This window comes from Rutidosis leptorrhynchoides, chromosome 4, assembly GCF_046630445.1.
Source record: "Rutidosis leptorrhynchoides isolate AG116_Rl617_1_P2 chromosome 4, CSIRO_AGI_Rlap_v1, whole genome shotgun sequence".
NCBI classification, from domain to species: Eukaryota; Viridiplantae; Streptophyta; class Magnoliopsida; order Asterales; family Asteraceae; genus Rutidosis; species Rutidosis leptorrhynchoides.
In genome coordinates, this window is record NC_092336.1 from 448,641,627 (window position 1) to 448,713,715 (window position 72,089).

Here is a 72,089-nt window from a genome sequence, read left to right on the forward strand (position 1 = left end):
CAGCTAACCGCCTGTGACCACTGAGCGTACCTCAGACACTGATTTTACGGCCTGCCTCTCGACAGTACAACCAACCCTAATAGGGACCGCGAGGAGTAAGAGCCAATGCTTCGTCACAGGTAACACTGTGAGAACCCCCTCTACGATTAACCCGCTAATAAACGGCATTAAACCAGCTCTGATACCAACTGAAAGGACCCGTCCTAATCCACCTGGACGAAGTCATCAACATTTGGTCCCATTGCGATGATCCGCTCCAAGTAATGTCCTTATATTGAGCAAATGCACAGCGGAAGACTTAATTCGTACCTGAGAATAAACATGCTTTAAAGTGTCAACCAAAAGGTTGGTGAGTTCATAGGTTTATCATAACAATCATTTCAATATGTTAATAGACCACAAGAATTCATAATCATAAACATAATATACTCGCAAGTGTATGTAAAGCATTCTAAGTGGTTGAGCACTTGGTAACCATACTTAACATTTAATCAACGTCGCATATTCCCTTTATTATGAAATCTCACTACACCGTACCAAGTGTAGTCACCAAAACGAAGTACTGTGCAACCGTTGAATACTGGTCGTCCAGTCCGGTTGGGTTGTCAGGCCCGATAGATCTATCAACAGGATTCGCGTTTACAATACCCATGTAAATAGTAGTTACCAAGCTACAGGGAAATATGCCAGTGGTACAACTCAACGTAGAATATATTTTTAAGTACTTGTGTCTATTTTGTAAACATTTATAAAAGCAGCGCATGTATTCTCTGCCCAAAAATATATATTGCAAAAGCAATTAAAAAGGGAGCAAATGAAACTCACTTTTGCCTTGAAGGTATTTAATTCGACTTGGTCTCCGATAGATATCACGAACCTAACCATATATATAATATATCAACATATTTTCTTTTTAAGTAATCGTTACATATATATATACTTTTAATACTTTTAATATTTTCTTAGTTCGTAGTTAGCAGTCCGATGTTAGTGGTCCACAATTAGTTGCTTAAATAAAATAAATAAAGACCCCATCGTATTCATATTGATCAGAATTAATCTCGACCCATGGTACCATGTTGTCAAATGACGTGTTGCGTACATAAAGTACCGTGTTGTCAAATGACGTGTTGCGTACAATCATGAGGTCTTATGATTAATCTTCCCGTGTTGTTTACGGGTGGTCCTGAAATATATAAAATCAAATCATAAGTAATTATATATAAAATATCATATTAATTAGAAAAGATATGATTAATTTACTTTTTCTCCAAATATTTTCGTAGCTAAACTAGCTTCTGATACCCAATCTTGTTTTAGTCGTAGTTTCTTCATTACAACTCCGTTTTTGTTGGTTCAACTTGCCACTTCCTTGGATCGAGTCAAATTTTAAGAATATGAACTGAAAATACCTTAATTTGTATTCGAAATCATAGGTTATACGTCAAACTTTGGTGAAACTTATGAAAGTGATCATTTTCCATCATAAAAACAACATTTAATGATCATTTTTCTAAAAATACTTACACTTTGAGTTAAACCATGAAATTTTTATGTGTTAACATATTCATAAGAAATATCATTTTTCCAGAACATGAACTTCCAATTCAAAGTTCAAGATGGTTTTTAATTATCCAACCCAAAACAGCCCACGGTTGCACTCCGACGACGTAGATTCAGTTTTTAAGATGTTCTTTGTAAAACCAAGTTATATCTTGTTAGGTTAGCATATCATTATGATATATTACAGGTCTTGAAGTGTTTTAAAAGTCAAGTTAGAAGGATCTATTTAGTTTGCGAACAAGTTTGAAATCATTCAAACTATGTTCTTGTTGTTAAAATTTTATACCACAAAATAAGATAGCTATGTGAATATGAATTGAATAAGATTATGAACAAGGTTACTACCTCAAGTTACTTGGACAAAGTTACTGCAAAAGATAAGAAATAATCTTGGAATCAAAGAGTGGTGGATTTAGATCAAAAGGTTGGAAGTAAACTTCTTCAAATGGGTGGTTATTTTGATATGTTCTTGAAAGAGTTTTCTTATGGTGTTTAAGGCTTGTAATTGAAGCTAAATGATGGGGAAAATGCTTGGAGATGATCAAGTATGAAGTTAGGAGTATTTTGAGAGAGAAATGAGGGTGTATTTATGAGAAAATGGAGTGAAGAAATGGTGTTCATTTATAAAAACGTTTTTAGTTTATAAAGAAAGAAAAGGATTCCTAATTTTGTTTTCTTACTAATAATTCATACTACTTGACAAATTCTAGTTACCTCATATCTAGGGCAGTAATAATGTTGATTAGGATGTTGATTTGATGTGTATATACCAATAGTAAATACGTATAGAAGCTAGGTATGATACGGGTACATATAGCCTAGATATACGTATAGAAATCTTGAGGAAACGGAACGAGAATTCAAATATAGCTATCTTTTGTGAATATACTTATATTATTTTATGTATTTAAGTCCTTAAAAGTGATTAAATACATTATATATACGATACATGTATAAGCATTATAGATTATAAGTATATATATCAAAGAATGTTACGTATAGTTATCGTTTTGAAAACTTAAGTTAGTAGTTTCAAAATATACTTATAACTCATTGTCATTAGTACACAATGAGATGTTAAACCATCCTTAGATCATGTTAAATATATATAAATACATATATATACACAAACGTATAATTATCGTATGTTATATAGTTCGTGATATCATCGGTCATATTGGACGGTCAAACGTTGTGTAAAACTCTTTTCAAAAATACAAGTCTCAACAATTTGGATTGCTTATCATGTTGGTATGGTTTAATTTATGTAAATATTAATCTCATAAGTATAATTTGGTCGGAAAATTCTGGGTCATTACACCATCGGTCATAAAATTAAAGTGCGAGTGTCCTCGTGAAATTATCCTTATTTCCGAAGTCAAATATTCCAACTAATTGGGGATTTAAACTGTAACAAGGTCTTAATACTTTGTTTAATAATTACACCAGGTTATCGACTGCGTGTAAACCAAGGTTTTACTACTTTGTTAACAATTACACCAATTACCCTTGAATGTAATACACCCCTGTTTCAACAAGTACATTAACTATTAATCCAATTCCGTGTCCGATAAAATGAACAATTATTGGTATTTATAGATATCCCGCCCACCGTACCCAGTCAAGCGTATATGGTTATATATAAATACGTCAAATTATAAGTCTATATATTAAATTAACGAGATATCATTTAGTTAATATAAAGCCCATTAATAGCCCATAGTCTAATTTTCACAAGTGTCGTTCTTTTGTCCAAACCCCAATCATGGTACAAAGCCCAATTACCCAATTTTAATATTTAGCCTAACATCATAATTACTTCGGCATTAAATAAGCATAATAATAACTTAGCTACGAGACATTAAATTAAAAAGGTTGAACATAACTTACAATGATTAAAAATAGCGTAGCGTTTACACGGACAGAATTTCGACTTACACCCTTACAACATTCGCTAACATACCCTTATTATTAGAAATTAAAATTAAAATTAAAATTATAATATAAATATAAATATATATACGAGTGAGAGATTGAAAGGATAAAGATATATAAATTTTGTCCAAAACTCTCGAACTTTATAGGACCAGGCCTGGATTTCAGGGCCATGCGATCGCATGGCTTTTGTGCCTCCAGGCCATGCGATCGCATGGTGGTAGGTAACAGCTCACAATTCTTTGTTTTCTTGTTTGTCGACGTTTTATATATAATATAATATATATATTAATTTTAAGAATTAATTATATATTATATTATATTCATGTGCATAGTTGACTCATAATTTTTAGTCCGTTGCGTCGAGCGTTGAGAGTTGACTTTGGTCCCGGTTCCGGATTTTCGAACGTCCTTGCGTACAATTTAATATCTTGTATTTTGCGTTTTGCACCTTGTACTCTTGTAATTTTGAGACGTTTCTTATCAATAATTGGAACCACTTTGATTGTATTTTGTACTGTTGAGCTTTTTGGTCGTTTGCGTCTTCAATTTGTCGAATCTGTCTTTTGTCTTCACCTTTTATTATTTAAACGAATATCACTTGTAAATAGAACAATTGCAACTAAAAGCTTGTCTTTCTTGAGGGATAATGCTCTGAAATATATGTTCGTTTTTAGCATTATCAGAATACATGCGCTGCTTTTATAAATATTTTACGAAATAGACATAAGTAATCGAAACTACATTCTATGGTTGGATTATCGAATCGAATATCACCCCTTTTAGCTTGGTAGCCTAAGAATTAGGGAACAGACACCCTAATTGACGCGAATCCTAAAGGTATATATACGGGCACTAACTCCCCCCATACTGGAAAATGGTATGCTTTAGTACTTCGAGTTTATATTATACAGATGGATTTCTGTTTTGGGGATATTCTATATGCATGATGTTAATGTCGGTTACCAGGTATTCAATCCATATGAATGATTTTTAAACACTTGCGAGTGTATGATTATTGAATAAAGGAAATCTTGTGGTCTATTATAATATTGAAAATGATTGATTATGATAAACTAATGAACACACCAACCTTTTAGTTGACACTTGAAAGCATGTTTATTCTCAGATATGAAAGAAATCTTCCGCTGTGCATTTGCTCATTTTAAAGATATTACTTGGAGTTATTCATGACATATTTCAAAAGATGTTACATTCGAGTCGTCGAGTTCATCAAAATTATTATTAAGTCAATTATAGTTGTATATATTATGAAATGATATGCATGCCATCAACTGTCGATGTAATGAATGTTGGTCTTTTAAAAACGAATGAAATGTTTGTAAAATGTATCATATAGAGGTCAAGTACCTCGCGATGTAACCAAATGTAATGTATTCGTTCAGATGGATTAGAACGGGTCATGAAAAACATTAAAGTGAAATGTACCATGTACAATATTTTACTGCATACTAAAAGTTCATAGAAAAATATATTCCTAAGGACTATACTTAAGAAATGATTTTTTATGTATATTTGATGGTAATAATATGGTGGATAACCATGGTAATGTATCTATTTAGCGGCTGTTTAGGCCTCATATCTCGGTGGACTAGGCTAAGCTCAAGTATTGTACGTAGTAAAAGTTTTATCAATTTAATAAATGGCTGTTGATATTTCTAAATTAAATTTTGATAAGTCAACTACAATTTGGTATTAACTTTTTAAATTGTCGTCAAATAAATTCTAGCATAAAAGTTTTGTAAACTATCATTGAAGGTATTTTAGTAAAATTATGTGGATTTATCAAAAATTAATTTAAAAATATCATTGCCCTTAATAATTTTTTGCTTTAAAAAAAAATGTTATAGGTGATTATAAGAGCACTCGGTATCCATACAAAATCGACCGTCCCCCTAAAATCGACGCCGGGATCGACGGTCGGTCGACACCAGCACGGCGTCGATCTCGCCGTCGATTTCCAGCCTCCCAAATTCGACGGTGGCTTCAACGGATGAAAACTTTGAAAATTTAAAAAACTAGCCGTTTTAACGGCTAGTTTTGGTATTTTTTTTTGTTTTCCTTTTTACTCTATAAATAACACTATATTTTCTCATTTTATACACACACACCCACTCATTATTCACCTTTCAACACAATTATCTTTATTCATCAATTTTTTTTATCTTTTTTTCCCAAAATATGTCGTCTTCTTCGAGTACTTCCGGCGACTCGTTCACAAACTATACACTAAACGTACTTGAAAATTTATCCGGTGAAGAAGAAGTTAACTCACGTCGTTATATACGTCGAAATCATTATGAAGCACACGATCGTTTGATGGACGGTTATTTTAACGAGGGTTGCAAATATACGGATGATAATTTCAAACGAAGATTTCGAATGCGGCGACGTGTTTTTCTTAGGATTATGAATGATATTCTAAGCTACTCAGCAAATCCATTGCCGTATTATTTTAGATGATTTCATCGAAGACAAGATACACGTGGTTAGTGGAGTATTAATGTACTAAACACTAGTGATTTGTTCAACTCAATGCTTAATGAGGAAATGCCCGACGTTAAATACAATATTTAAAATTAATCAATTATTTGATGGTTTCATCGTATTATTTTAATCAATTATTTTGTTTTCATCGTATTATTTTAATCAATTATTTTGTTTTTATATTAAATTAGTTAAATACAATATATAAAAATCAATTTAAAATAAAAAAAATAAAAAATGGACACTGAAATGGACACTGTGGATACCTCTACTTTACACACTGTCAGTCAATTTCAGTGTCAAAAATAGACATTGAAAAGTGGACACGGACATCTCGTGCTCTAATCATGATACAAATATACGGAGTATAAACCATGTTAATAAAGTTAGTCCTTATTGCTTGCTGTAGTTACTAAAAAATTAAATTAAAATCCTACAACTAAAGTTGAAATATAAAAAAGCTGAAAATACATTAATAATATCTTATAAGGGGGATGATTCTCACACACTGTTTTTTGATCCTCACACACCAATTTACTTGAACTACTCCCTAATAATAGGGTAAAAGTGTGTGTGAGGATCAAAAAACAGTGTGTGAGAATAGTCCCTTATAATAATTTCTACTTTTCCGCTTCTAATACTCCGTAACTTCCATTATTTTCTATTGGCTGCATATCATCATTTAGCTTCTGAAAACAGAACTTAAATTCAACATTTCAACTAAAAAACACACACATAATAAAATCCAGTTGCATCGCTAAAATTAACAACTTCTAGTTTTTATTCGCAACTTATTATACATACAACGACAAAATCGTTAAATTGTTGCTAAATTGCAAATTACAGTTGTATTTAAGTTATTTCTAACGAATGACGGAAATTGGCGCCAAAAAATGGAGGAAGTTGAGATATGTGATGATGATGAATATTGTGATAGCTTCGATGTTTGCATCTGCAGAAAAAAACGTAATGATTGAAGATGCTGTTGATGAATCAAAATTGGGAATATATAAGGAGTTAGTGAACTATCTGTTTGAAAGAGATGGATCTGGTTATCATCATACGTGGCCTGTAAGTATATGTATATATGCTTTGAATTTAATTAGAATGATATTTAGATCTTTTTTATGGATTGTTCATTATGCAGATTTTGGTATCTTCTACTTTACTTTTTAGATAATGATATAAAAATGCCCAATAAAGTGATCTTTTGAATTAAGTATATTTGTATATTTTGCATTTTTGATACCCAACATAAATGTCACGGACTTATCTCAGTAAGCTCACGTGCGACACTTAGTCTCTACTAAGTCAGCCTTACTCGGACCTTAAATGATTCAAGTAATCAAAAGAGAAAATATTATAGAACAAGTGGAATTGAAGAAAATACTTATATTGCTTGAGAATGCTTTACAAGAGAGAATGTTTGAGAAATGGATGGCTATGATTAAACTAAATCAATGGCTATGATCTAAGTACTAGAAACTTCATGACCTAGAAATATCTATGGAGTTTCCATACCATTCCATGGAAGAATCAAGGAGAGAATTCTAGATATCTTCCATATGCTTCTTGGGCCTTCCATGATTTGGGTTATAATCTTAGTGGGTTGAGCCACAAAGTTGTTGGGTTGTGACATAAAGCTACTATAAGAATCCTATAAGTATTATTAAGTATCTAAGTATCTATCTATATACTACCTCCGTCCCACCAGAAGTGTCCACTTTGACTTTTTTCAGTCTTTCTTAATCAATTTTGACTCTACATATTTTAATTTATGTTATATAATATTTGATGAAAATTATATGAATAGATTGAGTTTTAAATGTGTTTTCATTGGTATAATTTTGATGATGTATTATATAACACAAATAAAAATATTTAAAGTCAAAGTTGATTTTGAAAACCTACAGACATTTGTTCATACACACATGTCCTAAGAAAAATCATAAGAAAAACTACCAAACAATTTTTAATACTAATTTTGAGGGAATAGTAACGTATTACTCCTATTAGTAAAATTATGTCATTACATAATTAGATTCAACCGATTTCTTAAATCTGATAGAACTCGAGCAATTTTTTGTTGTTGCAACTACACGCAATATGAAACACATATGTATTTTATAGTCCCGTTTTGCCAACGAAACTGACTAACATACTAGAAATGCGTCATTTTTTTAATAACTATGACTTATTGAAAATAGAGTACGAGCTCAAATTAACCACACTTAAGCTATTGGGTCGACATGTCCCCCTTAAATGCAATCACAAATTGCTTGAAAATGTAGATCAAACGTCATAAAATTAAAATAAGTGACTTATTTAAAGCGGATTTTGAGTAGTCGTGCAACGCACGGGCTCAAAACCTAGTAAATGTATTAAGTCATCTGTTATATCATTGAATTGAATTATTAAATATATATGAATATGAATGAATCATTCAAATAGATTCAACTAGTTAAGTATACCTATTTGTATTGATATTAATTACTTCGTACATGAAGTTAATATTCCTTATTCCCCCCTCTAGATTCAACTAGTTATCTGTATGCAAGGTCTCAAGTTTCGTTCAGAATTGACTTTTCTTGATAAAAAAAAAGTTGATTGTAAATAAATTAGGGCTACATTGAAGCATACCAAATATACTTTTAATTCCATATTTATAATTCAACTCTGCCATGAATAATATTAATACCAAAATTATATAAGAAAAGTCGATTCTAAAAAGGGAATATTTATACTCTGTAATTAATTCAACAAAGTTTGTAATCTTAAAATTGGTAAGCTTAAGCATAGTCCTAAGGGCAGGGGCGGTACTTAGTGGAACCCAAAGGGAGTATCCGCCCCACCTGGATTTTACGGAACAAAAAATTTCACACTAAAAAAAAAAAATACAAAAAAAATAAGGTTTTTTTTAGTGTTTAACCCTGCTGACAATGAAAAATTTATTAAATTTTTACACCGCCATGTCTGTATCCGAGTTCAAGTTCCGCCACTACCTAAGGGCTATGTTTAGCAAAATCCAAAATATAATTAAAGCCTTTATTGGACATATTTCCTTTTAGTAATGGCAAATGGTATTTCTAATCATCTGACAATTTGACTAATACTTGTATTTCACAAAGTCAACTGTGGGGAATTGCTATTTGAGGGAGGAGTCACTAGTTTTATATTTTTTTTCCTGGAGTGTAGACGTGTAGTTGATTCAAGCATTTACATAAATAACATATAATGTTGAATGTAGTAAATATTTACTTGTACATAAGTTGCAGAGGCGGAGCTAGAAATTAGAATTAGGGGTGGCTTGATTTATTGTGAAATAGAAATAGAAATTATTATAAGTTTTTTCATAGCTAAAAAAAGTAAAGTGAGAAATTCTTTTGAATGTATATAAAACCTACATCTCAAACTCATATATGAGTTACTTATAATAATTAATTCTCGAAGCTTATTGTATACATAAAGTTACATTTTGTCTAGAAAAATATTAGTACAGTAGTAGTTTATTCAAATATTAAAGTTACATTTGTCTAGAAAAATATATTGTATAAAATCTTTACTTAACAATCATTTGATATATTTAAATTAGTATTTGAGGCTACAATACATCGGTGGTATTTGCAAGATTTATCTAATGAAATAATATTTGTTTAAAATTTATATTCATGAGATAATAGATTAATATAGTTCTATTGATCTAATCATAAGAAATGATATTTATAATTTATAGACTCATTGCAACATCGGGTTTTGTTACGATGTTTTGAACATGTTTGCTAATAATATTCAGAAATGCTATTTATCAAACTTTAGGGGTTAAAATGGTACGAAAGATACTAGTCTAGGGTCCTAAATGAAATTTAATGTAAAAGAATTCATCTTCTTCAACGTTTTCACCCACCTAACCTGCAAACTTGGATTTAACAATTTGCAACTTCATTTTTTCATCTTTTAAGTACTAATCAGTATTATATTTATCACCATAGTTGGGGGTGGCTAGACACCCCCAAACCCCCTACTAGCTCCGCCATTGATAAGTTGCATTGGTGACTTTTGCTCGAGGCGGACGAAGGTATTGCAATTGTACAAATTCCGAGTGCGAAGTTTTTGCAAAGCTTGGTTTCTTTTGAATAGGAAAAATAAAGACTTTTACGTTGGTGTCGAACGTAAGGTTTCGCTTAGACGGGAGAAGAAGAAGCCCCCTTGAGTTGATGAAGAAGATTCGGACATTGGTGTAGCGGTCCAAAATTTATTCAAAGAGGTTTCTGTTGACGGTAATGTTGGTTGCTAATAGCCGATATACATATAGTTAGAGAATATATTTGTAATATATTTGTATTTAGATAAATATGGTCCAGATACATTTGTAAAATCAATCCCATAAATATTGGGATTGTGCTTGGAACATAAGTCGGACACTCTGTATTTAACCCAATTGAGAGGAATGCAAAGACTCATGGTTTATACCTCTAATATATACATATAGTTAGAGAATATATTTGTAATATATTTGTATTTAGATAAATATGGTCCAGATACATTTGTAAAATCAATCCCATAAATATTGGGATTGTGTTTGGAGCATAAGTCAGACACTCTATATTTAGCCCAATTGAGAGGAATGCAAAGACTCACAGTTTATACCTCTAATATGGTATCAGATATTCTCTCGATCCATCTCTATTAAATATTTTTTTTTCCCTTCATCCTTCTGCTACGATTTTTCTTCTTCTGTTTCTTAACAATGGTCGAAAATCATAAGCTGCACCCTGCTGTTACTGTGAACAATATTCGCAACGCCATCCCTATTGTTCTCGAACTGACGAACGGCAAGTATGAATCTTGGGCTGAACTCTTTAAGATTCATTGTCGTGCTTTTATGGTCATCGATCATATAATCTGTAACGACCCAACCCGTATTAAAACCGGCCCATAAAATTTTTTCCTTTTAATACGCTTTAAATAACACTTTAGGTCCCAATTGTGTTTCCATAAACATCTTTAATACAATAGAAGGTTTAATAAACCTTAAAACATTTAATACATTGCTTAATTGTCGAAACGGACATACACGACCCGACTAGTTTAGTTTCCAACCAAGACCGAGCATGGTGATTTGGGACTACGCTACCCAAATCCTAATCGAATACAAAAGCAAGATCTTCTAAGCAACCTAGCCAAGATCTCTAATCCCCAAGCTTACCCGAGCCGCCAAGCATGCGATCCTATAAAAATAGCAATAATGAGAGGGTAAGCTAACGCTTAGTGAATGATAATATACTACATACATATATATGTATAAAATGGACACGCCACACAAATATCAAATACCGCATACCGAAGCATCCAAGTGTAAAGGCAAGCTAAGCTAGGCATACCATACGATCACTAAGCACAAGCTAACAACACCAACAATATAGTAAGTTCGCAAACAACGTTGTGAACAACGCCAATGAGCTACACCCGGAGGGTTAGCTACATCACAACAATACAACAATATACGTATACAATATTTAACATGCTAAACAATATCCAACAACATAATATGGTTAACCATAACGCTATGGTGCTACCGGCACGTGGTGCACACCATACGCATTTGAGTCTCACTATTTTATAGTGCTACCGGCACGTGGTTCACACTTCGACGCTACCGGCCCATGGTTCACGCCTCGTTTTATAGTGCTACCGGCTCGTGGTTCACACTCGATGCTACCGGCTCGTGGTTCACATCTATTTTTATAGTGCTACCGGCTCGTGGTTCACACTCGATGCTACCGGCTCGTGGTTCACATCTATTTTTATAGTGCTACCTCCTCGTGGTTCACACTCGATGCTACCGGCTCGTGGTTCACATCTATTTTTATAGTGCTACCGGCTCGTGGTTCACATTCGATGCTACCGGCTCGTGGTTCACATCTATTTTTATAGTGCTACCGGCTCGTGGTTCACACTCGATGCTACCGGCTCGTGGTTCACATCTATTTTTATAGTGCTACCGGCTCGTGGTTCACACTCGATGCTACCATAACATCCACAAACAAATACGCCATAAACATGGACGCATAATTATTCCACTCACAATATTAACCCTTCGCCATTGGGGTTATATAATCCACATCACCCGCCCATGTGATAATGTACACACAAAATGTGCACCTCACCAAAGTGGTTAACCAAAACGCACAACCGTGCCAATTGGACCTATACACAAGTCCAACAATTCCACCTATACGAGAAGCGAGCTCTACAAGCGAGAACCCCTTCACCCGACCCGCACCCATCCTACACATACATATGCATATAGGATATTAGCACTCACCTTGTCGCCTTGAAGAATGCTACTGAATAATCCGCAATCGCCGATGGAATGTACCTAATCCATTTATCACATAACAAGTAACACAATTAGGGTGGATATACAAATCAACCCAAATTGAAAACTAGTGCAATTTCGACCCAAATGCACTTCCAAGCACAAACCGTGCCCAAACTAACCAATAATCACTAACACAAGTGATAATGTCCTAATATGCCAATTAAACCCGAACACAAGTGTTAAACACTTATCGTTCTCAAAATCGCCCATAAACCCTAATTTTGACCCATAAGGTCAAAATCTCACCATTTACAAGTTTTGACACCAAAACATGTTTAACTCGGTTTTATACTTCAACTTAATCCATTTTAAGTTTACAAACCTCAACGAATCGACATTCGGGTCATAATCCTCAACAAACCCTAACTTCGACTCTAGTCAAAGTTAGTCAACCACAAGAACCCTAAAGGTCTCCAAATCATCAATAATCACTAACACTAGTGATTATACACCATTCTCAAGTCTTAAACATAACTTGCACACCAAACCCTAAACCCACCAATAACAACAATAAACCCGAATATTGGTGTTAATCTCCAATTAACAACTAAATGGGTTTCACCTATGAATCATACAATCAAAAGCCCCAAATTTGAATGATGAACACGAAAATGAAATTCGGAGTTAGAGCTTACCACTAGTATCACCGTGTAGCCAAGAACGAGAAGAACAAACTTGTCAACTACGCCAAAGATCAAATCCCGCTTCTTCCTTTCCAAAAATCCATTTGAAATCAAATGGGTGTTTGAGTTTGAGAGGAAAAATGAAAAGAAAAGGGAAATTAAAATGAGAAATGAAATGAGTGGATGAGGTTAAATCCTCAAATCTGGCTCAAACGCGAAAAGACCAAATTGCCCTTGCTCCTCATTTAAAATTACACAAAATCGGTGCCAGTCTGCCCGTATTGCCGCGCCGCGGCCTAATTCGTCGCGCCGCGACGATTGCCTCGAACTGGTGACTTTGTTTACAAGCTTTCTGATCCTGATTCTAGTGTTATGCCGCGCCGCGGCCTTCTGTGTGGCGTCGCGACCCAAGGCGTGACCTGTCATAACTTCTCGCACCCAAAGCTTTAATACTAGAAAACGCCCCGAACCTTTCTTACACCATTCGTACATACCCAATTTACCTATAAATCATATACGGGAAAAACGGGGTGTTACATAATCCCTCCAACTGCTAACGCCACTTCTTCTGATTCACCTACTACGTCTGATACAACTACGAACACTCAAACAAATAAAGAGTAGTGGGATCGCCTCGATGCTATCGTTCTTTCATGGATATATGGCACGATCTCAGCTGAGCTTCTCGGCACCGTTCTTGTGCCAAACTCCACCGCTGAAGAAGTTTGGACCCGCCTCAAGAATATTTTTCATGATAACAGACACACACGTGCGGTTCACCTTACCCACGAATTCACCAATACTCGTCTTGACAACTTCCCCAATATGTCGGCTTATTGTCAAGAACTAAAAAATATTGCTGATCAATTATCAAACGTCGGTCCAAAGGTTGATGATGATCGTTTAGTTTTACAATTGGTAACTGGTATGAACGACTCCTATGATTCAATCCCCTCGCAAATCAATCATATGGATAAGCTTCCTTCTTTTTACGAAGCTCGTTCAAAACTCATTCTCGAAGAAAGCCGTAAAGCCAAGCAAGCCACACAATCAGGCTCTACTTCTGGTACTGCTTTAGTCTCAGTTACACCTCCAGCACTTGTTAAATCTTCTCAGCATCGAACAATCAACAACGTAATAACAGGCGGTACAATCGCGGTTGACAAACTAATCGGGGTAACTATCGTGGTCGCGGTGATTTTGGTCGTGGCCGTGGCTGAGGGTTTCTCCAGTCCTAATTCAACTAACTTTGGGCCTTATCCACCTTCTCCTGGGCCGCATCACTCTTGGCAGCCCAACACTTGGCAACAATCAACATGGACTAATGCCCCATGTTCATACCCTACTACTCCTTAGCCAAGGCCCAATTCTTCTTCAGGCCAGCCTGGTTTACTCAGCCCACGTCCACATTATCCTGGATATGCACCATCAGTTACTTCTAATACTCCTACATACATTGAATCAGCCATGTACACAATGAGCTTGAATCCACCTGAAGATAATAATTGGTACATGGATACCGGAGCAACTTCTCACATGTCAGGATCACAAGGTAAACTTTTGTCTTATTTCCACTCGGGTCACCCTAAATATATTTTAGTTGGTAATGGTAATCGACTTCCTATTAATGGATTCGGTCATTCCTATATCTCGTCCACCAAAAAACCCTTACTCTTGTCTAATATTCTTCATGAACCCCAACTTATTAAAAATTTAATTTCTGTTCGTCGCCTTACAACTGATAATCATGTTTCTATTACATTTGACCCTTTTGGTTTTACTGTGAAGGATTTACAGAAGGGGACCACCATCCTACGATGTAATAGCACCGGCGATCTCTACCCTCTCCACTCTTCCATGCTTCATCAACTTTCATCTCCATCAACTTTTATTGCTTTAAGTCATGATTTATGGCATTATCACTTAGGTCATCCGGGTGGTGATGTTTTAAAATCTCTTAGGAATAATGATTCAATACAATGTAATTTGAATTCTAGTAATAAAATTTGTCAATCTTGTGTTTTTGGCAAACATATCAAATTACCCTTTTATGCTTCTTCTTCTTACACTTATTCTCCGTTTGATATAATTCATAGCGATTTATGGACTTCACTAATAGTGAGTAGTAGTGGTCACAAATATTACATTTTATTTCTTGACAACGTTACTAATTTTCTTTGGACTTTTCCCCTTAGTCACAAGTCACAAGTGTACTCCGTTTTCAAAGCCTTTCATTCCTATATTACTACACAATTCCAGACTAAAATAAAACAACTACAATGTGATAATGGTACGGAGTATAATAACACCTTGTTTCATAAATTTTGCGAACAAAATGGAATGTTCTTTCGATTTTCTTGCCCATATACATCCTCTTAAAATGGCAAGGCGGAACGCAAAATTCGCGCCATCAATAATGTGATGCGCACCATTCTATCTCACTCTCACGTGCCACCTCACTTTTGGCACCACGCTCTTGCCATGGCAACATATCTAATTAACATACTTCCAAGTAAATTACTCCAAAACATCTCCCCTACTCAAAAACTTTACAACCGTCTTCCATCCTATGATCATCTTCGGGTGCTTGTGCTATCCACTCATACCATCTAGTAAACTCAACAAACTCGAATCTCGCTCCACTCCTTGTGTTTTCTTAGGATATCCTCCAAATCACCGTGGTTACAAGTGTTATGATCTCTCAACTCAAAAAATAATTATCTCCCGTCATGTCCTCTTTGACGAAACCGTTTTCCCTTTTTCAAACCCATCTGTCTCGTCTATAAAACATCACCCAGATTCTTACGAATGTCTTACAAATGACTATAATCCTCACATATTTTTTTCCACAGCTATACCTCATCAACCCTCTTCTACTTCTACTACTACAAATACGCCTAGCCCAATAACACAATCTGGCCCAAACTCACCTATATCTCCCGAGCCCACATCGCCAACTTCAACTAGCCCACCAACCTCATCATCTATTAGATCACCCTCGCCTAGTTCTCCTGATCAAAATTCACCATGTTCTGATCCTTCTTCGTCGAATACCACCTCACCATCTCGTTATCCTTTACCTATTCCCACTCGTACTATTCAAACCCGTAGTATGTCAGGCATTGTTAAGCCTAAAATTCCTTTTAATCTCTCCGACACTACTACTCTTTCTCCTCTTCCAACTAATCCCAAAGACGCTCTCGCCGATCCTAATTGGAAACGTGCCATGGCCGACGAATATAAGGCTTTAGTGGATAATAATACATGGGTTCTTGTTCCTCGTTTACCTAACATGCAGGTTGTTAGATCAATGTGGATTTTTCGACATAAGAGGAAATTCGATGGGTCTTTCGAGCGGTACAAAGCTCGGTTGGTAGGTGACGGTCGATCACAACAACATGGGATTGATTGCTATGAGACATTCAATCCCGTAGTTAAACCTGCAACCATTCGAATGGTACTCAGTATAGCTGTCTCTAAATCTTGGCAAATTCATCAACTTGACGTCAAACATGCGTTCTTACATGGTCACCTAAATGAGGCTGTTTATATGTATCAACCAACAGGTTTTCGAGATCCTACCCATCTTGATCATGTATGTTTGTTGAAACGTTCTCTTTATGGTTTGAAACAAGCGCCACGAGCATGGTATCAAAGGTTTGCCGATTTTGCCTACACTATTGGTTTCAAACATAGTAAATGTGACCATTCTCTTTTCATTTTTCAACACGGTCGAGACATGGCTTACATTTTACTTTATGTTGATGATATTGTCCTCGTTACTTCTAGTGAACTATTAAGAAAACGGCTTCTGACTATTTTTTCACATGAATTCGCAATGAAGGATTTGGGTCCTCTCCATTCGTTTTTGGGTATCTTGGTTACACGCTCACCTGATGGTCTATTTCTCGACCAACACGCTTACACAAGGGACATTATTCAGTGTGCTGGTTTATCCCATTGTAATGCAGCCGCCACGCCTATTGATACTTATGGCAAGGTTAGTTCGAAGTCTGGTAATCCATATCCGGATCCCACGAAATATAGGAGCTTAGCAGGTGCCTTACAATATTTGACATTCACCTGACCGGATATCTCTTACGCAGTACATCAAGTTTGTTTACATATGCATGACCCGAAAGATATTCACATGCTGGCTCTTAAACGAATCGTACGTTATTTGCAAGGCACGCCTACACTTGGGCTTTACATCCCCAAATCTAAAACTAATTCTCTGGTGCCTTTATTGACGCGGATTGGGGTGGATGTCCCGACACTAGGCGTTCCACTTCCGGATATTGTGTTTATTATGGTGATACTCTTATTTCATGGTCTTCAAAACGTCAGGCTACTCTTTCTCTGTCCAGTGCGGAGGCTGAATACAGGGGTGTGGCTACCGTTGTAGCCGAATCGTGTTGGCTCCGGAATCTCTTGCTCGAATTGCAATGTCCCATTTCTAAAGCTACATTGGTTTTTTGTGATAATATCAGTGCTATCTATCTTTCCGGGAATCCCGTTCAACATCAAAGAACGAAACATATAGAACTTGACATTCATTTTGTGCGCGAAAAGGTGGCTAAAGGTCAAGTTCGCATTCTTCATGTTCCGACTAGATATCAAATCACGGACATCTTCACCAAAGGTTTACCGCGCATTTTATTTGGAGAATTTCGATCGAGTCTCGGCATTCGTTCCTCGAAGGCTTCGACTGCGAGATAGTAATAGCCGATATACATATAGTTAGAGAATATATTTGTAATATATTTGTATTTAGATAAATATGGTCCAGATACATTTGTAAAATCAATCCCATAAATATTGGGATTGTGCTTGGAGCATAAGTGAGACACTCTGTATTTAACCCAATTGAGAGGAATGCAAAGACTCACGGTTTGTACCTCTAATAGTTGCTCTTCGGGTGCGGGTTCCGATTCGGTCAAGAATGGTTTCTTCCAATACTTCGAAGATCGAGGTATTATAGCTCCCTCCTCGACAATTTTGGTTGGTGATGGATCCTCAATGTTTTGACTTACAAATTAGTCAATTGGGCCGGTATAAAAATCGACCGTGAGAAGACGGGAAATTGAAGAAGTCCCTTTTGTAGGGCAGATAGTCCTTTTGTTTGTTGGTTTAATGTTTTAGTTTTTTGTAGTTTGCAAGTTTAGATTGTTGCGTTTTGTTTTCATTTAGTGGTGTATGCTCTTTTTTGCTGTCGTTAGTTCATTCTGTGGGTTTGTAATTAGGTATAGTTCGAGGCTCGGTGGTAGACAGTTATAGCCAGTGGCGGAACTTGGACGTAAAGTTTAGGGGGGAGAAAATATATATACACATTTTTGATGGCAATATCGATCGTAAATGTGAATCATCTATTAATTTATTGAACTAACAATACTTGATTTGTTTATACATTTTTCTGAAGGAAATATCGATCCTAACGGTGGATAATATATGTTAATTGATTGACCAAACTATTTTATTTGGTTTGAAGTTGTTATTGGTTGAAAAGTGACCGAGAATACGGAAAAAATAACAAATTTGTAGATAAATGTAAAGTTTGAGAGCCGTCACCATTTTGGACATAACTTTGTCATACGCAATCCGTTTTAGTTGATTCAAAAGCTCAAACGTCCGTAATTCAAAGAGCTACAAATCCTATTACTTATTCAAAACTTAGTGGGGGTGGTTGCGCCTCTATTCCCTTAATAAGTTTCGCCCCTAGTTATAGCGTGACAGTTCGAGCCCCTTTTGTTCACTTGTTGTATCCTTTTGTTGAGTTCGTTTTCTTTTGGAAAACGATCTTGTTTCTGTATAAATATGCATTATTTTTGAAAAAATAAAAAAGAGTTGCATTGGTCTGAATGTGTTAATTATCGTGATAAATCATATCATGTGGCTAACAGGAAATGGAATTTGGGTGGAAAATTGTTGTTGATAGCTTCATTGGATTTTGTGGAGCAGCTTTGGGGAGTATAGGTGGAGTTGGAGGCGGCGGTACATTTGTACCAATGCTTACTCTCATTATTGGTTTTGATCCCAAATCTGCTACCGCTGTATCTAAATGTAAGACGAAATTATATTCAATCTATCGATATCTATATCTATATCTATATCTATATAATAATTAATAATATATGTTAAATGTCCATGTTTATTATAATCTATATCTATGCTTTTATTTTCTATATAGGTATGATAATGGGTGCAGCTGCCTCAACGGTTTACTATAATCTTAAACTAAGACATCCGACACTTGATATGCCAATCATTGACTATGACTTAGCGCTGCTTTTTCAACCGATGCTCATGTTAGGAATTAGTATCGGAGTTGCATTCAATGTCATTTTTGCTGACTGGATGGTAACTGTTTTGCTAATAGTTCTTATGTGGAATTGTATTTTTTTGTATCACTCCCTTCGGGTATTGTCTAAGATGACCTTTCATCTGTAAATTATAACCTGCAGCCACTTCAACAAAGGCCTTCTGCAAAGGTGTTGACACGTGGAACAAAGAAACGGTCATGAAAAAGGTAAAAAATCAATATATTTTTCCTGGGTTTATGGCATTTTTATGCGCGTTTGGATGTCCTTCCGCTAGCCGAAGCTCTTTTGATCAAATTTTTGATTAATTTAGTTCTGATAATGTAAACAACTGTCGATACAATGGCCAAAAAGGACTTTTTTTGGTAAAAGATGTGTATTTTCTTTTGTGAAGGGAAGTAAACACCTCTTATCTTATCTTATTCTACTTTAAAAGAATGGATATATAGGTGATAATCTTGGTTTACTCTATAATATCACTTTTTTTGGAAGATGGTTTTATTTAACATTTTTACATTCAAGTATTTATATTAGCATAAAATACAACAACAACAAAATTCAATCCCACAAAGTGAGGTATGGGGGAGGTACAATGTAGACAATCATTCTCCCATCCTAGGATAAAGAGAAGTCTTTTCTCCATCCAGAGTGAAACACCCCAAGAGTAGACAAAGTTCTCCCTCTCAATGTTTTATGGATATGGATGAGAGATTGCTTCCTAATGGACCTACGACCAATAACTAGGTTAATAAAAATAAATAAATAAAGTGTGAGACGCCATGAAAATGGTAGAATCAAATTTCCATGGATTTTAAACCTGCATGAAGTTCAATTTAGGCTCTAAGAGACAGTCAAGTCGCCAATATATCGACGTTTGCTGTTCACTCAATTAATAGAGCAATATAATGTTTATTTAAAAATTGAAAACTAGCAATGATGTATTTAGCCACATATGTGATTTCCTGACCATGATTATTATTACTCTTAATCTCATTTCAGGAGGCTGCTAGGAGATTGGAAGGCATTGGTGGGTTCATTTGCTGCTCATTTCATACCATATGGCTTCACAAAAGATATGTTGATTACAATACGCTTTTTTTTGTTATTGTTAACTAAAACTACTTCTTTATTTAAAACTACAGAGGGTGCTGACCCAGAGTACAAGATTATTCCTGGTGGTCCTAGCAATAAAACCAAACGAAAACCGAACGAGCATTGAAAGAAGAGGTAAAAGCACAGTTGTTGTAAATTAGTTTTTTTTTTTTCTTCGCAATTCCGTTGTTTCATTTTTTTATTTTTATTTATATTTTTTACCGTATAAACCTCTTAGGTGACTGTCCTCGACAATGTTTATTGGAAAGAACTTGGGCTTCTTGTCTTTGTTTGGATCTCATTCCTTGCTTTGCAGATTGGGAAGGTAATATAATATCATAACTTTTTATCTCCTTATATTCTCAGTTTCTTATATATTTATTATTCTCTGAACTAATTATATTGTTTGTATCGTTACAGAACTTTACATCTACTTGTTCAATATGGTACTGGCTGCTAAACTTGTCACAGGTATATTTTTCTGCCTAAACATATATATGCACAATAAGAAAGTTATGGAAAACTCACTATACCTTTTTCACTTAATGTCTAAACTCATGTAAAACTGCTTAAAAATAGACATATTTATGTTTATACTCTCGTATTCGTATGTTGGCGATTTTAGTGTCATCTAACAATCATTTTAGGTGACTGGGATTTACTTGAAAAGCAAGAGTTATCTAGTTATATTTAACAACCGGTTTGTAACAACCGGTTTGGAGAGCAGTGGCGGATCTAGGAGTCGTAGTCAAGGGTGTCACCAGTTAAAAGCTTAAAAAAACTTACACTACCCAATGGTATCACACAAAATTCACACTATCCAATGGTTGCACTAGTTAAAATCCTAAATTTTTTTCCGCTGGATCACATATTTCACTGGTGTCTCGTGCCCTGTTGGAGATTGTGGAGTGCACGCCCATAAGAGTTGACTAGATACTATCACGAAAATTGCGGGGTCCAACGGGCAGCGCCTTGGTTGGGGTCCCGCCAAAAGTCATGACGTTTTGGTTAACGACTTTCCCACCAAAATAAAGGGTTATACCCTTTGGTTTAACCACCGAATTATAGCTGATTTTCATTCCAGAAAATCATTACTTGTTTTTTATTCTCAAACATAGAAAACATACATTCTCTCTAATACTGTAGGTTCGTATTGTTCTTGCCTGTAATCGAATCACGCTCTTATCTTATTCCAGTTAGGATTTCGTTATACCCTGGGCTTGTAGGGTCGAAATAGTTAATTGAGAAAGTGTTTCACGATTCAAGAACCAATCAGATTATCAATTTCATACCCATCATTTCTAATAGCGTAATCATATAAATGTGTAACTCGTCACGTAGGTTCCAATTTCTTTTGGGGTATCCGGATATGAGGCAGTTAGCTTATATAGGGGAACGAGAGAAATATCATCAAATGGAGATCCATCCGCCAATCTTAGTATAAGAAAGTTGGTTTTGTATTGTTCTTGCGGTGTTCTAGCTGGTATGGTTGGAGGCTTACTTGGTATAGGTGGCGGTTCTATCATGGGCCCACTCTTTTTGGAGCTTCCACAGGTCTGTTTTACTGCCACATATATCTTTAGTTTATGTTGTAGCATCGGTTATTGCTCTGTTCACGAATGACCCAATCTATCTATGACAACAGCGCCTGTTTTTATTTTGAAACCAAAAAAAGTAAAAAGAAAAAAAAAAGTCGAATGAACCTTAATGGAAAATGAGAAGAAACGATGTTGTACAATTTTTCTGTTTTTGTTACAACCTAAAACCTTAATGGAAAATGAGGCTGCAAATTGAAGTTTGTTTGAACAACCCGTATTGTAGCCATAAAGTTCCTTGAAAAATGTTGTGCAGGTTTCAAGTGCCACAGCCACATTCGCAATGTTGTTTTCGTCATCTATGTCTGTTGTAGAATACTACATATTAAAGCGTTTCCCCATTCCTTATGGTAAGTTTATTTGTCATCCCTTCGTTCAATGTTGACTAGAGGCGGAAATTTTGACCCATTTACTCATGAATGGGTCTGGTTCGGGTTATGTTTTCTGTCTAATGGGTTGTACAGGTATAATATAATAATATTAAATGAAATGAAAATGAAACGAGTTGAAAATCGGCTTCAAAACGTATGCTTTTAATGCATCAAGGGAGCCGTGTAAAACATGTTGCTCAGAATGTTATTTATTACTGAAATAATTTTCTTTTGATAATCATGAGTGACACACCAATTTATAATTCTTTTTTGTATTTTGGCAGCTGCGTACTTTCTTCTTGTGGCGACAATTGCTCCTTTTGTCGGGCAACATTTTGTAAGAAAGCTAATTATGATATTAGGACGGGCGTCAATAATCATATTTGTCCTCGCCTTCCTTATATTTGCTAGTGCAATATCATTAGTGAGTATCTTAATTTCCATAACTCAAATACGTTTAAAGAGACAGAACTATGGAACTAGTGTACATTACATTATGCGATTGTGTTACATTGATCGGAAAAATTATTCTAATTAATTCCATGGAAATTGAAAAATTGTGATTCTACAGGTGGAATTGGAATTGTAAACATGATCGGGAAAATTCAGCGGAATGAATATATGGGATTCGAGAACCTTTGCAAGTATGAGGCTTAGAATTAGGTAAACCATTTCTTAAACATGGGCGAAAATTCTTTGCTTTGGTTATTTGTACTTGTGCCATGAAAGATGTAAATTTGGCTATATATGTCTGAAAAACGCCCTAGTAAAATCCATTTTTGATTAAAATGGTTACTGAATCATGCTGATGAAGTCTTGTGGATACTGATGTTCTAGTTGGCTTATGGGAATCATATATGTAATGAGTTGATGACTATGGCACTTTATTTGATAATCTTTTTATTTGAAATCACACAGATTTCTATTTGAAACAGGGCATCTCTTGTTAGTGTCAGGTAAAAAATTGTAGGAATATAATTAATTTGGTTTAATCAACCAAAACTAATTTAAAGTTTATACACAAGCTCAATAAATTTCCTCCTGGGCAGTAGTTGGGGGCAGATTATGCAACTGCGGGAGATGAACGCGTGGGTGTGGGTGGTTTAGTCTCCCTGGGTGATCCCGAACTGCTGTTAATAAAAAAGGTAGATGAATTGAATTTGTCATTAAGATTGATAACCAGCAGACAGGTCATTATTGACTCACTTATCGGTTTCAAATATAGAGGTAAATCATGATGATATATGATATAGTTAAGAGACTGAAATCGCCAATATTGATTCTTTTGCTGAGCCTGTGATTTTGTGCTATTTATCGCAAAGATGATTTCGCTAGTTACCAACTGAATTACATGTTATTATAATATTACATAGGCAAATAGACAGTTGTGATTGTTAAATGGATTCTATGGTCAAGTTGGACTGAGTGCAAGGTTGTTATACAAAAGTCAACATACTAGGATTGATATTGATAAAATAGTTATATAAAAATCAAAATTTAAAATGAAAATAAAAAGGTATGTATAAAAGAAAAGCCTAAAACATCTAAGTGGTTACCACATACGAAGTATCTATCTATTAGTCTATTAGGAAGTTGCATTATAAAATACAAAAGAGTGACATATATAGTTTTGGTAGCTCATTGACTGTTTTTTGAACAGAAGATTAAATGTAGGCTAGATACACTGTAGTATTATTTGAAATGGGAAACAGGAAAATATAGTGATGTATGTAGTTCTAGCAAACAAGTATTAACCTCCTTTTTATTAACATCAAATGTGCTGCTAATGACATATTATTACCTAATACCTATTTAAGTGTCAACTATCCAAAAGACCAAAATATAGGTATTCCTAATAGAAAAAACCAACAGGATTATTTATTTACACTCTAAGGGCCTTTAATTATATCCTGACATTAGCAATTTCCTTTTCGATTAATTTCTAAATTTTATTATTCATCATTTTATAATTTTGATGATGTCAAAAATACATACACATACACATTCACATTCACATTTACTTAAACCATTGATATTTCAAGTTGCCTGCTCAATAAAATGAAAAGTTAACAAATTTTAAATTATAAGTTTCTAAACTGCCTTACCTCTAATTATATTTATAATATACTACCCAATTCCCTAATGATCAGACCACATCTCTTTATTTGCTTCTTAACAACCAACAAAAATTTTTCTCTATAACACACAATATTATCCTGCACAAGCATTAATCTGTGTGTAATATATCCAAAACTTTACAATGTTTAAACTTTTGTATCCAACAACAGAAGCTAGAGAGCACAAATGGAGGAATACGAATTTTATGATTGTAATTTTGATCAACGTCATATTATTTTCGACATTTGCTTTAGCAGATAAAAGTGTGACGGTGGAAGATGTGACGAAAGTTGGAGGCTATGGTGATGATGATGAAACAAATATGGGATATGTTGTGAAGTTGGCAAACAAATTGTTTCAAACTGGTGGACTGGATTATCACCATGTTTGGCCTGTAAGTTTTTATTCATTAGTATTAATCATATCTTCTACTCAATGTACATATTTCTTAACATAAATTCTCAATAGCTAGCTTATATTGTATTTCTTTCGAACTATGTATGTTTCATATGGTATTTAATCACTTCATGTGTGGTAGAAAAAGGTAACATAAGATTGAGACAAGCTTAAAATAAGGAACCAAAGATCATAATGAAAATAGCCAATTAATTTTTTACAAAAACAGGATTGGATATACGATTTTTTTAAATTCATATATATGGATTTCTGTCTTGTCAAAAAAAAAAAAAAAAAAAAAAAAAAAAAAAAAAAAATTTGCGCCAAGTTTGTTTTATTATGCAGTGTACATCTGAGTAAAAATACTTTGACATTTTTTAATTAAATTGAACATCTAAGTCTTTTATTATGCAACAAGATCTTTGCCTACTTATAATCTTTTCAAGTTTTATGTTAAGTTTGTTTTCGTATCTATGAAGAAAACAGTTACGAATTCCATAATATGAACATGTAATGCGAATGATTAAATTCTTTCGTTTACAGGAAATGGAATTCGGTTGGAAAATTGTTATTGGTAGCATCATCACATGCTGTGGAGCGATCTTTGGGAGCGTAGGTGGAGTTGGCGGTGGTGGTATATTTGTTCCGATGCTGACGCTGGTTATGGGGTTCGATCCAAAATCAGCTACTGCTATTTCAAAATGTGAGAAAAACCATAACTAACACTTATTCCATCAATATATTTCAATTCAAATATAAAGTTTGTAATAATGGAAATTTTTTTTTTTCTTTTTTCTTCTTAAGGTATGATAATGGGTGTAGCAGCTTCAACTGTTTACCACAATCTTAAGCTAAGACATCCAACACTTAATATGCCCATCATCGATTATGACTTGGCACTGCTTATCCAGCCGATGTTGATGCTCGGAATTAGTACTGGAGTTTTACTCAACGTTATGTTTGCTGATTGGATGGTCACTGTTCTGTTAATTATTCTTTTCATAGGTATATATTTTTATGTTTTTATGTTTGTTGTTTGGTAAAAATGTTATTGAATATTGTATGTGGTATATATACAGGTACTTCATTCAAGTCCTTCCGTAGAGGAATCGATACATGGAAAAAAGAAACAATCTTGAAAAAGGTAAAATGCGATTCGAATGGTACATCTTATTGAATATAGAAGATGCTGATGCCCAATATATACTTCTTTAATGGTAGTAGTTATAGTTATGATAGTTTTATTTCAAATTATTTCAGGAGGAGGCAGCTAAGCATTTGGAGAGTAATGGTAGGTTCAGTTTGCTCTGTTTTCACATTAAAAGATGCACTAACTGCAGCTAATACTTGATTTTCTTGGTAAATATCACTAAATATTTGTATGTATACTATTTCAGGAACTGGTGCTGAGGTGGAATATAAGCTTCTTCCTGGTGGTCCCACCAATGGGACCAAAATTGAGCTCGAGCATGGAATATCACCGAAGGTTAAACGGATGCTAACAAGACTTTGTTTTGGCTGATTTTGTTTTCATTAAATAAAAATAAAAATATATTTAATACATGAACATCTCAGGTGACATTGATTGAGAATGTTTGCTGGAAAGAAGTTGGGCTTCTGGTATTTGTTTGGGTTTCATTCCTTGGTCTGCAGATTGCGAAGGTAATGTATTAAAAAAAAATATAGCTTCTCTGTATATATTAAGAAGATTCTCATATAATTTTAGCTTAATTATATCCATAAACTTTTGATTTGTATTTGTTGACAGAATTATACATCTACTTGTTCAACTTTGTACTGGGTGCTCAACATATCTCAGGTATCTTCCTCCACCTATCGAATTAACTAAGTTGTATTGAAGAAAAAAAAATTTAGGGCAACCCAAATAGACCAATACCAAAATGTTTGGCCCACCCATTTAGCCATCTTCATGCATCAACTTCAAAAAGTTTACATACTCATTATTAAATATGTACTAATTGTGTAGGTTCCAATATCTTTGGGGGTATCGGGTTATGAAGCCATAGGATTATATAAAGGAACTAGAACCATATCATCAAAGGGAGTTGCGGTTACCAACCTTGGTGTCGGACAGTTGGTTTTTATTTTGCACTAGGTTTTCTATCGGGTATGGTTGGAGGTTTACTTGGTATAGGCGGCGGTTTGATTATGGGCCCACTCTTTTTGGAGCTTGGAATACCACCTCAGGTAATTAAGTCATCTATTTGGATCTTTATTTTAGTACAATTACTAAAGTGTGATGGGAAATCAATTAGTTGAAAGTGTTGTGCAGGTCTCAAGTGCAACAGCAACGTTTGCAATGATGTTTTCATCATCTATGTCTGCCGTAGAATATTACCTTCTTAAGCGTTTCCCTGTTTCTTTTGGTGACCACATACACTTTCTGTTTTTTTTACAAAATTGCATTCTCTGTTCTTTTTGGTCTCATGTTTCTTTTGATGTTTCTGCAGCCTTTTACTTTCTTGTTGTGGCTACGCTCGCTACTTTCTTTGGCCAAAAAGTCGTGTGCAATCGGATAATGAGACTCGAGCGAGTGTCAGTAATCATATTCGTCCTTGCCTTCACTGTCTTTATTAGTGCCATATCTTTAGGTGAGTATATTGGTTTTCAGTAGTCAAATTCATATTAATTTTGCTACGATATATATTTTCTACTAAACAGGTAAACGGATAAAGTTTTTTTGTATTCAGCCATATATTTTCTAGTAATATTGTACATAATACTCTATTAGAGATTCTACTAAGGATGCTACTATTACACTCACAGTTTTTTTTTTACCTTTTAACAGGTGGAGTTGGAATTTCAAACATGATTGTGAAAATCAAACGACACGAGTACATGGGATTTGAGGACTTATGCACATATGACTCCCAAAACTAGTAAATATGTTGTGAAATGCTGCAAGTCGGGTCTTTATGTGTTGCAAAAGGCCTGGTGTTAAATTGATCATTTTTGCGTGATACTGTATAGATTTGAAGTGTACTGTCAAGATTTATTACCTCACTTTTGGCATGTGGAGAATGATGTTGATGATGATTGTGACTTTTTTGATACATATTGCCTTCAATGTATAACAAATGCTTGTTTGTCGAAATTGTGTATGAGGGTTTGAAAAAATGTCCATTTGCCTGTAACTTGTACATTGAAATAAAACACAACATTTGTGGGTTGTGTCTTCATATAGAACAAGTGTTCAAGATTCCAAGTTTTGGCGGCAGGACTCAGGACTAGTCAAACTAGTTTAATACGGAGTATCTAAATAACATCCTTACTATTAGACTATATAGTCAATACAGGGCTAACATGTTCCTGCCGACATGTTTTGTAACAACACTATTAGAATATAGTCTATAGATTAGGACTTAGATTAGGGTGTAAGCCCCTCACTTTTGTACCTTTTTATCGACTAGACTACATGAACCCTAAAAGAACACTAAACCCACAAACGGGCCGGTCTTATACACACACTAATCTAACTCCTAATCTATAATCTAATACTTACCTATATGTTTTGTCAAACATTTCTTATTTACTGTTATGATTCAACTTGCCAGTTTCTAATGATTTTTTTTTTAAATAGTACTTTTAATCAAGATTGTTGCATAAATAGAAAAAACATATTTTTCACATAAATGGAAAAACCGAAGTTTGGAACTTGGGTTTTGCCAAATCCGAAGTTTCAAACTTCGGTTTTGCGTGAGGTGTCAGTAGAAAACCTAAACCGAAGTTTGGAACTTCGGTTTTGGTCAAATCCGAAGTTCCAAACTTCGGTTTTAGGTATGATGTATTTTAAACCCTAATTCACTTAATAACGCTTAGATTTGATAGTTATTTTACAGTTATATACGTTACTATTACATTAAAATCAATAATAACATTACAAACAATAAAATATTAATAGTAGTAACATGCAAATAGAAATTTTTTGAACAACACTTTTATTAATATCAAAAACACGGTTACATTTTTTTGAAAATAAAAATACATAATTAAAAACAACACATAGAAATTTAACACATGATTAAATTAAATGCAATGGAAGAGGTTGGTTTTTCACAATTGCTTCATTTTTGATTAAATTCCATTCATCTTCCTCGCAAAGATGCTCGAATTTTCCTTTAGCTTCATTCCAAAACATCACTCCCGAGTGTTCTACCGTAGTGTTTTCTTTGAGCCACTCAAACACCTTTGAAATTGTCATTTGACTAACATCCACATTTTGAAAGTACTTATATTTGTACCCATAGTAAAACTTGAATTGTGGTGAATAAGATCCATAAAACCGGAACTTTGTGTGGTTGGAAAAACTTCCTCAAACTGAATTTCAATTTGAGCCTCGTAACTTGGATCATTCTGAGAATAAAAATATATTGTTTCCAAAGTGTTATCGTCAGTAAGTTCACTTTCTCATTCATTTCCTTTGAAAAGAACCCACAAGTACATTTTTAACGTGTGTGATCTTTGACTCGCCCCTACATAATTATACATCATTTGGTTTAACTGCATTCAGTTAACCTTAGTGTTCAACACAAAACTCCTTCTAATTGTTATGTTATCACTAGTAAGCCAACCATTTTGGAATGAAATTTGGCCTCCCCAATGAAAATGAACCATAAATGGACGAATTATAGACATTTTTGTAATTGTTGATGTATGAAACTGATTTTGATTTGTTTGAATTGTGTTGTTGGTGATGTTTGTGTTTGAAACTGACTTTAATTGTGTTCTTCGTGATGTTTGTGTTCGAGTTGATGATAATTGTGATATAAATAAATGTAAAAAGATGATAAATCAGATTTTGACATGATAGGGTTGCAGGTTTCAGTCGTGAAGCAGACTGCAAAACCGAAGTTTGAAACTTCGGTTTTACTGTTTATCTGCAAAACCGAAGTTCCAAACTTCGGTTTAGGGTTTCCACTGACACAACAGGCAAAACCGAAGTTTGAAACTTCGGATATGGCAAAACCGAAGTTTCAAACTTCGGTTACCATTTCTGTAAAAAAAAAAAAAAAAACAGTTTTTCTATTTTTGCAACAATCTTGAATAAATTTACTATTTAAAAAAAAAAAAAAAATCAGTTTCTAATGGTTTTGTCTGAATTTTGATTATTTTTTAAACTATATTCTTCTACATTATCATATATATCAAACCACAAGGCTAATTTGCAAGCTTTTAAATAATATTGGTCGTTTTTTTAACTACCTAAATTGGTATACGACCTTCCACTTTGTGTGTGCTTTTACTGACTTGTTACTTACTTGTCCAATGCAGAAGATTTGAACCCCCCAAGTTCCATCAATTTTGAACTTTGTTTGGCTGACCTTTTGTCTTGTAGTCGATCATTTTATCACTGCATTTTTTTTTAAAGGCAATAGTTGACATCGAATATTCTCATTTACCACGCACACACGCGTTTTCGGACAAAAACCCGAACCATATTACAGGGATCCGAACCTTAAACCATCCCGAAGGGCAGGCGGATCGGACCTGGATCCTGAATATGGTCGGTAAAACCTCCCATGGGGCAACTCGGATTATCGGAATAAATTCCACGAATATTTTTAAGGAAAGGGGACTCGAACTCGAGACCTTTCCCCCCTCCCAACACCTAAGCATTGAGGTGAACCACTAAATCACAAGGGTATCACTGCATATTATGACACATAATTTTTTCATTGTATCTTTTTATCGTTTTATTTTCTGTTCCATTTTTTTAAACCTTAACTAGGCTTATCATTTCCATCCATAATTTTGTTTGAAAACTAAAGGATAAATCTGAGCCTTTAGATTAATATAATCAATGGCTAGGATTAATAACGCGGAACAATTACATGTGATTGGATATTACAATCACATTTTATTGTAATATCAAATTACATGTGATTGTACAGATCTCAAACAAAAATTAAGAATTAAAATGAATATTCCCCTATAATAATATATCTCTAAAAACATTGACAAAGTAATATTTCAAAAGTTCACACACAAAAGATGTTGGTGATTTTAGTGTCATCCAACGTACATTTTAATTAGTTGCGATTTACTTGAATGCAGGTGTTGACTAGCTGTACTTAACAACGGGTTCGGAGAGTGTGGAGTACACGCCCGTAAGAGTTGGCTACTAACTATCGCGCAAAATTGCGGGGGTCAAGGGGGCTGAGCCCCCTTGCGGGGTCCAAGGGGCAGCGCCCCTGGCTGGGGTCCCGCTATACGTTTTAATGAAAGGGTGTTATTTAACAGATTTTCCCGCCAAAAATGAAGGGACATACCCTTTCATTTTCTAAATGTTTTCTATAACAGTTTATGGACGTTTTGTTCATTCATTCGGCATTCATCAAATCAACAGAAAACACACACATATTCTCTAACAATTTGATCAGTGATTTCGTTGCCAAAAACGCTGATTGTGTTATTGTCTTATCCCTGTAAAGATTTCGTGCAACCAAGGCAATCGTAGGGTCGAAATACTTTATAGAGACAGTGATTACACGATTCAAGAACGAATCCGGCAGTCAATTCATACCCGATTTCTAACAAAAGACACTATGTTCCACCATTTTATTTTGGAGTGAAATGAAAGGAATCGTAAGCAAAATAAAAAGAATATTGTGTTCACTAGTTCTTAAAGGAAACAAAATGAAAGAATAGTTTTAGATCAATTTTCCTTTTGATATTTACTTTCAAATTGAAAAGATACCGTTTTTATTTCAATTTGTTTTCATTCATTCTATCAAATATTCAATCAAATACATTCATAAAAAGAGTCATAAAAAGAGAGTGAAAGAGAGGTTAGTTTTTCATTCTCTTTAACGACTATTAGACCACATATAACGCGGTGGCATCCGCCACCATGCCATCCACATGGCTCGACAAACGCCTCGACAAACGCCGGGAATGGGCGTTTGTGGGCGTTTCTTCGTCGGCGTATGTTTTCAAATCACGCAGAGGAGAGGGGCTTTTGCTAATGATGTGGGAGCTTTTGATTAGTTGGGTGATAATTTGGTTGGGTAATCTGTTGCTTTTGATTATTTAAAGAAAATAAAATGAAGTTGGAGAAATGGAGAGTAAATGAAAATGGAGATGAAGACCTGCAAAAAAATTGGTAAATGAAGAAGACGATCATGCTGATTAGGTTAAAGGGTATAACAACCCTCACATTTCCATTCTGAATTTACTAAATTGCCCTTAGGGTTTCATTGTCATATTCTGTGTATTAGCACTAGGGTTGATATCCGGATATAGTAAATGGAGTAATTAATACTAAAACTCTAATATTATTTAAAACCCTAACCCAATACATTAAATACTAAACTCTAATACCATTTAATATTAAATATTAAACTCAAACCCTAATAACTATTATTATTATTAATGTTATTGTTATGATCAAAATAAAATGTATAAATAATATATTTACAGTAAAAATATAATAAATGTATCAATTATATAAACTATGATATGTTTGGGAACAAATGAAGATAATTAAATCTATGGAACCAAAAAAATAAATAAAATGATATCTGTAATTAGTAAAAAAAATAAAAATAAATAAATACATACTAATTAATAAGTAATTCGGCTAAGGATATAAAAAATAGGATTAAATGAATAAAAATGAGGGAACTTGATCATTAAGCTAATAAATCCCAGTCTAATACAAATTCTAGTGCTTGATCACCAAGTAATCTTAGTGTGATTAGAAAACCCAACTCATCTATATAAGGCATCAAGTTTTTCCATGATCACACCACAAAAATCCTTGCATTTAGTCGACTATTTTTTTTGCAGTTTTCCCTCTCTTTCATTCGACTAAAACAACCCATCCAAGCCACAATCTGCATCGACTAATCACCACCAAAAACCAGCATCAATCGCCACTTCTGCCTGCTATTACAGCCCTTCTGTTCAGCCCTTTTCGCCACCAAAAACAGCCCATCATAAAACTTGTGTTGCTGCTATTCTTCTTGCTATATTCGCCTTCAAAACAGCCCAAGAATCAGACCCTTGCTGCTACGTTTTCTTCTGAATTGTTGCTGTTGTAGCTGCTGTTTTCTGTCGAACCAAAACAGTCCAAAAAGACTCCTGTTTGGGTCGTAAATTGCTCCTACTGGTTTCTGTTTTCTGTGCAGTCCACATTCCTCATTATTCTTGATCTTCACCTTCTAAAGGTATACCTAAAACCCTAGTTCAATCTTGCTTAAAATCCCTTAAGTTACTTTAAGTGTTATGTTAAGTATTATGTTAATAAGTATGAATCAAGTATGAATAAGATTAAAAGTATCATAAAAGATTATGTTGATTGTTAAATTAAAAGTAATAAGGTTAAGTATGATCATGAAGTATTAATAACTTGATAGGAATAAGGATGATGGTTAAAAAGATAAAAGAATATGTTTATGATTTTATGTGTTAAGGTTTAATGAATTAGTGTTGAATATGATTAAGTAATTGATTTGATCATGAAGCTAGTTAATAATAATAGTTGAAGATGAAGATTATGATCATGATTATTGTATATGAATATGAATTGATTAATAAGTTGTTAGGTTGTGATTAGGTTATGATAAAAGATTGAACACGAATTGGTTGTGATTATGAATAATGATTTATGTAAAGATAGAAGTTTAGGTTTAGTAGGAGTATGATATTATGTGATACTAATGCATGCATGTATGCATGCACACGTACGTATGTACATGTATATATTGTAAGTATATATGTGTGTATATATGCAAGTATATACATACATGTATATGTATGTGTATGTATGTATGTATGTATATGTACGTGTGTGTGTGTGTGTGTATGAGTGTGTATATGTGTCATGTATATATTATAAGAATTACAAAAGATGATAAGTAGTTATATATATATATATATATACAGGGGCACGATCCATGGATAAGCTTAAAAGGAGTACAAACGGGATAAGCAAAATAAAATTTTTTTTTTGAATTTTTTTTTATATTCATAAATCTGCATTAAAATGCACCTCTAATCAATTTTTTTCATAAAAAACAAGTTCAAAATCTTTCAAAAATCGATGATGAATGGTAAAATTAACCATTCATCGGGTTAATTTACATTCATCTTGTTTACGATGAATGATAAAATTAATCAATGCTAAAAAAACCCAGATGAATGGTTAAATTAACCATTCATCTGTTTTTTTTATCATTCATCATAAACAGATGAATGGTTAAATTAACCATTCATCTGCTTTTTTTTTGCATTGATTAATTTTATCATTCATCGCGAACAAAAAGAATGATAAATTAACCAGATGAATGGTTAATTTTACCATTCATCATCAATTTTTACCATTCATCATCGATGTTTACCATTCATCATCGATTTTCGAACGATTTTGTTAAAAAACTTTTTAAATTTTTTTCGTTTTCTTCTATTTGCATATTAAAGGATCGTTTTAAAAAAAAAAAAAAATTTGAAATTTTACTTATCCAGTTTGTACCCCATTTAGTGCTTATCCATGGATTGGTCCACTATATATATATATATATATATATATATATATATATATATATATGTATATATATATATATATATATATATATATACGTACCACCTTTATATACTAATGTATATGTAACACATACATGAATATATATATATATATATATATATATATATATATATATATATATATATATATATATATATATATATATATATATATATATATATATATATATATATATATATATATATATATATATATATATATATAGCTATAAACTTCTACTTAATTGTATGATAATAATAAAGACTATATGTATTTATCATGTTGGTAACTATATTTATGTAACACATACAAAGATTTTAATATGTATGTATATAAAACATGATAAGGTCTTATAAGGATGGTAAATTAATTATGAGATTATTAAAGTAATTAATAATACTATTATTATAACTTATACACTTATCTATATAGTAACACTTAATTACACTAAGTATATTATCACCTATATATATAATTAATAAGTACATTAATAACTTGTTATGTGAATACACCTATAACGTGAAGGTTATAATTAAAGATATCGTACAAAGACTACAAACATCACCGCTACTTGTGGCCTAGGGTGATCCTTGTTGCCTTATGGGAACTGCTTGTGGATTTCGAATGCCATGACTTAGATTCTGGTCAAGAATCCTGGGCACCCGGTAACAATAGACCATTCGAGTGACTTGCAAGATAGCAACGAAGTTTGGGCGAGATTGTACAACATCTTTGTTAAGAATTATAACCCGAACATTCTTAAACTAGAAGCTTACTATAAGTGGAAGCTTTCCATAAATAGTAGGTTTCCAAAAATAGAAACTTTTGAGAAATAGGAACTTTTCTCGAAAACCGTCACTGTTAATATAGTTTGCTATATTAATAAACAAACTTTATGTCTATTAGACATTAACTAATCAAAGGTTATATCTCTAGGTTGAGATCTCCGAACAAATACACCGTTCTTACATCTTGCGTGGAATTACTTACTTGCTACTAAGGTGAACTTCATAGCCCATTTTTACTATTTATTAACTGTTTTACAACTTTTGAGGTGAGACACATGCTTGCCTTTAAATGATTTACAATTTAGACACAAGTGCCTAAACTTTTCGATATGCAACTTCATGAGACTTTTGTTAACTTGTATTGATTATATCTTTACATGCAAATCCCCACCATAATATCGTTAATTGCTGGAATGAGTGACGTCTCTACCCATTGGCGTAATCGTCAAGGGGGTACATAATAATGATTGCCGACACCCGTATAGTGTCAGGGGTTAATGTTTAGTTCGATATTATAACTCATGGCATATTGAATATTTTGATATTTTGAACTAAATCTTGTGGTCTAAAACTTATTGTGATTGTTAAACCTATAATGTTCACTCAACCATTGCGTTGACATTTTAAGCATGTTTGTCTCAGGTGAAAATTAGCTTGTGTGCTGCCCTATGATGCTTAGTTAGCTGTTGCATTGGAGTCCACATATTTAGAACTTATCAATTGTTATTTACATATGAATTTCAATATGTAAAACATTATTACGTTTCCGCTGCGAATCAAATATTGTTTTGTTAAAACATCTCTTTTAGAGTCGTTCTCGTTTATACATACTTGTGTTGTGATATTGGTTATTCACATATGACCCCCGGTCCCACTTAGGGGGTGTGACAAAGGGTTTCTTACAATTTACAATTAACACCCCTTAAGTATGTAAATGTCTACAACAAGTTATTAGTATTTTAATTTTGACATTTTAAGTTTATTTAATAATATTCTTTTACTCATTTCATATTTATATTTATTTAATTTAATGATTAAATTTAACAAATATATAAAATAAAATCTAATTAAAAAAATCAAACAAAAAATCAAAAATAAAATGTCACGTCATTGTCATCCTTTGACAAGAGCCCTCACATTACAACTCCTCCTTTTCCCTGCCATGGTCCAGTCATTGACTTGCCCCAAAAAGTACACATTACTCACTCCACGTCACAATCACCATTATCTGTGGTCTTAGGGGTCAATGACGGAGTTTGAACTCTATGTCGGAATCCATTCACTCAATCATTTCACTAGTCGAACTATTACAGTACTGGCCCTGCTTTGGAAGAAACCCACGACGAATCCATACATGCATCGCATGTGGTAAAACCGCTCAAGTGAGATTCGAACGCTAGACGTCTGCAACTTCAAAGGTTCATATGAGCGGGTAACAACACGTGAAATTTTACAGAGCAACTAAGAGTCGATCCCCTAAAAAGTGAGGTTCGTAATTATTTATTTAGTTAAAAGATGAAAACTGACCGTTAGAGAAGCGGGAATACCAACAGGCCGTCAACAAAAGCTTTCAATCCCCTCTAAATTCACAGTGAATCAAAATAAATAATACCAAAAGATCCGGTTAGGGTTTTTTACATACACTCAAGGTATATTAAGGTTTTTTTTTTACCACAATTGTTGCTGCATTTTGGATTAACTGAACGCATTCCTTAATCCTTTCTCAAAATTGTGTTTGTTTGTTACAGCGATTCTGTAAAAATTTGAAAAATGCCAGGACATAATCGTCACGGAAATCGATCTGTTTCTGGTAAATCCGATGGTAAAATCAAACAAACAAACGCTGAGCGGAAAATGAAATCCAAGGTATGATTATATTATAACGAAAATCTGTATATATTTATCTATTGTTTACTCTACAAGTTAGGGTTTTTGGATAACTAACAACAGTTAACACGTTAATGTATCTTCTTTGGTAAATGATTTTACCTTTGGTGATTATTATCTGTTATGAATCACATATCTCTGTATCAATGATTTTTTTTTTTTTTGAACGGCGAATTTGCATCAGCGGATCATTTATTTCAACGACCCTCATCATTTGCACCCACATACGCTAGAAGGAAACTCCTACCTGGGTTGCTTGGCAACTAATCGCAGGAAATTGGAGAGAAAACCTTCCGCCCCCAGGAATTGAACCCGGGTTGCTTGGCAACTAATCGCGGGCCCTTCCACACTGAGGGTTGATACCGTTGCCAGTTAGGGTATTTGAATAAGTAATAGCAGAAAACACTTTTGAGTTAGTTTATTGTTTTAGTTATATTAATGTTGGTCAGTATCAGTATTATTATATGTTATGAGTTTTATGCGTTTGTCTATCATACTTATATATATTTTTACTTTCTTTCAGATTGTAACCGACGGATTACAATCTGTTCTGAAAAATGTTAAGTTGGATGATAATGATGAATGTAATTCTAAGAACTCAAATAAAAATGGGGGAAAGCCTTATGGGAAAGATGATGGTAATCGAGAATCAGGCGATAAAGATAACGGTTCAAACAAAATGCGATTTGATATCTGTCCAAAAAGGGATAATGTTAAACCAAAAGCTCCTTCACTTTTCTTGTACAAAGTAAGAGGAAATCAACCTAAACATAAAGGTAAAGGCAACGTTTATTTTAGGCCTGTAATGGTACTTATGAACAACTACATCTCTATTGAGGATCAGGTACTTGTTTTGCTTTCATTTGATTTGATTTTTTAGACAGTTACAAGTAGGTATTTTGTGTTTTACAGATTATTTAATGTTGATTATTTTGAATGTTTGTGTGCAGATTAGTATTGTGAAAACTTGCAGGGAGCTTGGTGTTAATAATGGAGGTTTTTACCAACCTTGTTATAGTGATGGAAGTAAGTTGAATTTGAAGATGATGTGTCTTGGTAAGAATTGGGATCCTGAGACTAAACTGTACAGTGAAACGAGGCCGGTCGATAATGCTGAATCTCATCCGATTCCTGAAGTTTTTCATGATATGGTGATAAAAGCATTACAAGACTCGAATGCCTATATTATGAATCAAGTACCAGAAGCTAATGTAGGAGCACTCAATCCCTTAATGGTACCTGATATTTGCATTGTCAATTTTTATTCAGAAAGTGGCAAGCTTGGTTTCCATCAGGTTTGATTTTATACTACACTACATAAATAATGATATTAGTGTAGTAACATTTTAAGTTTAGGTGGCTTTTTTTTTCTTTTCCAACTGGTATGTGTATTACATGTAGTGTTTACATTGCATTTTTTTAGTGTAGTAAGTTGATCTGATTATTTGGATATAGTTTTATGTGGGTGAATAGTTAGTCAGAGTAGCTCCGGTATAATGTACTAATGGAATATGTGTATCTGACTCTGTTCGGTCATATACATGTAAATCTGAGTAATCTGAGTAATTCAAACGCCTTCAAATATCTGTGATCTGATTACTAAAACTTTGAATCAGTATAATTTCATCTAAACACCATCATTTGGAATGTGTTTTGGTACTATGATTATTCTGTATCAATTTAAAATTTCTAAAAGGCACTTTTAATTGTTAAATAGTGTTCGTTTTCACTTCAGAAAATCACCGCTTTTGCTAACAAAATTTGTACCCTTTTGAACTGACTACTGATTTGTTTTATATATTATTCTTACTAGATGACTGAAGTACTCAAAATAATTAAATGTGCAATATATTCATATAGTTTTATTGCTTCTTCAGGATGAAGATGAGAGTGAAATGAGCCTGAAGAAAGGATTACCCGTTGTCTCATTCTCAATAGGTGACTCTGCTGAATTTTTATATGGCGAAACTTGGAATCCTGACGACGCTGAAAAAGTGATTTTAGAATCAGGAGATGTTTTGATATTCGGTGGGAAATCAAGGCATATATTTCATGGTGTCTCTTATATTCTTCCTGATACTGCTCAAACATCGTTGATAGAATCAACAGATATGCGTCCAGGTCGTTTGAATCTCACCTTTAGAAAATATTGACCAACTCATGGCCTGTTTTTGTAATCCGAGAACAGATGAAACTTGTGATCAGTAGATTTTGATTATCTTTTTATGCTGAAGGTATTGTATGCCACTGTTATTAGTGATATGCATATGTTTGCGTTTTACTCTTGTCGTATTACTATTAGTTTTTGAAGTGTTTAACAGATTGTGATGTTTAATCGGCTTTATAGTTGTATCATAATTTTTTGAATATAGGGAGGTGATAAATCCAACATTTATTTTGATAAACCCACCATCAATATGTATTATTTTTACAAACCGTACAATTCTATAATACACATTCTTGGTGAATCTATCAAAATTGAAATTGGATTTATCAACTCCCATATGATAATTAATAGGAAAATCATCTATGGTGTTAACAAGAATGCAAGTTTGAGAGAAATTAAAATCTAATTACAAAGCTATAACATCTCAATAAATTAAATAATTAACATAGCTTAAAATTGTTGTGACCAACAATTACATAAAACCAAAGCAATAGATCTGGACATTAGAGCTATGTATGTAATTTTTAATAGCAATATTGTTGGACGGTGGTATTATTACCACATGTTTTGTGTGGCTGCACATTGAAATCAAGGAAGTCAAATACACTATTCTTTTGGAGGCCACCTACAATTTTAGTTTGACCACATGATTGATATGGTTTATTTTCATACGTAGGTGTAAAATGAATGGGGGTAGGTTGGTGACTTCATGGTTGCATGCATGCCATTCCTTCAACTATAAAAGGATGTCATGCAATGCATTTAGAGATCATTCCATTCTTCACATATCTCATCCCAAATATTACATACTTGGAAGAGTTCACTAATAACTCTTGTAAAAGTATTAAGAGAAAGAGTTAATTACTCTTGTTCTTGTGAGAAACATTATAGAGTGAGGGAAGTGTAATAATCTAGTGAGTGGTCCAAATACTTCATTAGTATTTTCGGAGCCTAGATTAGAGTGATACATTGTAACCTCGGGTTTGCCATATTTGCTAGTAAAATTCATCTCTGCTTCCGCCCGTGGACTAGGCCTCACGCCGAACCACGTAAATCCTTGTGTCTTTATTTATTGCTTAATTGTTCTATTAATTTCTCGGGTCTTGAAAGTGCGTTAAATCACAACAAACTGGTATCAGAGCGTAGCTGTGATTAAATATTCAAGAAAACAATAATAAGGTCCGACGTAGAGAAATTTAATGGCCAAAACGATTTTGATCTTTGGCGAATGAAGATGCTGGCTCTACTGAGCCAACAAGGTTATTTGTTAGCTTTGAAAGGGAGAGAACATCTACCCGAAAAGTTGACAGATGAAGGGAAGGATGAACTTCTGGAAAAGGCACACGGCATGATTATTCTAAATCTTGCCGATTGTGTGCTTAGAGGCAGAAACTACACCGGCTGGACTTTGGAAACAGCTAGAATCTCTATATATGACTAAGAGTCTCATGAACCGGTTGTATATGAAACAACGGTTATATACTCTTCGGATGAAAGAAGGTTCATTAAATGATCACATCGATGAGTTCAATAAAATTATTTTGGACTTGAATAATATTGGTGTGAAAATTGACGATGAAGATCAATCATTAATTTTCTTATGTTCCTTGCCAAAATCATACGAGCATTTGGTTACAACTCTACTATATAGTAAAGATACTATTTCCATGGAGGATGTCAAATCTACCTTGAAATCTGTTGAGTTAAGGAAGAAATCCTCGACGGATTATGTAGAAGAAAGTGCAGATGGTTTGGTGGCAAGAGGAAGACGTAACGATAGAGCATCGGGTAGTAACAACAAAGGTCGTTCTAGATCAAAAACAAGATCTAGAAAGATCAAGTGCTATAATTGTCACATGGAGGGTCACATGCGTAGAGACTGTCCAGACTTGAAAGGAAAAAGAGATAGTTGGAATGCAAGGGGAGCCGATAAAATTGCCGAGGTTGCAGAATCTGATTCTGATGGGGCAAATGTTCTCAGTGTTACCGATGGCCGCTCGGTTGACGAGTGGATTCTTGACTCGGGTTGTTCTTATCACATATGTCCTATTAGGGATTGGTTTACCACCTATCGAGAACTAAATGGTGGTAAAGTCCTTATGGGAAATGATGTAGCTTGTAAGGTTGTTGGCATAGGAACGATCCAAATCAAGATGTATGATGGCACGGTGAGGACGTTGACAGATGTCAGGCATGTTTCAGAATTGAAGAAGAATCTTATTTCCTTGGGTACGCTGGACTCCATCGGTTGCGAGTATCGAGCTCGAGGTGGAGTATTAAAAGTTTCAAGAGGTGCACTTATCGTGATGAAAGTGAAAGGTTTAATGGCATTTACCTGTTAAAGGGTAGTACTGTTACTGGTGCGGTTGGAGTTTCTTCATCAGCTAAAGATGTAGATACCACAAAGTTATGGCACATGCGCCTTGGGCACATGAGCGAGAGAGGAATGATGGAGCTTAGTAAACGAGGTTTGTTGTGCGGGCAGAATATCGAAAGATTGGAATTCTGCGAACACTGTGTATTCGGAAAACAAAGCCGAATAAAGTTTGGCACAGCCGTTCATAGGACGAAAGGTACTTTGGATTATATCCATTCAGACCTTTGGGGTCCATCTCCTGTTCCTTCAAAAGGTGGTGCGAGATACATGTTAACCTTTATTGATGACTATTTGAGAAGAGTATGGATTTATATCCTTAAACGTAAGGATGAAGTCTTTGTCAATTTCAAGCAATGGAAGATGATGATAGAGAAGCAGACTGGAAAGTTCATTAAGCGCTTGAGAACTGACAATGGACTGGAATTCTGCAAAGGTGAATTCAATGAGTTCTGCAAGAACGAAGGCATTGTGAGACACCACACAGTGCGGTTTACACCACAACAGAATGACGTTGCAGAACGGATAAATAGAACGCTCCTTGAGCGAGCGAGGTGTATGCTCTCAAATGCAAAATTACCAAATATATTTTGGGCTGAAGCTGTCAACACAGCTTGTTATTTGGTAAATCGGTCTCCATCAACTGCAATTGATTGTCAAACTCCTTTGGAGAAATGGTCAGGTTCCCCTGCAAGTTACAGTGATTTGAAGATATTTGGTTGTCCTGCTTATGCTCATGTGAAAGATGGTAAACTTGAGCTGAGGGCCAAAAGATGCATATTTCTAGGGTATGCAGATGGGGTGAAGGGTTATAGATTGTGGTGCCCTGATGGTAAATCATCCCGATTTCTTATCAGCAGGGATGTGACATTTGATGAGTCTGCTATGTTGAAAAATATAAAGGAGGAACAAGTAGTTGCTGAAAAAGATCGCGAAGTTGAAGAGCAGGTGGAGCAAGAAATAGAAGTTCCACAAGGAGTAGTACAAGATACTCATGTCGAGCCCGTTGTAGAAGACGTACATGACTCTGGTGTTGATCAAATGACACCAGAAGATCAGTCAGATGAGCAACATGATCTACAGAATTATAATCTAGTAAGAGATAGAGAACGACGAGCAATAAAACCACCACAACGGTTCGGGCATGCAGATTTGGTAGCTTATGCCCTGAGTATGGCAGAAGATATAGAGGTCTATGAAAGGACCCGTTCATATATATTATAAACGATTCAAAATAGTTGATTACATCGCGAGGTATTTGACCTCTATATGATACATTTTACAAACATTGCATTCATTTTTAAAAGACAAACTTTCTTTACAACAAAAGTTGACGGCATGCACACCATTTGATAATACATCCAACTATAATTGACATAATAATAATCTTGATGAACTCAATGACTCGAATGCAACGTCTTTAAAATATGCCATGAATGACTCCAAGTAATATCCTTAAAATGAGCTAATGCACAGCGGAAGATTTCTTTAATACCTGAGAATAAACATGCTTTAAAGTGTCAACCAAAAGGTTGGTGAGTTCATAGGTTTATCATAACAATCATTTCAATATATTAATAGACCACAAGATTTTCGTTTATAAATATATGTACACTCGCAAGTGTATAAAAGTATTCTATAAGTTGTAGGCACTCGCTAACAAACCTTAACGTTCATGTTTTACCCTCTGAAAGTACACCGAATCAGGTGTGTTATATAAACCTCGAAGTACTAAAGCATCCCATAGTCAGGATGGGGTTTGTCAGGCCCAATAGATCTATCTTTAGGATTCGCGCCTACCAGTCATACACCAGTAGTTATAGTTACCAAGCTAAGGGGATATTTCTGGTTTAAACCCACGTAGAATTAGTTTTAGTACTTGTGCCTATTTCGTAAAACAGTTATAAAATATGCATGTATTCTCAGCCCAAAAATATATAATGCAAAAGCATTTAAAAAGGGAGCTATGAAAACTCACCATACTGTATTTCGTAGTAAAAATACATATAACGTCATTTAACAAGTGCAAGGTTGGCCTCGGATTCACGAACCTATATTAATTATATATATTTATATGTTGGTCAATATTTGTCTAACAATTTTTGGTCAAGTCATAGTGTACCACAATCCTAATGCTCGAGACTAATATGCAAAAGTCAACAAAAGTCAACTTGACCCAAAATGACTTCTAAAATTTATATGTGTTTATTATATAACTTAACTATAGTCGTTTTATATATTTAAATATATTTATTAGATTTTATAATAATAAAAGTCATTTATTAATAAAAATTTATATTAACGTTTATATATAATATATACTTTTATATATCTTAAGTAGTAAAATTTATAAAGTTCACTTAATATCGTAAAACTATAGTGGTAAGTATTATTAATGTAATTATATTACGCGTGGTGAAAAATATCTTTGTATCCCCTATTTATTTGATAAAATAATATTGATCATAATAATAATAAGTAAAAGTTGTATTATTTTGTAATAATAATTATTATTATTCTATAACAATATTTATATTTACTAAAAATGGTATTATGATAAAATGATAATACTAACATAATAGTAATAATGATATTTTATAATAACAATGATATTTCTATTAAAATAATAACGACGATAGTAATAATAATCATTTTAACAATAATACTAAAATTCAGTTGACTATAACTTCTAATCCGTTCATCGAAACCATTCGATATCTAAATGAAAAGTTCTTAATTTTTCGCTAGCTTTCAAATGACATGCATATCATATACCCTATCTCAGTAGCATATGTATCTAATTCAGGATTCAACAAACCTATCTAAGGACAATATCGAATGTACAAGCATGCATAATCCTATATACTCGAGCACTAGTCAGGAATACACTATTGATATATAAAAGTTAAGTTATGAGTGCTCACATATCAATATTGAGATTCAATATTGCAGGAAAGTACGTAGACGCAACGGAGATGATAAACACTAGATTGACCTCACGAGCATACCCATGAACCATACCCATCACCTCCATAGCTATAACCCATAATTTCCTTAGCTTCGACACATTCAAAAAACTATTTTGAAATCACTCGGACATCACTCCGTCGTAATATTTTATGTATACTAATAATATCTTGAAATAATACAGAGCAAATATATATATATATATATATATATATATATATATATATATATATATATATATATATATATATATATGTAAATCGATTGAGAAAGTTTAGAGAAATATATTTTCAATTTTCTATGAAATAATGAAATCTATTGAATTCTATTTATAATAGATTTTTGAATTATTAAAGTGAATTATTAAAGTATGAATTATTAAAGTGAATTATTAAAGTATGAATTATTAAAGTGAATTATTAAAGTATGAATTATTAAAGTATGAATTATTAAAGTGAATTATTAAAGTATGAATTATTAAAGTATGAATTATTAAAGTATGAATTATTAAAGTGAATTATTAAAGTATGAATTATTAAAGTGAATTATTAAAGTGAATTATTAAAGTTAAAGTAAAGTAAAAGTAAAGTAAAGGTAAAGTTAAAGTATAGTAAAAGTATAAAAACTATGTATGTATAATACGCATATAAATATATATAATATTAATTTAAATCGTTATATATATTTAATGAAATAAAATATAAATATCGTTATATTTATTATACTGGTTAAGTAATGAGTTGTCAAAAGTGATTCTAGATATTTATAAAAGTTATATACGTTTTAATAATAAAGTTCTTTTTAAACTGAAAATGTTTTTGTACGTTTGAAAATAGATTAATAGAATATTATGGAAACCAATTTTCCACTAGCTTTTGTCTAACTTTTGTAAATGACACTTTTTATTTTTATTTATAAATAGCTTTACAAATTATTCTGAATATCGTTAAGAGGAATAGATTTTCTCAAATCATAGTGGACCTCTCAACAGAGACTTGTAATCATAATTCAATGTTTCTGATAATTCAATCATTTAATATATTTTTTTTTAATTTCGTCGATAATCATATTGAAACAAATACGTTCATATAAAGTATTATACGTTTAAATACTTTGTTGACATTTTCAATTTATAACATATACACATATACATACATATTCATATATGTTCATTTAATGGTTCGTGAATCATTGGAATTTGGTCGAGGTTTAAATGAATGTATAAACATAGTTTAAAATGCTTGAGGTTTAACTTAACAAACATTGCTTATCGTGTCAGAATAATATAAAGATAAAGTTTAAATTTAGTCGGAAATTTCCGGGTCGTCACAGTACCTACCCGTTAAAGAAATTTCGTCCCCGAAATTTGATAGAGGTCGTTATGGCTAACAATGAGAATGTTATTATGACGTAACGATTATGAAGTTTTATCATGTCTAAGAAGTATGGATAAAATAATTCGATTACTCGAAGCGTATGAGGGAAGTTATCGTAAATGAAGGAAATAAGATTATAATGATTCGTCATATCTTTTGACATCATCACAATTGATCTCCGAATTTAAAGAAAATCTTTGTAATCTATGTTGGAGTTGATGCTTCGGTGATTAAGGAGATTATGATTCTCTTCGAATTAATACGATAATCCATCTTGATTTCTCTATCGGGTATTTCATTATAAATCCACCTCCTTCGTTTTCTTACAACTCACACCTTCTATTCTCTCTCCCTCAACTCATATTTTAAAGTATTTGTCAATATGCTTCATCCAGTACTGATTTTCGATATACTCCTCACTTTCATATCTGTCGTTCTTCTTTTTCATCTGCCTCCGGAAGAATCTATTTACTTCTACTATACTCTCAGTTTTATAGTGTTTTTAGTTCTTCCATGTCTTTATATTGCTATATGCATCGATATATACGGTTTATAATTTTTGGGTGGTTGTTGGGTTTTATATCTTCCCTTATATTTCAAAGCCCCTGCTTTTGTCTTCTATAATCATTGACATCCACAGTTAATGCTCCCTTCTATTTGCTACGATTTATACTCCAATTTCTATTTTGGAGTTTTGTCCTTTCGTTTCTTCTTCTTGCGATTAAGCAACGTTTGTAATGGTCCAGTATTCGCAAATATGAATTTCAGAATGAACATAGTTAATGTTCTAAGAAGGAAATGGTAATGGCACGATCTTGATTATTAATTTACCAGAATACCCTGAAAAGACCGAATCATCAAGAAAATATATTCTTGATATTTTTAGAGATTAAATAGAATACAAGAGTCGTGTAACATGGAACATGATGACGGCATGGTCTTTGAATCGTCATGTCCCATTAGAAACTCAGCATGACTTACTGTAATATAATCACGTTGATCAAGTGTCATTATATTATACTAACTCATGCTTCAGTTCCCAACACTACTTCAAAACATTCATAATTTAAACTCGAAAGTTTATAGAATATAGAAACTAATAGTTTCTTATATGATGTAACACTGATAGCGCAAAGAGATAAATGACTTCAGATAAAGAGTAAGGTATTCATTAATGACTTTAGCAGGCACTGAATCATTTAGATTCTTTGAAGGCAGATTTAGTCTTTGTGATTTGTCCACAGCCTCCTTCATAGTCTGTTCAATCCGTTTTCCAGTTCCAAACCTTCTCTTTTTCTCAGCTTTACCACCTTACTATTCTTTGTCATCAAACTTTTTTACTGTTAAGATCGTTTACAGTTTTTGATGCTTCGTCAGCATTTCAAGAACTAGTTTGCAGTTCAAAATATTTTTCAGAACTTCACATTCAAAGTATGTAAGTCCAGGAGATAGATGTTTTACGTACACATATAACTGTTGGCGTAGACATGCTGCGAGATTTCAAAATACTGGTTACTGTTTTCCGATGATTCGTATGACAATTCTCGTTACAAGATGCGAATGAGTAAATGATGTGATTTTAATAAATATAATGATTTTTCGAAAAGTCAAAGATAATTGAAGTTGTTGGTAAGTTTATTGCTAAGGTGGCGAGATATGAAAGGTCCCCAGTAATGATGACGAAAGAGCAACGTATCTATCGAGGTTATAATAAGACTAGTCAGACTGAAAAGTCGAAGTTGACTTGCTGGAGCTGTGACAAATCTGTCTACTTTGAAAAGGAATTGAAAAGTCATTTTAGCTAATAAATGCCAAAGGGTCTGACACGGATACACGTCGAACTATGACTTTGGCTTCGAGAGCTTTTTAGGTACATAAATGTGGGTAATATGTGGTTGGATCATCATCTCGATTGTTCATTGTTTGAAGTGTCTTCGAAAACTTCGGAGAGTTTGAACACAGTTTGTAATCGTTAATATACATATGATGTTCTAACACAGTTTTGAAGCCAAAGTATAGCTTTGAAAGATGTAGGAATCTAAGAGTGATGTCTTCTGTTAAATCATGACTTGGATTTTGATTTGTCAAAATCAGAATGCGTAATCAAATTTGGGTGAGAATGGTTGTTTTGGTTACTATACAAGAACGTATATTGTTGTGAGATTTTGGGAGTATAGTTGATGATTTGCTTAATCAGATTCGAAAAATGTAACATATTAATTTTGAATTTATATATCTCTCGGGTATTACCTACCCGTTAAAATTTTTTCACAATTAATATTTTGTACAACAGAATATTATTACAGTCTTTATGAAAATATATATGTGCATATTTTCTTCAGATGTAACATAGATTTAATGAGTTAATATTAAATTAAACTCATTTGATTTACGGTTGAAACTAGAACTGAATAATCCCTAAAGACTTTAGAAATTACATAACTTTTACGGAGTATTTATTCAATAAAATTGAAATTATGAATTAATACTTCGTTATTTGTTGGTGTTTGTAACCCTTGCACCATATTCTCTAAAGCCACTACTCGAGCGCGAAGCTCGTTGACTTCTTCTATTACACCGGGGTGATTGTCGGTTCGGACGAATGGATAAATAAAATCTAGAATTTAATGTAGTATATAATCGTGACGAGATACTCTGGAAATGAGAGAGAAAATGGTGTTTCGGACCGGTTCGCCGGTAAGTGCTTCAGGTTCATCGCCAAGAGGGCAATGTGGTGGATGGAAGGGATCACCTTCTTCTTGTCTCCAATTATTGAGGAGGCTACGAACCTATCCCCAATTCATCTAGAATAGATGATGGCTAATTGGTTGATCCATTCCGGTCACACTGCTTTCGGAGCTTGAGTGGGATTTCATATCGGAATTCGAGGGACTTGAACTAATGACGAATTCCATTTCGTTCGATTGAATAAAGGATTTTTCGATATGAAATGATTTTTCGGCTATCGGGTGGTATTCTAATTACATAGAATATCTATATATATAGCGCAAAAGATTTCATAGATTACGGAGGAATTTACGTGATATGTCAGGCAAAGTTTACAGTAACAGATACGCTAAGATATAGATTAGCAGATATGCTAAGATATGTATTTTGTCTATACACTATTTATGCAATCAATGCAGTAAGACGTGTCTAGACTAAGAATGATAAGCAGGCAATTCCGACAAAAATGATAAGCAAAACTTTTGACATGCAGACACGGTCGAAGTCCAGGCTCACTAATGCATCCTAACGACTATCAGTTAGACACACTAATGCAGACCTGGTTCGCTAAGACAACCACTCTGATACCAACTGAAAGGACCCGTTCATATATATTATAAACGATTCACAATAGTTGATTACATCGCGAGGTATTTGACCTCTATATGATACATTTTACAAACATTGCATTCGTTTTTAAAAGACAAACTTTCTTTACAACGAAAGTTGACGGCATGCACACCATTTGATAATACATCCAACTATAATTGACATAATAATAATCTTGATGAACTCAATGACTCGAATGCAACGTCTTTCAAAATATGCCATGAATGACTCCAAGTAATATCCTTAAAATGAGCTAATGCACAGCGAAAGATTTCTTTAATACCTGAGAATAAACATGCTTTAAAGTGTCAACCAAAAGGTTGGTGAGTTAATAGGTTTATCATAACAATCATTTCAATATATTAATAGACCACAAGATTTTCGTTTATAAATATATGTACACTCGCAAGTGTATAAAAGTATTCTATAAGTTGTAGGCACTCGGTAACAAACCTTAACGTTCATGTTTTACCCTCTGAAAGTACACCGAATCAGGTGTGTTATATAAACCTCGAAGTACTAAAGCATCCCATAGTCAGGATGGGGTTTGTCAGGCCCAATAGATCTATCTTTAGGATTCGCGCCTACCAGTCATACACCAGTAGTTATAGTTACCAAGCTAAGGGGATATTTTTGGTTTAAACTCACGTAGAATTAGTTTTAGTACTTGTGCCTATTTCGTAAAACAGTTATAAAATATGCATGTATTCTCAGCCCAAAAATATATAATGCAAAAGCATTTAAAAAGGGAGCTATGAAAACTCACCATACTGTATTTCGTAGTAAAAATACATATAACGTCATTTAACAAGTGCAAGGTTGGCCTCGGATTCACGAACCTATATTAATTATATATATTTATATGTTGGTCAATATTTGTCTAACAATTTTTGGTCAAGTCATAGTGTACCACAATCTTAATGCTCGAGACTAATATGCAAAAGTCAACAAAAGTCAACTTGACCCAAAATGACTTCTAAAATTTATACGTGTTTATTATATAACTTAACTATAGTCGTTTTATATATTTAAATATATTTATTAGATTTTATAATAATAAAAGTCATTTATTAATAAAAATTTATATTAACGTTTATATATAATATATACTTTTATATATCTTAAGTAGTAAAATTTATAAAGTTCACTTAATATCGTAAAACTATAGTGGTAAGTATTATTAATGTAATTATATTACGCGTGGTGAAAAATATCTTTGTATCCCCTATTTATTTGATAAAATAATATTGATCATAATAATAATAAGTAAAAGTTGTATTATTTTGTAATAATAATTATTATTATTCTATAACAATATTTATATTTACTAAAAATGGTATTATGATAAAATGATAATACTAACATAATAGCAATAATGATATTTTATAATAACAATGATATTTCTATTAAAATAATAACGACGATAGTAATAATAATCATTTTAACAATAATACTAAAATTCAGTTGACTATAACTTCTAATCCGTTCATCGAAACCATTTGATATCTAAATGAAAAGTTCTTAATTTTTCGCTAGCTTTCCAATGACATGCATATCATATACCCTATCTCAGTAGCATATGTATCTAATTCAGGATTCAACAAACCTATCTAAGGACAATATCGAATGTACAAGCATGCATAATCCTATATACTCGAGCACTAGTCAGGGATACACTATTGATATATAAAAGTTAAGTTATGAGTGCTCACGTATCAATATTGAGATTCAATATTGCAGGAAAGTACGTAGACGCAACGGAGATGATAAACACTAGATTGACCTCACGAGCATACCCATGAACCATACCCATCACCTCCATAGCTATAACCCATAATTTCCTTAGCTTCGACTCATTCAAAAAACTATTTTGAAATCACTCGGACATCACTCCGTCGTAATATTTTATGTATACTAATAATATCTTGAAATAATACAGAGCAATATATATATATATATATATATATATATATATATATATATATATATATATATATATATATATATATATATATATGTAAATCGATTGAGAGAGTTTAGAGAAATATATTTTCAATTTTCTATGAAATAATGAAACCTATTGAATTCTATTTATAATAGATTTTTGAATTATTAAAGTGAATTATTAAAGTATGAATTATTAAAGTGAATTATTAAAGTATGAATTATTAAAGTGAATTATTAAAGTATGAATTATTAAAGTGAATTATTAAAGTATGAATTATTAAAGTGAATTATTAAAGTTAAAGTAAAGTAAAAGTAAAATAAAGGTAAAGTTAAAGTATAGTAAAAGTATAAAAACTATGTATGTATAATACGCGTATAAATATATATAATATTAATTTAAATCGTTATATATATTTAATGAAATAAAATATAAATATCGTTATATTTATTATACTGGTTAAGTAATGAGTTGTCAAAAGTGATTCTAGATATTTATAAAAGTTATATACGTTTTAATAATAAAGTTCTTTTTAAACTGAAAATGTTTTTGTACGTTTGAAAATAGATTAATAGAATATTATGGAAACCAATTTTCCACTAGTGTCTAACTTTCGTAAATGACACTTTTTATTTTTATTTATAAATAGCTTTACAAATTATTTCGAATATCGTTAAGAGGAATAGATTTTCTCAAATCATAGTGGACCTCTCAACAGAGACTTGTAATCATAATTCAATGTTTCTGATAATTCAATCATTTAATATATATTTTTTTAATTTCGTCGATAATCATATTGAAACAAATACGTTCATATAAAGCATTATACGTTTAAATACTTTGTTGACATTTTCAATTTATAACATATACACATATACATACATATTCATATATGTTCATTTAATGGTTCGTGAATCATTGAAATTTGGTCGAGGTTTAAATGAATGTATAAACATAGTTTAAAATGCTTGAGGTTTAACTTAACAAACATTGCTTATCGTGTCAGAATAATATAAAGATAAAGTTTAAATTTAGTCGAAAATTTCCGGGTCGTCACAGTCCAAGAACCTTCTACATATCGTGAAGCTATAAGTGGCCCAGAATCTGCAAAGTGGTCTGTAGCTATGAACGAAGAGATGAAGTCTCTTTATAAGAATCATACGTGGGAGCTGGTGAAACCTCCAAAAGGTCAGAAGATTGTTGGATGCAAATGGATCTTCAAAAAGAAGGACGGAATTCCGGGTATAGAATATGAAAGGTTCAAAGCACGCCTTGTAGCAAAAGGCTTTACTCAGAGAGAGGGAGTTGACTTTAATGAAGTTTTCTCACCGGTTGTAAAGCATACATCTATTCGCGTGTTACTTGCCATGGTTGCTTTACTTGATATGGAGCTGCAGCAACTAGATGTCAAGACGGCATTCTTACATGGTGAGTTGGAGGAACGGATCTTTATGCGCCAGCCAGAGGGATTTGTGGTCAAAGGAAAGGAAGATTATGCTTGTTTGCTGAAAAAGTCATTATATGGCTTGAAACAATCACCTCGATAATGGTATAAGCGGTTTGACGTATTCATGACTAGTAAATGTTACTCTCAGAGTAATTATGATAGTTGTGTATATCACAAGAAGCTTCCTGATGGCTCGTACATTTATTTGCTATTATATGTGGATGATATGTTGATTGCTTCGAAAAATATGTCAGAGATCGATCAGTTAAAATCTCAACTCAAAAGTGAGTTTGAGATGAAAGATTTGGGTGCAGCTAAGAAGATATTGGGAATGGAGATTATTAGAGATAGATGTGAAGGAAAATTGTATTTGTCACAAAAGAAATATATTGAGAAGGTTCTTCAGCGTTTTGGAATGGATAACTCCAAACCGGTTAGTACTCCACTTGCTGGACATTTCAAACTTTCATCGACATTGTCACCGAAAACTGAGGAGGAGGTGGAGCATATGTCACATGTTCCATTGCACAGGCGGTAAGCGTGGTGAGTAGATATATGGATTGTCCAGGGAAAGCTCATTGGAAAGCGGTGCAATGGATTCTTCGGTACCTCAGAGGGACAACTGATATTGGCTTAGTATTTGATAGCGGTGGTAATACTAATGTTACCGGATACATTGATTCAGACTATGCTGCTGATTTGGATCGGAGGAGGTCTCAGACTGGTTATGTTTTTACTCTCGGAAGATGTGCTATTAGTTGGAAAGCAACATTACAATCGACGGTTGCTTTGTCAATAACTGAAGCGGAATACATGGCTCTGACTGAGGGTGTGAAAGAAGCAAAGTGGCTGAGGGGTTTGGTTGGTGATCTGGGTTTGCAACAGGACGAAACTGTAGTGCATTGTGATAGCCAGAGTGCCATACATTTGACTAAAAACCAAGTGTATCATGAGAGAACCAAACACATTGATGTACGGTATCACTTTATTCGTGAAGTAATATCTAAAAGGGTTATAATTGTGAGAAAGATCAGTACATCAGATAATCCAGCAGATATGTTGACTAAGCCAGTTACTACAAACAAGTTCGAACATTATTTGAACTTGGTTGGCGTTCGAAGAAAGCGATGAGCCCGGGAGGGCTGACAGGAAGCAGAGATTGAGAACCGATAGAAAAGGAATGGAATGTTCGCCAAGGTGGAGATTTGTTGGACGGTGGTATTATTACCACATGTTTTGTGTGGCTGCACATTAAAATCAAGGAAGTCAAATACACTATTCTTTTGGAGGCCACCTACAATTTTAGTTTGACCACATGATTGATATGGTTTATTTTCATACGTAGGTGTAAAATGAATGGGGGTAGGTTGTTGACTTCATGGTTGCATGCATGCCATTCCTTCAACTATAAAAGGATGTCATGTAATGCATTTAGAGATCATCCCATTCTTCACATATCCCATCCCAAATATTACATACTTGGAAGAGTTCACTAATAACTCTTGTAAAAGTATTAAGAGAAAGAGTTAATTACTCTTGTTCTTGTGAGAAACATTATAGAGTGAGGGAAGTGTAATAATCTAGTGAGTGGTCCAAATACTTCATTAGTATTTTCGGAGCCTTGATTAGAGTGATACATTATAACCTCGGGTTTGCCATATTTGCTAGTAAAATTCATCTCTGCTTCCGCCCGTGGACTAGGCCTCACGCCGAGCCACGTAAATCCTTGTGTCTTTATTTATTGCTTAATTGTTCTATTAATTTCTCGGGTCTTGAAAGTGCGTTAAATCACAACAAATATTATTAAAACTTTTATATGGCTTGTCATGATTACAATATAACCATGGAATAAATCAAAACAAAAATTATTTAAGTCATAACAATTAATTTCGAAATTTAAAATAGTGATACTCTTTTAATTTTATTTGTGACATATTAGGTTAAACCTAAAACAATAGAGTTGATTTAGAAAAAAAAAAAAAAAACTTTCTAATTTTGATACCACAAAACTCACGACAACTAACACAGTATAAAAGTGACTTTGATACCACTAATAAAAAATCGGATGTACTTAAAAATTTATAAACGTGATGAACATTAAAATAAGCATTTTTAATCTCATTATATAATCAATTCATCCAATTACATCATTAATAATTGTCAAAATAATTGATTCACAACATGAGTTTAGAATATACTTTTGCAAATGGGTGTCCACGTGTACGTTGAAAATATATTATTTCATTCGGATATAAAAAAAAAGTCTTTTTTAAAATTTGTTTAAAAAAAGGGGTGTCGTTAACTTTTGTTAACTTTCTCAGTTAAGTGTCAACTTCAGATAACATGTCAAGTCTTTTATCGACCAACATTTTCAACTCGCGATTTCGATGCACGTTTTCGACGTACACTTCCGACATGCGTTTTCGACCTGCGTTTTTGAGGCGCGTTTTCGTAGCGCCGAAAAACGTGCCTCGAAAACGCGCTCCGAAAAACTCGCCTCGAGAACACGCCTCGAAATCGCGCCTCCAGAATGCTGGTCGAAAACTCTGGTAAAAAACATGCCTAAAAAAAAGCGTAGAAAACGCATGTCGGAACCGCGCGTCGAAATCGCGAGTTGAGAATGTTGGTCGGTAAAGGACTTGACATATTATACGAAGTTGACACTTAACTAGGAAAGTTAACAAAAGTTAACGACACCCCTCTTTTTGATTAACTTTTGAAAAAAGTCTCCTTTTCTTATATCCGAATGAGATAGATTACCTAAAATACGAGAGAAAATATGTTACCTTTTATGTGATTTATGTAATTTGCCCATTTTTTGTTAAGTTTACAAGTTAGGGTTTCTGAATAGCTAACAGCAGATAACACGTTAATGTAGCCTTTTTCGTCAATTATTACAATTTTGTTTGATTATTTTCTATAATGAATTGCATATCTCTGTATCTATTATTTACTCTGCCAGTTAGGGCATCTGAATAAGTAAGTAATAGAAGAAATCACTTCGAGTTAGTTTATTGTGTTAATTATTTTGATGTGGATCATTATTATATGTAATGAGTTTTATGTGTATGTATATCATACTTATATTTCTGTACTTTCTTTCAGATTGTAACTGAAGGATCATTGGGTAGTGCGTCTAGTAGACAGAACGAGAGTTTATCAGTTAGTGGAGAGTGTATTGTGAATGATTTGTCTTCTATTGTGAAAAATGTTAAGCTGGATTATAATGATGTTTGTAACTCTAAGAATTGCAAACAAATTGTGGAAAATTCTCATGGGAAAGATGTGGTAATCAAGAATTAGGTGATAAAGATAACGGTTCAAACAAAATGCGATTTGATATATGTCCAAAAAGGGTTACTATTAAACTAAAAGCTCCATTACATGTCTTGAACAGAGAAAAAAGAAATCCATATAAATGTGAGAAAACCAACGCTATTTTTGAGGCCTGGGATGTGTGAAGACCTGTCCTAATCCATCCGGACGAAGTCCATATCGATTATAAACGATTCACAACAGTTGATTACATCGCGAGGTACTTGACCTCTATATATGATACATTTTATAAACATTGCATTCGTTTTTGAAAAGACAATCTTTCATTATATCTAAAGTTGACAACATGCATACCATTTCGTAATATATCTTACTATAATTGACTTAATAATAATCTTGATGAACTCAACGACTCGAATGCAACGTCTTTTGAAATATGTCATGAATGACTCCAAGTAATATCTCTAAGATGAGCAAATGCACAGCGAAAGATTTCTTTCATACCTGAGAATAAACATGCCTTAAAGTGTCAACCAAAAAGTTGGTGAGTTCATTAGTTTAACATAAATAATCATTTCATAATTTTAATAGACAACAAGATATCATATTTCCATTTCTCATAAACATACGTCCCATGCATAGAGACAAAAATATCATTCATATGGATTGAACACCTGGTAACCGACATTAACAATATGCATATAAGAATATCCCCATCATTCCGGGATCCTCCTTCGAACATGATATAAATTTCGAAGTACTTAAGCATCCGGTACTTTGGATGGGGCTTGTTGGGCCCGATAGATCTATCTTTAGAGTTCGCGTCAATTAGGGTGTATGTTCCCTAATTCTTAGATTACCAGACTTTAATAAAAAGGGGCATATTCGATTTCGATAATTCAACCATAGAATGTAATTTTGATTACTTGTGTCTATATCGTAAAACATTTATAAAAGCAGCGCATGTATTCTCAGTCCCAAAAATATATATAAAAAGGGAGTAATGAAAACTCACGCATATAAATATTGTAAAACAGTTAATAAAGCATTTGCATGTATTCTCAGTCCAAAAATGTAAAGAGTAAAAGGGGCAAATGAAACTCACCATACTGTATTTTGTAGTAAAAATACATATGACGTCATTTAACAAGTGTAGGGTTGACCTCGGATTCACGAACCTATATCATTTATGTATATATTAACACACATACATATAGTCAAATAAATTCATATATTATATCTTTAAATTATATATCTTAAATATTTAAGTTGTACATATTTAAATAGTTAATATTTATATATTTTAATATTATATTTAAAATCAATAATTTTGTTATATGTAAATATTTATATAAATAATCTTTATATATATAATTATATGTAATATTATGGTAATTGGAATATATGTATACTTATATAGAAAATATTTATTTGTTATAATAATACTGTTAATGTAAAAGTAGTACTCATAACAATAATAATAATAATAATGATAATAATAATATTAATAATAATGAAAATAATAATAATATTAATGATAATGTAATAATACTACTAATAATAATAGTTATAAAAATAATGATTTTACTAATAATAATATTACTAACATTTATTTTAATAACTAAAATGATATTAATGATAAAAATAATAATAATGATAAGTAAATAAATAAATAACTACCTCAAAGAAGTATTTCTAAAAATTTCCAAGTCTGGGTTTGAACCCGCGACCTCTTGCTAAACACAAAGACGCCCAACCACCCTTCTGTTTCTATTTTTCTGATCTACATACGAACTTATTTCTTTTTAATATATAATCTATGTTCATCCTCTTCCTTAAATATCAAAACCCATTTACAACTTTATCATCCTAATTCGATCCATCTATCATCATCATAATTATAATCATTATCATCGAATCATCATGTACTATTATTATCAACATCATCCCATCATTATATCATCTTATTTTTATTATCATCCTCACATCATCGTCATAATCTATAATCGTAATCATACTCATCTTCATAGTATTAACATCAACCGTAATTATGATCATGTATTTGTTAGTAAAACACCAACAGAAGGTAAAAACTGATGCATTTGCAAGTCTTGGCCCATATTTCGTTCAGCCCAAATGTAGTTTCACAAACCCAAGTCCAAATCGAGCCTGTCAATATATATCTATATGCACTTGATTCAATCCAGGAAACAAAAAAATTATAATTCTGGCGGGTCTACTTGTTTTCATTTCCTAATCGTTATTTATCCTAATACTACATCATCATCATCCTTATTTTCTTTACTCTCATTCATTCCATGGCTCAAAAGAAAAAGTGGATCACAGACTAACAAATCCCCACTAATATTCGGCCTAAAACATAATTAACCACGGCCCAATTCAGGAACTGAATTATACGGCCAGATACACAAGCAAAGGGGTGGGTTTAGTTCTGGTACATCTCGACAGGCAAAGGACAGAAGCAAACTAATCAGCCCAACATGGCCACGTCATGATTCCACAATTCATAATCATTTTTGTTAGAAACTTGGCTCCCCATTATTAAAATAATGCACTGAACATGTACCTTTAGTCAAAAGAAATTGAGTGGATTAGGTGGAATCAAAAAGGTGGGGTTCTATTGATCATTGAATGTCTGCCACCAAGAGCTTATAAATTAACAATGACTTCTTTACCTCTTTGTTATAGCAGGAACGAAAGTTTAAATACCTCGATCGAGGCGTCTTGATGAATTTAAACAAGAACCGTATCATGGGGGTGTTGTGGTTATTTTTGGTGAAAGTTTATTATGGTTGCTCTAGGGTGAAGATGGTGGTGTTCCCACGATTTAATCAGAAACGTAACTGCAGCCATAATTACTCAGTAAATGGTTTCGTCATTGGGGTTGCAATCTAAACCTGGTTTATTATATACTTGTTCAAAGTTCTTGGTTTAAGGAGAGACGATGTGAGAGAGTAATGGTGACGGGTTTAATGGTAGCCGTATAATGTTGTGAAGATGTAAGTGGTGGTGTGTGTGTGTCGATAGTTGTTGATCATAGATTGTGATGGTGGTTCATGGTGATGAAGTAATTTATTTGATGTCGAGGTGGTGGCGAGTGTGTCGGGTTGGTGATCAAGAAGAATCATTGGTAGTGATTATGAGGTAGTGATGGACTTTGGTTATGGTGTAGAGTTGTGGAGGTGATCGGTTGGTGAAGGTGATAGGATGATGGTGTTTTTATTTGATTATCGAGTTGTTCATGGTGGGTGATCCGTGGGTGGTGATGATTATGTTCGGTGTTGTAAATAACAAGAAAACTAGTTAGTTTGATGGCGGTTTTTGGATTGTTTTCGAGCAGTAAACAATGGTTCATCATGTGGTGATCTTGATTGTTTTGGGTTTCAAGAACCAGGAATAACTTGTATCATTTTTCTCTTTATTTTCTGTTTTTAATTCTTCATTTGCAATAACAGATAACAGTATATATTGAGATTAATCAAATCATTGGGCAGTACATATGAATAGATCAATTTTTGTTTGTGTGTAGACAATTGAGGTCTACTTTTGAAATTAAGGAGACAAGAAGTACCAAAGTTATGTAGCAGGTGAAATAATGGTACGATTGAAATAGATGGGTAACAGATTTGGAGATAAGAACAAAAGTTTAACACAGCTTGATTGCAACCAGTATCTAAATCTGATTCGTATATATCTACATCTGTTTCTGAATATGATATGTTTTTGTTTATAAATATAATACTGATTACTAGTACGTATTTGTATATATTTATATATACATCAGAGTATAGATACGTATTTATACTTGTATCTGAATATATCCTGTGTAAATAAATATATACTTGTATTAATAATAATATTAATACTAATAATAAGTTCATAAATAATAATAATAATAAAATTAATAATAATGATATTAAATATGATACTCATTTTAATAATAATAATAACAATAATATTAATAATAATACAAATAATATTATTAATATCAATGTTAATAATAATAATAATAATAATGAGAGTAATAATGATATTGATAAACTTGTAGTAATACGTAATATATTAATTTTACACACTGATGTTCGTGAATCATCGGAAGTAGTCAGAGGTTAAAAGTATATATATGAACATAGTTCAAAGTTTTAAGATTCAACGTTACAGACTTTGCTTATCGTGTCAAAATCATACAATGATTAAGTTTAAATTTGATCGGAAATTTCCGGGTCATCACAGTACCTACCCGTTAAAGAAATTTCGTCCCGAAATTTGAGTGTGGTCGTCATAGCTAACAATAAAAATGTTTTCATGACGAATATGAGTTGATAAATAGAGTTTTATCATTATTCATTAATATAGATAAAATGATTCGATTGTGTGAAGCGTACGAGTGAAGCTGTCACAAAAGAGTGAAATGGGAAAGACAAGTTTCATCATAACTTTTGACTAGTCATGGTTGAATTTAGGAAAATAAGGTTCGTCTTAACTTTTGACGTTGTCTCAATTGAATTTCTGAATTCAAGTAATTTAAAAGAAAATCTTGGAAATCTATAAGATCTGATTTTTTAGGATTTATGGAAATTAAGATCTCTTTAATTAAATGTGATCATCTGTCTCAATTGCTTTGTCTGGTATCTCCACTATAAATGAACTTCTTCCGTTCCATTATTTCCCACCACTCCCATTTTCTATACTTAAATTCATTCTTCCAAATCATCAATCAATATGCTTCATCCACTTAATTCTGGATATATTCCTGACCTTCATACTGATCATTCTCCTTTTTCATCTACCACCGGAGGAATCTGTTTACTTCTACTATGCTTTTGGGATTATAGTGTTCTTCATACTCCTGTGTCTTTATATTGTTATTCGTATTAATGTACACGGTTTGTGATTTATGTGTTGTTGTCGAGTTTTATATCTTCCCTTATGTTTCGGAGCTCTTTGCCTTTTTATTCTCTTCTCGACTTCTATTAAAGCGAGTAACGGTCCAAAATTCGTAAGTATGGAGTTTTGAATGATTATAATGTTCTAAGCAGAAAGGAACGTGATAGCACGATTTGATTTTTCAAATTTATCAACATCACGGAAGACAGAACCATCAAGAATACATTTTCTTGATATGTTCAGAAGTTAAGTAGAATGATAGAGTTATGTAACATGACACATGATAATGGTATGATCTACTGTGAACCATCATCATGTTTCATTAGAAACTCAGCATGACTTACTGTAATATAATCACGTTGGCCAAGCGCCATTATATTATACTAACTCATGCTTCAATTCCCAACACTTCTCCACAATTCATTCATAATTTATACTTAGATATTACGGAAGTTTCCAATATAATGGAATACCGAAAACACGAAGAGGTAGATAATTTTTGGACAAAAATATTTATGAAAATATCCTCAGAAATATCGAAGATATTTCTGATGATATTTTAGAATTTCTATGTTCGAAGGTTGATGAAGAAAAAAAATTTTCGCAAGATTTTAACATGACTTCGGAGCAAGATATTCTCTAAAGATTTCATCGGATCCAGAATTACCTGGATTCTTTGAATATCGGGTTTGGTCCTTGTATTTGTCCTTGGTCTCCTTCATGGTTAGCTCCATCCGTTTTTCAATACCAAATTTTCTATCGAGCGTTCCCAACACTCCATTCTTTATCATCAAACTCTTAGCCATTTAGGCCATCTACAATTTTACTATTTCCTCTGCATTTAATGCAGTCATATCTGAATCGTCGGTTATCAATCCAAGGTGGTTTTTGGAGAATTGTATTTTTAGATGATTAAACGCTGATGGTAATATGGTGGAATATGAAAAGAGCACGCATATATTTCAAAGTTATAATAAGGTTGTTTCGAATGAAAAGTTGAAGTTGATTTGCTGAAGCTGTGACAAAATTGGCTAATTTGGAGAGGGATTGTGAAATTATTTCCGGTAATAACAACGCCAAAGGAGCTAGCACAAATATATGTTAACCGTTTACTCAGGTTCCCAGTGTTTTCAGGTGCATAACTATATGCATTAATCTTTTCTTCCGTAGATGAAGTGCGGTTGATTCATTCTCTCGATTGCGGTGTTTTCAAGAATCATGAAAGGTTTGAACGCGGATTGTAATCGTCAAGATACAAATGAGGTTTAAGATGAAATCAAGTGGCAAACTTGAAGAATTGTTTAGTTTCATATGTTATAATCAATATTTTAATTCATTTTTAATTATCCAATCTTGATAGTCCACAGTCGATAGTCCACAGTTAACAGTCCAATAATTCATATATAGTTTAATTTATAATATTCGAATTAATTAATACGTATCGTAACCCGTGTACATGTCTCAGACTCGATCACAACTCAAACTATATATATTATTTGAATCAACCTCAACCCTGTATAGAGAACTCGATCATTACTGCATATAGAGTGTCTATGGTGATTCCAAATAATATATATAGATGCGTCGATATGATATGTCAAAACCTTGTATACGTGTCCCGATATATAAAGTGCGTAAAATAAATAACAGAAAATAAATAACGATAAATAAAGTGCGTAAAGTAAATAACAGAAATTAAATGACGGTAAATAAGATTGCGAGAATATAAATTGCGAGAATGTAAATTACGATAATGTAAATTGCGATAATTAAATTGCGATAAATAAAATGTAATCAGTTAGCTAAGAACAATTAGCTAGGAACAGTTAGCGTGGATTCTTAACAAAATTTCTCATAGTTAATTTATTTGTTTCTAACAAATTTTATTTTGTCTAATGTTTTCTTCATTATGCCACTTGTTGGATTCTGATAGGACAAAATCCAAATATGAAATTGTATGAAAATGGTTATTCTGCGGTGAACGGATACGTGTATCTGTGAATGTAAGTAGGATAGTAAATGACTGTTGAATCAGATTCGAAGAATGTACAATGTAACTTATTAATATGAAATTTAAATATTCCTCGGGTATTACCTACCCGTTAAAATATTTTCACCATTAACAGTTTGTACAAAAGAATTTTTAATTACAATCTTTATGAAAACATATATACATATATATTTTCTTCAGATGTAATCAGAAATTTAATGAGTTAATATGATATTAATCTCATTTGATTTTTCGTTAGAACTAGAATGAATAATCCCTAAAACTTTAGAGATTACATAATCGCCGTGAAGAACGAAGATAATTGATGTAGAACAATTCGTAGAACGATGATTAAGTTTGAGGTACAGAATGAGATGTTGTGACATGGATTGTTGATGGTACTGGTGCTGTTACTGATGGTACTATTAGTGCCGGTGATGTTGCTGAAGCTGGTAAGTTTTGCACCATATTCTAAAAATTGATTACTCGAGCGCGAAGTTCGTTGACTCCTTCCATTACTTCAGGATGATTGTCGGTCAAAACGAACGGATGAATGAGATGTAGAATTTTAGATAGAATATAATCGTGACGAGCTACCCTGGAAATGAGGCAGAAAATGGTGTTTCGGATAGGTTCGCCGGTAAGTGCTTTAGGTTCATCGTCAAGAGGTAAATTCGGTTGGTGAAAAGGATCGCCTTCTTCGCGTCTCCATTGATTAAGTCGACTACGAAATCATCAGATGAATTGGGGATGGATGATTCATTGGTTCATTCTGGTGACACTGCTTTCGGAGCTTAGGTGAAACTCCATATCGGAATAGCTGTCGGAATTCGAGGAATTCGAACTGGTTGAGGGATTCATCTCGTACGGTTAAATGAAGTATTTTTGATAAGAAACAGATTATAGAATGTAGATTAGTACCCTGCAATACATAATTTACATATGCATATATAATACTAAAATCCCATAAGTTACGGAGGAATCTACGGAAGCTGTCAGGCAAAGTCTACAGTAACAGATATGCTAAGATATGAATTAGCAGATACGTTAAGATACGAATTTTGTCTATACACTATTCATGCAATCATTGCAGTAAGATGTGTCTAGACTAAGAATGATAAGCAGGTAATTTCCTAAGGATGATAAACAGATGATTTCCGGCAAAATTGATAAGCAAAACATTTGACATGCAGACACGGTCGAAGTCTAGACTCACTAATGCATCTAAACAACTATCAGTTAGACATACTAATGCAAGACCTGGTTCGCTAAGACCATCGCTCTGATACCAACTGTGAAGACCTGTCCTAATCTATCCGGACGAAGTCCATATCGATTATAAACGATTCACAACAGTTGATTACATCGCGAGGTACTTGACCTCTATATATGATACATTTTATAAACATTGCATTCGTTTTTGAAAAGACAATCTTTCATTATATCTAAAGTTGACAACATGCATACCATTTCGTAATATATCTTACTATAATTGACTTAATAATAATCTTGATGAACTCAATGACTCGAATGCAACTTCTTTTGAAATATGTCATGAATGACTCCAAGTAATATCTCTAAGATGAGCAAATGCATAGCGGAAGATTTCTTTCATACCTGAGAATAAACATGCCTTAAAGTGTCAACCAAAAAGTTGGTAAGTTCATTAGTTTAACATAAATAATCATTTCATAATTTTAATAGACCACAAGATTTCATATTTCCATTTCTCATAAACATACGTCCCATGCATAGAGACAAAAATATCATTCATATGGATTGAACACCTGGTAACCGACATTAACAATATGCATATAAGAATATCCCCATCATTCCGGGATCCTCCTTCGAACATGATATAAATTTCGAAGTACTTAAGCATCCGGTACTTTGGATGGGGCTTGTTGGGCCCGATAGATCTATCTTTAGAGTTCGCGTCAATTAGGGTGTCTGTTCCCTAATTCTTAGATTACCAGACTTTAATAAAAAGGGGCATATTCGATTTCGATAATTCAACCATAGAATGTAATTTTGATTACTTGTGTCTATATCGTAAAACATTTATAAAAGCAGCGCATGTATTCTCAGTCCCAAAAATATATATAAAAAGGGAGTAATGAAAACTCACGCATATAAATATTGTAAAACAGTTAATAAAGCATTTGCATGTATTCTCAGCCCAAAAATGTAAAGAGTAAAAGGGGCAAATGAAACTCACCATACTGTATTTTGTAGTAAAAATACATATGACGTCATTTAACAAGTGTAGGGTTGACCTCGGATTCACGAACCTATATCATTTATGTATATATTAACACACATACATATAGTCAAATAAATTCATATATTATATCTTTAAATTATATATCTTAAATATTTAAGTTGTACATATTTAAATAGTTAATATTTATATATTTTAATATTATATTTAAAATCAATAATTTTGTTATATGTAAATATTTATATAAATAATCTTTATATATATAATTATATGTAATATTATGGTAATTGGAATATATGTATACTTATATAGAAAATATTTATTTGTTATAATAATACTGTTAATGTAAAAGTAGTACTCATAACAATAATAATAATAATAATGATAATAATAATATTAATAATAATGAAAATAATAATAATATTAATGATAATGTAATAATACTACTAATAATAATAGTTATAAAAATAATGATTTTACTAATAATAATATTACTAACATTTATTTTAATAACTAAAATGATATTAATGATAAAAATAATAATAATGATAAGTAAATAAATAAATAACTACCTCAAAGAAGTATTTCTAAAAATTTCCAAGTCTGGGTTTGAACCCGCGACCTCTTGCTAAACACAAAGACGCCCAACCACCCTTCTGTTTCTATTTTTCTGATCTACATACGAACTTATTTCTTTTTAATATATAATCTATGTTCATCCTCTTCCTTAAATATCAAAACCCATTTACAACTTTATCATCCTAATTCGATCCATCTATCATCTATATCATTATCAATCATCATCCTACATACTAAACTAACCATCATCATAATTATAATCATTATCATCGAATCATCATGTACTATTATTATCAACATCATCCCATCATTATATCATCTTATTTTTATTATCATCCTCACATCATCGTCATAATCTATAATCGTAATCATACTCATCTCCATAGTATTAACATCAACCGTAATTATGATCATGTATTTGTTAGTAAAACACCAACAGAAGGTAAAAACTGATGCATTTGCAAGTCTTGGCCCATATTTCGTTCAGCCCAAATGTAGTTTAACAAGCCCAAGTCCAAATCGAGCCCGTCAATATATATCTATATGCACTTGATTCAATCCAGGAAACAAAAAAAATATAATTCTGGCGGGTCTACTTGTTTTCATTTCCTAATCGTTATTTATCCTAATACTACATCATCATCATCCTTATTTTCTTTACTCTCATTCATTCCATGGCTCAAAAGAAAAAGTGGATCACAGACTAACAAATCCCCACTAATATTCTGCCTAAAACATAATTAACCATGGCCCAATTCAGGAACTGAATTATACGGCCAGATACACAAGCAAAGGGGTGGGTTTGGTTCTGGTACATCTCGACAGGCAAAGGACAGAAGCAAACTAATCAGCCCAACATGGCCACGTCATGATTCCACAATTCATAATCATTTTTGTTAGAGACTTGGCTCCCCATTATTAAAATAATGCACTGAACATGTACCTTTAGTCAAAAGAAATTGAGTGGATTAGGTGGAATCAAAAAGGTGGGGTTCTATTGATCATTGAATGTCTGCCACCAAGAGCTTATAAATTAACAATGACTTCTTTACCTCTTTGTTATAGCAGGAACGAAAGTTTAAATACCTCGATCGAGGCGTCTTGATGAATTTAAACAAGAACCGTATCATGGGGTGTTGTGGTTATTTTTGGTGAAAGTTTATTATGGTTGCTCTAGGGTGAAGATGGTGGTGTTCCCACGATTAAATCAGAAACGTAACTGCAGCCATAATTACTCAGTAAATGGTTTCGTCATTGGGGTTGCAATCTAAACCTGGTTTATTATATACTTGTTCAAAGTTCTTGGTTTAAGGAGAGACGATGTGAGAGAGTAATGGTGACGGGTTTAATGGTAGCCATATAATGTTGTGAAGATGTAAGTGGTGGTGTGTGTGTGTCGATAGTTGTTGATCATAGATTGTGATGGTGGTTCATAGTGATGAAGTAATTTATTTGATGTCGAGGTGGTGGCGAGTGTGTCGGGTTGGTGATCAAGAAGAATCATTGGTAGTGATTATGAGGTAGTGATGGACTTTGGTTATGGTGTAGAGTTGTAGAGGTGACCGGTTGGTGAAGGTGATAGGATGATGGTGTTTTTCTTTGATTATCGAGTTGTTCATGGTGGGTGATCCGTGGGTGGTGATGATTATGTTCGGTGTTGTAAATAACAAGAAAACTAGTTAGTTTGATGGCGGTTTTTGGATTGTTTTCGAGCAGTAAACAATGGTTCATCATGTGGTGATCTTGATTGTTTTGGGTTTCAAGAACCAGGAATAACTTGTATCATTTTTCTCTTTATTTTCTGTTTTTAATTCTTCATTTACAATAACAGATAACAGTATATATTGAGATTAATCAAATCATTGGGCAGTACATATGAATAGATCAATTTTTGTTTGTGTGTAGACAATTGAGGTCTACTTTTGAAATTAAGGAGACAAGAAGTACCAAAGTTATGTAGCAGGTGAAATAATGGTACGATTGAAATAGATGGGTAACAGATTTGGAGATAAGAACAAAAGTTTAACACAGCTTGATTGCAACCAGTATCTAAATCTGATTCGTATATATCTACATCTGTTTCTGAATATGATATGTTTTTGTTTATAAATATAATACTGATTACTAGTACGTATTTGTATATATTTATATATACATCAGAGTATAGATACGTATTTATACTTGTATCTGAATATATCCTGTGTAAATAAATATATACTTATAATAATAATAATATTAATACTAATAATAAGTTTATAAATAATAATAATAATAAAATTAATAATAATGATATTAAATATGATACTCATTTTAATAATAATAATAATTAATAATAATAATAATAATAATAATAATATTAATAATAATACAAATAATATTATTAATATCAATGTTAATAATAATAATAATGAGAGTAATAATGATATTGATAAACTTGTAGTAATACTTAATATATTAATTTTACACACTGATGTTCGTGAATCGTCGGAAGTAGTCAGAGGTCAAAAGTATATATATGAACATAGTTCAAATTTGTAAGATTCAACGTTACAGACTTTGCTTATCGTGTCGAAATCATACAATGATTAAGTTTAAATTTGATCGGAAATTTCCGGGTCATCACAGGATGGTACTTATGAAGAAATACATCTCTATTGATGATCAGGTGCTTGTTATGTTTTCATTTGATTTGATATATAAAGAGTTGCTAGTAGGTTTTTCGTGCTTCACAGAAAAACTAACATTGATTATTTTGAATGATCTGTGTGCAGATTAGTATTGTAAAAACTTGTAGGCAGCTTAGTGTTAGTGATTGAGGTTTTTACCAACCTGGTTATCGTGAAGGAACTAAATTACATTTGAAGATGATGTGTCTTGGTAAGAATTGGGATCCCGAGAGTAAACTGTACACTAAAATGAGGGCGGTTGATATTTCTAAACCTCCTGTTATTCCTCAAGTGTTTCATGATATGGTGAAAAAAGCAATACATGACTCGCATGCCCATATTAGGAATGGAGTTCCTGAAGCTAATGCAGAAGCACTCATTCCCTTAATGGGTGATTTTCAATGAGAGGTTCATTGGTTGTCTCCAATGGAACACTTGTTGAAGGTTATCGTTTGCTTTTGTGTTCTTTGTGTTTCTGGTGTTCTTTGGAACGGATGGCGCCATATGTTGATACTATTTTCCGGCTAGCGGCTGATGTATCAGTACAATAGTAGAACTGCTCAGTGGGGTGGGGTATGTTGTCGATTGATGTTTGCCCTCGGATAAATCCTCGCAGACCCGGATCACGAACAAAGATTACGTGGGGTGGCCTTATCAATCTGACGGGACCAAACTGTGAGTTGGTCGGTTTAGTGTAATGATGCTAAGTGGTTAAGTTCTAGAGTGAGAGAGTACTATGCGTGTGAGAAAAAGTGTGTTCTCTGTCACAATTTACCGAATGATGTAATGTGGTGACCCATGGGGTCTATATATAGGCACAAATCCTCCGTGATATTTGGATACACGTGTCAAACGATGATTAATTGATTTGTGTGAAGTATGCGTGAATCAGACTTAGCGCAATGGTGGCATGTGTGCTGCTCACACGCTTATTTAAAGGGCTTAAGCATAGAAGCTGCCTTCAGGGCTTACGCATGACGCTGAGCGTCATGTTATAGTCGTAAAACGTTGAACGGCCAAATTGTTACTGCTATTGTTATGCGTTTCGAGTGCTTCTTTATTATGAAAATGATGTTTTTATGCGTGTAACCCATATGACACACCATTAGGGCCTGCTCTCTGCATTGTCAATTTTTATTCAAAAAGTGGCAAGCTTGGTCTCCATCAGGTTTAATTATATACTACAGTACATACTAAATTATATTAGCGACAACATTTTGAGTTTAGGTGGCATGCTATTTTTTTCAACTGATTTGTATTATAGTTAGTGTTTACATTGCATTTTTTAGTATAATAAGTTGATCTTCTTATTTGCATTATGCCAAGCAATTGAGACTCATACTTTCAAATTTGGATCAGTTGGGCCTTTAGAAAATTAGGCCTATCAATGTAAATAAAAATAAATAAAAAATTCAAGGGGTTTTCCTACCTATTGGGTCCTATACAAAATATAAAGGAACGTGTCCAATGGGGGTATCAGTTTCTAAAGCTCAATAAATAGAGACAAGTCTATTGGATTTTGTGAATGAGTCAAATGGGTCGAACATAACAAGTTGCATCCGTCAAACATTCATGAAAGTATTCATGGGTATAACATTTATTATTATTATTATATTATTATTATTATTATGTATATTAATATGTATATTAATATAATATTTTCTTATAACAACCTTAGGGTTGTCATTAGAAATTCTCATAATAAATATAAATAATAAATCATAATATCTAAATAATAATATAATAAATGTAATATCAAATATATAAGTATATGACCCCTTTGGACCCATTTGACCCATGGTCCGTTTTGTCCCATTACCCCAACCTGACCCATTTGAACCCGTTTAAAAACTTGACCAGTTTGACCCATAGCTATTTCAACCCAAAATCGTTTTGACCCGTTACCCAAACTGAACTAACCTGACCCGTTTGTCATGTTTAATTTGTATATGGGTGAATTGTTAGTCAAAGTAGCTCCAGTATAATGGACTAATGGAGTGTGTCTATCTTGACTGTTTGGTCATTTACATGTAAATTTGAGTAATCTGAGTTTTTTAAACGCGTTCAAATATATGCTATCTGATTACTATGACTTGAAACAAAAAAATTTCATCCAAACACCATCTTTTGGAATGTGTTTTGGTACTATCTGATTATGATTATTCTGTATCACATCAACTTTTATAAAAAAGAACTTTAAGTACCCTTTAATGGAAGTCATTTGACAATCACAGCTTTTGCATACAAATGTTGCACTTTCTAAAACTGACTGCTGATTGATTTTTTTTTTACTACTCATGATAAGGGTGGTCTTGGAGTGATTAGTATGAGTTATCTTAATAATAATGCTCTTATTTATAAATGGAGATGGAGTATGTTCATAACAAAGATCATATATGGGTCAAAATCATCCAAGCTAGGCATTCAACCGGATGGGTTATTCCCTTGCATCAATCATTCGGCTGCTGGGTGTTGGGAAAGAATCAACAAATGTATTATTTACTTTCATTCTACTGAGCTTCTTCCTTTGTCTGCCATGTCAATATGTATCGGTAATGGTAGCTCTACAAATTTTTGTACATATAGGTGGTGTAATGGGAACATTCTCAAGAATATTTATCCTAGGCTATTCTCTCTTGATCTGAATAAGCAATGCTGTTTGGTTTCAGATATAGATGGGTGGACAATGGTTGACATTGGCTTTTAAGAAGACCAGTTATAGGTGGCAGGCAGGGAGTTGGAGCAACTCAATTTCCTTAAGTCACTCACTAACAAAGAAGATAAATAGAGATGGTCGCTTGCTACTGATATTACCTTTTCAACCCGATCTATCTGCCTTTTCTTGGATTGGTCTATGGATGTTTGCAGGTACACCTATTGGAATAAATTGATCTCAGCGAAAGTTCTAATATTTTACTGTCAAGAAGAGCCTTCGGGATTGGAATGTGAGCTGTCAAAATTACTCATGTTCGTTATGTAGCTTTGCGGTTGAGGATACTGCCCATATCTTCTTTCACTATCCAACTGCAACACATGTTTGGGCTTATATTGCTACCTGGACAGGCCTCGATATCCCTAGATGGTCAGATGTTAATAGAGGTCAAACAGAATCCGAACACATTAGGCACATATATGTTTATATTTAGCAAAGATTGTATTAGTTATTTTGTTACCAAAACAATGGAGATATGCTAGGCTGTAGATTTCTTGTAAATAGGCTGTAAACGTATTATATATACGGATGTTTTTGTATGAATAAAAACACACAGAGACTAAACATATCTTTTATGGTATCACGAGTCTAGGATTCTCTCATCTTCTATTTTTTTTCCATCGCCAGTCTGCTTTTTCCTTCCAAATCACAATGGCAGCCATTTCTCCCAAACTACACCCTGCAATCACTGTAAATAACATCAAAAACTTTATCCCCATTGTTCTTGTTATGGATAACTCACAATATGGTTCTTGGGCAGAATTGTTCAAGATCCACTGCCGCGCATTCGAAGTTCTCAATCACATCATCCCTGCTGCTAACAGTTCATCCACTTCTGAAACAACACAAACAAATACCAACACCACTCAAACCAACACTAAATCATGGGCACGATTGGACGACATAGTCCTTCAATGGATATACAGGACTATATCACATGAATTACTGCTCGCAATCATGTCTCCTGATCAAACCGCCAATCAGGCATGGGAACGCCTTAAAGAC

General features: G+C 33.2%; 2 protein-coding genes and 2 pseudogenes across 2 annotated transcripts in view; all 4 read left to right on the plus strand.

Moving 5' to 3' along the window:
* Positions 1 to 6,865: 6,865 nt before the first annotated feature.
* On the plus strand, positions 6,866 to 24,848 carry LOC139844387 (sulfite exporter TauE/SafE family protein 3-like; annotated as a pseudogene).
* Positions 24,647 to 27,801, plus strand: LOC139842166 (sulfite exporter TauE/SafE family protein 3-like; annotated as a pseudogene).
* Positions 27,802 to 37,002: 9,201 nt separating this feature from the next.
* On the plus strand, positions 37,003 to 39,272 carry LOC139842167 (DNA N(6)-methyladenine demethylase ALKBH1D-like). The gene is made up of 4 exons (XM_071832338.1): positions 37,003 to 37,098; positions 37,643 to 37,963; positions 38,070 to 38,414; positions 38,997 to 39,272. Exons 1-4 carry the CDS (start codon positions 37,003 to 37,005, stop codon positions 39,270 to 39,272), a joined length of 1,038 nt encoding a protein of 345 aa, XP_071688439.1.
* Positions 39,273 to 71,735: 32,463 nt separating this feature from the next.
* Positions 71,736 to 72,089, plus strand: part of LOC139842168 (uncharacterized) — a 630-nt gene continuing 276 nt past the window's right edge. The window contains exon 1 of the mRNA XM_071832339.1: positions 71,736 to 72,089. This exon is cut by the window's right edge and continues 276 nt beyond it. Coding sequence (XP_071688440.1) covers positions 71,736 to 72,089 — 354 coding nt within the window.

Excerpts from the sequence above, each read along its gene's own strand:
- LOC139842167 (XM_071832338.1), top strand. The coding sequence starts at position 37,003 with ATGCCAGGACATAATCGTCACGGAAATCGATCTGTTTCTGGTAAATCC. Across the intron at positions 37,099-37,642 it reads AGCGGAAAATGAAATCCAAG|ATTGTAACCGACGGATTACA; the intron begins GTATGATTATAT and ends ACTTTCTTTCAG. Across the intron at positions 37,964-38,069 it reads ACATCTCTATTGAGGATCAG|ATTAGTATTGTGAAAACTTG; the intron begins GTACTTGTTTTG and ends GTTTGTGTGCAG.